At 32.3% G+C, this 72,089-nt stretch overlaps 5 protein-coding genes across 7 annotated transcripts; 2 read left to right on the top strand and 3 right to left on the bottom strand.

Annotated features, from left to right (window-relative positions):
• Positions 1–747: 747 nt before the first annotated feature.
• LOC117915208 (methionine--tRNA ligase, cytoplasmic-like) lies at positions 748–5,623 on the bottom strand. Its single transcript, XM_034830772.1, has 5 exons — positions 5,488–5,623; positions 3,775–3,919; positions 1,945–2,098; positions 1,616–1,771; positions 748–924 (listed from the first exon to the last, which is right to left on the bottom strand). The coding sequence occupies exons 1-5, from the start codon at positions 5,621–5,623 to the stop codon at positions 748–750; spliced, it is 768 nt and encodes a 255-aa protein (XP_034686663.1).
• A 36,225-nt stretch (positions 5,624–41,848) lies between these two features.
• Positions 41,849–48,391, top strand: LOC117913756 (probable sucrose-phosphate synthase 2). 3 transcript variants are annotated; one of them, XM_034828779.1, is made up of 13 exons: positions 41,849–41,934; positions 42,078–42,383; positions 43,401–43,633; positions 44,161–44,224; positions 44,307–45,005; positions 45,203–45,334; positions 45,416–45,547; positions 45,638–45,814; positions 45,895–45,948; positions 46,041–46,103; positions 46,405–47,364; positions 47,454–47,581; positions 47,717–48,391. In XM_034828779.1, exons 2-13 carry the CDS (start codon positions 42,105–42,107, stop codon positions 47,997–47,999), a joined length of 3,204 nt encoding a protein of 1,067 aa, XP_034684670.1. In that variant the 5' UTR covers positions 41,849–41,934; positions 42,078–42,104; the 3' UTR covers positions 48,000–48,391. The 3 variants fall into 3 exon arrangements, with proteins under 3 accessions (XP_034684670.1, XP_034684671.1, XP_034684672.1); XM_034828780.1 differs by having other exon boundaries at positions 41,859–41,934; positions 42,081–42,383; XM_034828781.1 differs by lacking the exons at positions 41,849–41,934; positions 42,078–42,383 and adding an exon at positions 42,395–42,665.
• A 6,673-nt stretch (positions 48,392–55,064) lies between these two features.
• On the bottom strand, positions 55,065–57,317 carry LOC117915207 (pentatricopeptide repeat-containing protein At1g04840-like). The gene is made up of 2 exons (XM_034830771.1): positions 56,117–57,317; positions 55,065–56,033 (listed from the first exon to the last, which is right to left on the bottom strand). The coding sequence occupies exons 1-2, from the start codon at positions 57,315–57,317 to the stop codon at positions 55,201–55,203; spliced, it is 2,034 nt and encodes a 677-aa protein (XP_034686662.1). The 3' UTR covers positions 55,065–55,200.
• Positions 57,318–61,735: 4,418 nt separating this feature from the next.
• On the top strand, positions 61,736–64,234 carry LOC117915000 (cell division cycle 20.2, cofactor of APC complex-like). The gene is made up of 6 exons (XM_034830540.1): positions 61,736–61,855; positions 62,016–62,068; positions 62,526–62,801; positions 62,958–63,227; positions 63,313–63,894; positions 63,981–64,234. Exons 1-6 carry the CDS (start codon positions 61,810–61,812, stop codon positions 64,122–64,124), a joined length of 1,371 nt encoding a protein of 456 aa, XP_034686431.1. The 5' UTR covers positions 61,736–61,809; the 3' UTR covers positions 64,125–64,234.
• Positions 64,235–67,710: 3,476 nt separating this feature from the next.
• Positions 67,711–70,364, bottom strand: LOC117915206. The gene is made up of 3 exons (XM_034830770.1): positions 69,900–70,364; positions 68,898–69,605; positions 67,711–67,800 (listed from the first exon to the last, which is right to left on the bottom strand). Exons 1-3 carry the CDS (start codon positions 70,362–70,364, stop codon positions 67,711–67,713), a joined length of 1,263 nt encoding a protein of 420 aa, XP_034686661.1.
• Positions 70,365–72,089: the final 1,725 nt, after the last annotated feature.

Genomic DNA, 72,089 nt, shown 5'->3' with positions numbered 1-72,089 from the left:
TCACATATTTTTAATAAAATTTTAAAAATTAAATCTCAAATAAGATATTTTATATAAATTAATTTAATTTTTCATTTAAAATATAATAAAATATGTTTGAATAAAAATATTTTAAAATTTTTAAAATAAATACTGTCTTCAACAAGATGAACTCCCTTCATCTAATAATATAATGAAACCACATCGATATCTTCCTTAGTATAAGAACTATTACAATCTCATATGTATTATATTTATATATAAATTATTTTTATTCAATAAAATTAAATATTTTTTAACTCAATTTTAACTTTATACACTTTCAAAATTCATATATATTATTTTTAAAATTCAAATATCGAATCTACCAATATATCTCTATTTACAATATTTTTCTTCTTAATTATATATATATATATCAATTACACTTACAAGATAACTTTTAAAATGTGTATTATTACTTATTTTATCATTTTTTGAAGTTTTTTCAAGCATTCCTATTAATTTTAAATAATTTTCACTCCACCGATATTTATGAAAAGATATCCACCGATATTTCTCCGATATTTCCGATATATCCGTAAAATTGAAGTATCGATATATCCGTAAAAACCGATATTTCAATCCTTGGTAGAGACTGGGTTCAGCTCCTAAAAATAATATGCCCAGCAACCATATGATATTTGATTAATCATTCCATCATTCCATGAGAATCTCATATGCACATACAACAAGATCCTATATAAATTGAATAAATAATAATAAGTTTTAACAGGCAAAAACACATGTCGGAAACATCACAGTATGGAATGGCACATTATCCTTGCCCATAAACTGATACAGCTCAACATTTTCAGGATTCTTCCACCACTTCTCCCAATCAGGTGTATAGCATGAAGTAATTGAGACGTATCCAATCGGCGCATCAAACCAGACATAGAAAACCTACCAATCACATGATTGAACAAAAATAATCAAATTTTTAATATAAAAAACCACAGGATGGATCCAGCATGCACTTTATCAAAACCAATGAGCAAAAACAATCCAAAGAAAATCTATAAGATATAGTAAATCCAATCAACACCATCCAACCTTATCCTTGAATTTCTCATGTGGAACAGGAACCCCCATTTTAGATCTCTTGTAATACATCGTGGTTTCAGTCCTTCTTTAAGCCAAGCATGTGTAGCTTGAATAGCATTCTGGCTCCAAGATCCAGCCACAGACATGTAATTGATATATTCTTCCAGTTTGTCCTTCAGCAAAGGGAGCTCAAGAAACAAGTGGTTTGTATCACGGATGTGTGGAGTTGAATGACAGAACTGAACACCAGACCGGCCAGGAATTAAATACAAGAAGTTAGAAACAGAAGCATATTTCCACCACATTCTCTATTAACCCTATTCACTTATGTGAGCAAGAAAGCTCTGGCATTCACTTTTTCACTTTGGTTTATATAAAATTTAATTGAGGATGGAAATGATGTTGAGAACCATGAAACAAGTTTCCAGTCGACAAAAGGTCCTAACAACCTAACAAGGAACCATTTTCATCCAAAAAGTAGACTGTCTATATTGCCTTATTCAACCGAGAAATAAAATGAGACATAAACCATTAAGAAAACATGGTATACCTTGCATCTAGGATCTTTTAGTTCAATTGGATTCAAAAGCTTTCCACACTTTTCACACTGATCTCCTCGTGCAGAATCATAATTACAATCTTGAGTAGGGCAAATGCCTTCCACAAGCCGGTCAGCTAAGAACTTTTGGCATTTATCACAATAAAGCTGCATAATAGTTGGAATCCAAGTTCAACAAAACATCAATATATATATATATATGATGAAATATAACTCATAGCACAAGCTTAACTAAATTCCCACCATTTAAAATCTCACACAGAAATAAGTATATATTAATTAAGTACAAATTAATTTCACAGAAAGAGTTAACCCTGCACCTGCTGCATAACGTTTTCAGAAAGCCAATTGTTCTCCATCAATTTCTTGAAAATTGCTTGGCAAACTTCGGTCTGCTGTGGGCTTGACGTACGCCCAAATTCATCAAAACTTATATTGAACCATTTATAAACTTCCTTATGAATTGCATGATATCTACAAACTCAAGACAAACGAAAACATATCATTGATCTCTGACCATGGAGTTGACATAGAATTGGAAAGCAGCATAGATTTGCTTAACAAATATATTAGCTTCCAGAGATGCAATACAGCAGAGAAAATATTCTACGACATTATACCCACCTCATCAAGATTATATTCCATTCTTCTGCATATGATAAACCAATAATCAGTTAAAATTAACAATTATAGTTGGCGCAGACCAATATGTCAAAAGACTCATTAAATTAGGTTGTTCCTTTGCAAGAATTTATATGGTTAAAATTGATCTAAAAAGCAAAAGAAAAAGAAAATTGCTATACTATCCATGTGGAATACCTAATTTTTTTATTTTTATAGGCAAATATTTATTATATTAACAGTGCCTTACAAAGGGAGCACCAAAGTATACATAGTGCATACAAAGACACAAAAAGGCCATATAAAGTGGAGGGAAACAACAAAAAGAACTCCCACAAAGTTCATCCAATCAATAAAGTTAATCATAGACAAGGAGGAAACTCCTGTGCACGCTCTAACCTACTTTGAAAAGAAGGCAACCAACATGCAGTGGGGAAGGCTCTTATACCTTCCCTGATACAATCCACAATTTTTTTTTTTTTTATAACAGAGGAACAGGAACCTTCTATGGCCTAGCCCTTAGAACTCTTCATAGGGACCCAAACTTCAAGGTGGTGACCGCCCCACAACAACCAACACCAGGTAAATTCAAGGTATCATCAATGGTAAGATTCGAACTCAGAACCATGTACCACTTACTGGAACTACACTTCTCAGTGTTTGCCCTGACCAATTAGGCTACTACCCTGGTGGGTCCTAATAAAATCCACAATTATTGAAATTTCATGAGTAACCTTTTTTGTATAAGTGTAAGCCTTTATGGGCTTTTGTATATATTTTATAAGAGGTTTAAGCCAATAATATTCAATAGTTTTAACGAGTTGTGCTTTTGCGAGGCTTTAGTATAGATTTGTAAGTTTTGTCTTGCATCCAATACTAGATTTAAACCATTTTAAAAACAGGGGTTTAGTTAGCTACCAATTAACCCTTTAAATGGAAAGCCAAAAAAGAGATTGAGAAGAAGAAATAAAGGAATTATTTGCCACTATTGTGACTAAGCTTATATACAATCATTATTTTATTATCTAACCAAAAAAGAATCATTATCTTACTATTGATAAAGAAAAAAGGAAATGGCTATAAAAAAAAAGATAGATAAGAGCAAAAAGATAACTATAATTAGATGAAGAAGAAGAATGAATGGACATTAACATTAATGGACAGGATAATAGACCAACTGAATATAATTATGTCTTATTGGAGGAACCTACAAGTAATAGTGATGGTAATGTTGAAGATTATTCGGATAGAATTGAATTTTAGAAGAGAGAAAGAGAAACTAAATTAAAAACTATTGACAAAGACATACAACTAATTAGATTACATGATTGTATGGTTTTCTCATTATTTATTTTTTAGTATTTATTTATTTATTCTTTTCTTTGCCTCACCTCAAGGCCTACCTTTGCCTCATTTGGTCAAAATGCCTCAAGAGCCTTTGGCTTTTTAAAGCATTGCTTTTGATGGCTTTAAGAGCATAAGTCAATGCATATATTCATTAAAATATGAAACTTCGATTGAAACATTACTTGTCACAGATCTGCTGAGGGGTGCATTTCTCCTCCATGGCTTTGGTTTCTGTTGCTGTCCCATACTCATCAGTCCCACATATGTATATTGCATTATAACCACGAAGACGACAATATCGAGCAAAGACATCCGCACTCAATACACCTATAACACAAAAACCAAAAGGCAAATATAACCAAATTCAACACTAAAAATCCAAAATTTTGTATAATTTCAGAAAAAGTTAACAATCCCACAACAACAACAACCATAATAAGACCTAACTACCCATTATTTCAGATGAATCATAGCTTACTCTAGTGTTAAAGATTGTCAAATCTCCTCTTGCTAGTCACTACCTTGAGCAAGTTCTTTTTGGTCTTCCTCCTCCTTTGAGCACCTTCATCTTTAATCAAATCAGTCCTCACTGGTATATTCACTGGTCTCCAGTGCACATATTTGACCCATCTCAAACAGTTGCCATCCATCTTCAGACCCAAACACCAAAGGAGAAAAACTCGTCCTTCATCTTTTACTTCATCGTGCTACCTGTAGCCTCCTATAGATACATTCATTTGCATTATCTTTTGTTGTATTTCCACTCATCCATCTCGGTTTCCTCAGAAGGACCTCTCTAACTAAAGAGTGCATCACCTACTGGATACCAAAAAGCACAAAAATCAACTGCCACAATAGGCAAGCAGCCATCAACCCTATAATGTCCCCATTCCAACCCCAAACCTTGCCATCTAAGCCTGGTCTCAGCAGCCATCAATGGTTCTCATACTAGTTATCATTCCATCATACATAACCTTGGTCACATTAGTACATTTGTTTAGTGGCCTTTCTTTTCTCATACATTCATTCCTAGTTCAATTCAATTACTATCTCCCATAGTTTCATAGTACAGCTCATAAGTTTGATTTCAAGGCAGTTTCCACATCTTTCACCACCTCCTATTTTTCTTTTATATTGATACAACAATGTGCTTCCTCCATTGTTTGATCATTTTTCTGTTCAACCATACTACCTCATTATCCGCATTCTACCATATCTCAAAGATATTGGATAAGGTTTACACTCTTCCCATTATCATCCCTTCAAAGCATCTTTAACTTCGTTATCAAACTTCAAATTTTAGAAAATATCAATCATTACTAGCTTCAACCAAATAATTCAGTACTGAACACTTCATTAAATATCTTTAAAAATAACTCCCCACTTTCCTTTTTTTCATTTGGACTCTAAGAAAATGTAGGAAAATAAACAAACCAAAGTCCTAAACCTTATACTCACTATTTCAAACACATTACAAACTAACAAATGCAATATTTTTGCAAATAGAAAACAAAAGCCAAACGAATCCAAATTTTCATAAGATATCAATCCTTTTAGCCTCAACCAAATAATTCAGTTCTGACCTGTTCATTAAATTGCTCAAAGATAATAAAAATAAAAATAAAATAATTAAAATTTAAACTAAAAAAGAAAAACATTTTCTTCTCCCTTTAATGGCCAAGAAAATACAGGAAAATAAACCGGTTAGAAGGTAAGAAACACGATCGGTTGTTTCACTTGGAACAGTTTTCCATTTTGGGAGACAAAGAACGACAAAAATCAAAAGACTGAAAATATCGCTATAATTCAATTTCCAGCCTCTCTGAGCAAACAAACAGACGTCGCACATACGAAGAGAAAAAGGAAAGAGAAAGGGGGAGGGAGAGGGAAAGTACAGCCGATGATGTTGCCGAGATGAGGGACGTTGTTGACGTAAGGCAAAGCGCTGGTAATGAGGATGTTGCGCTTCCCTTGGATCGGAAGTTTTGGCGCCGTCCGACCATGTACGGCGTCGTTTGAGGGATCCGTCATTGTTAGGTATTAGGGTTTGTGATACCGTGAAAACGGCGGCTTTGGCCTTTTTCCCTGATTGGTATGGTTTTCTTCAGTTTAGAGACAGTCGCAGAGGACTCGCGAACGAAGAGTCATGCCACTATACTCTTTGATTTTTCCAGCCTATTAGGGCAAAGAGGTGGCAATTGTAATTGCCCTTGCACATTCTGTTAATCACATATACTACCCTTTCATAGGTCGACCTAGCTCTTTGTCTGTTTGCCTGGAAAACACTTCGGAGCAAAAATGAAATTTTCTAGGAATAGGGTTTTAAGGCTTTGTTTGGGAAGTGTTTCTCCAAAAAAAAAAAAAAAAAGGCTTTTTAGCATAATTTTTTAAAATTATTCTAAAATGTATTGTGGAATAAAAATTTGTTTACGAATTTAAAATAGTTCAAATCTATTTTTTTATATTTTAAAAAATAACTTTTATATGTAATCAATGTTTTATTTTTAATTATTCTTCATATTAGTATAATTATTTTTAAAATAATCCTCCTAAAATAAATAAAAATAACTAAAATCAATTAAAAGATATTTTCTAAAAATATCATATTTTATGTTTTTAAGAATATAAAATTCTATTTTTTTTTTTCAAACATGTCATCTTAATTTTATTTTTTTTATGGAGTGAAAAACTATTTTTGAAAAAAGCCATCAAACATGGCTCAATTTTCCCAACTTCAAAAATATATGGGATAATTTTTTTAACAAAAACAATATTTAGGAGACTTATTATCAAAATATCATAATTTTAAATCCTAAATTTCAAGTATTTTCACTTAATTTTTTATATAATATTATAAAAATTAAGAAAATGTATTGGTTATAAGTTTCACTTCTTTTTTTTTCATTGTCTCGCCTTAATTAGGTATTAAATGGATAATTTTTTTAAAAAAAAATTGAGTTTTCAAATAAAATTTTATTCATATAAAATTACGAGAATATAGAGAATGGGCTCTAGGTTACAAACTATTAAAAAAGCTTTTTCAAAGTAATGTCAACCTTAAATCATATCCAAATATCAAATAAGTTTTTGTGTTAATTTTTTTTTTTTTTTTTTTGGAAGTGGACATAGAAACTAGATGACAAGTACATTAAAAACAATTCTTATTAATTTTTTAAATCATGTGTAAAGTGCACATATTTGCCATATGAATTTTTTAGTTTATTTTTAATTGAAATCTTCTATAGAAACAATTATTCCACATTTGATCATTGTCTAGTATTTATATTGCTTAAAAGGGTTCATAATATATTACTAAAAGAAAAAGTTCATGGGCTAAATTATCTAGAGGTGAAAGTACCTTTAATATGGATCATTTTCACTAGAATGCTTCCAAAAAAAATATATGAAAATTAAAATTTTATATTTAATATAAACAAAATTATATTAATTTTAATTTTTTTTAAATCAAAACTTACACTTTAAAATCAACTACTGATAATGCATGTGCTATGCACATGTAATAATTTTGCTAAATGGATAAAGTTTTTGGAACACCAAATAACAAAATTTGTTTTTTATATATTTTGTCTTGTAATGTGCAAAAAGTGTTGTTGAATGAAAAAAAAATAATGCTTGAAAGTGGCAAAGAGAGTTCAAGCTTTATTTAAATTTACAAACTATATGCTATGTCAAGTATAAGATATACTGAGAGGACATAACACTCATAGTAACTTGAATAGTTAAAAAAAAAATAGCACAAACATTTGAATAGCTGAATTATCACACTATAATACGACGAATTCAAATTTAAAATCTAACCATTAGAAGCAAGTTTTGGAAAGAAAATAAACGTTCACACATCATATAGGCCAACATTCTAAGATGTTTATCTATTATTTGAAGATAAAACAAATATGTACAAATTTGAAGAAGTTTCATGAATGAATGACCGAAGTGGGGTTGTTTTCTAACTTAGGCAACTCCTCTGGATCTTTCAGCTCATCTTCTACCAAGGAATCAACTAGAAGTGCATATTCTCGAGGTATTGGCGCAAAGCTTTACAATGTTTAGTCAAATGCCCATTGATGCGTTGGTACTGACAATATTTCGTTTTATCGCGTTGTTCTGAAGGTTGCGTTGGAACAGGTGGCCATTTGAAGTTTGAGTCATCTTTTAGCTTGAAGAGCAACTCCTGAGGTGAGGTAATAAATTCCACCCAAGGTAATGTTGTAGTTGGGTAATTTGTAGGAGTCATTTTTCACATTCCACTTTTCTTCTTGGACCCAGACCCCCAATCAATTATGTGCTTGATTTGTGAGATTTTTCTCCTATGATCAATTGGTCTGAGCTCCTCTTCCATATTCGCGTAATGGTTTTCTTTATCCAACAACTCCTCCATGGTACCTAACCCGCTCTTGGCCAATGATCAAAGCAAGGGATTGTGAGGGAGTAGAGCTTTTCTAAAGGCTACAATCGATGCTTTTTGGTCATTACTTTCAACCTAAACCATTTCAGGTATAAATTGACACTATAAGAAAAAATGGTAATAATGACGCTTTTTAGGCGTCAATAAATGTATACGATGACGCTTCTCGAAAGCTTCCTTTCCGCCTCTGTCAAGGAATGGGTGCAGGAAACCATGTCGCTTCTAGACGGCGTCATTGTTGACTGGTTTATATTAACACGTTAAAAACGTCACTATTGATCTACACTTACCATGTCGCTTCTAGACAGCGTCATTGTTGATTGGTTTATATTAACACGTTAAAAAACGTCATTATTGATCTACCTATGTTAACACTTACACTAGCGCCAAGGAATGGCCAAAATATCATTTGTCTATTTCGACACTAAAAAAGTGTCATCTTATGTGGATAATAATATTGAAAATCCCCTTGTTGAAATAATATATTTTGTATGTCCTGTTATATATAATTTTGGTTGCATGATTATTTATAAAGTACCAAACAATAACTTCAATATTAATAACTACATCTTCCAAAAGAAATTGAATAAATTTGGGAATAATATAATGATAAAGAACTAATGTCTACATAGTTAATTAATACGCAAATTTGTAAATGTATCAAAATATTTACAAGCATATTTTCCAACTCCAACATATATAAAACAAGTACACATGTACCAAAAAACAAGGTCTCCAAATTCCTTATCAAAAATAATATTACAAGAAGAAGAAGAAGAAGCCAAAAGTATTTATAGCCAAAAGTATTTTTGTTGGTTGCATATCCACTCCTGAACTTGAAATCTTTTACCAGTATACATTTTAAAAAAAAATTAATAGAAGAAACAAATTATGTTTAGTTAATAGACATGCAATGAAAGTTAAATCTAAATCTATAAATGGTCCATGAAAGAAGTGCAAATGAGAATAACTTGGTATTTAATGAGATGTTATGCTTCAATGAAGATGAAAAATTGTTTAATTTGATACTTGTTTATAAAATATTAAAATACTTTTTTAGTTCATTATTAAGTTAGAGGAAACAAGTTAGGCTTTCAATGGTATAAATTCTACAATATGGAATGTAATATAATATTTTCTTATCTATGTCTAACATATCAAACTCATTTCTCATAAATAAATATATGAATATACCAATAGGTATGGTTTATAATTAGTTTCGATCATAAATCATCATATCTAGTAATATAAGACATTTAATATTAACCATTTGCAAATGACTTAATTTCTTCTTACAACTTTCCTATATTACCAAATTTAGTTAACTAATAACATTCCATAAGGAAAAAAAGAGTATTAAACTAAAAATTAAAAGAGCATAACCAAGGCAATAGAAACCTACAAATCATTGGTTAAATGTCATAATAACAACCATTCTAAAACTTGCCTTTATTTTCAATTCCAAAATTATAACCCAAATATAATAATTAACCCTACACAAAAAAAGCTCTCTACCATCCCTCCATCCAACAACAACCTGTTGATGCAACAACAACCTTTCCAACAATAATAACTTCTCCATACAACAATAACAATTTCTCCATGTAACAACAACAACAACAATAACAATAACAATAACATTGATGATCGATGGTGATAATTATATTAGTAATAATTTGATTTGTTTAGTCCAAACATATAACAATAACAACTTCTCTATGCAACAACAACAATAATAATGACAACATTGATGATCATGATATAATAATTTGATTTATTGAGTTCACAAATTATATGCTTCTTCTCCATACAACAATAACAAAAATAACTTCTCCATGTAACAACATTGGTGATGATGTAATAATTTGATTTGTTATATTGAAATAGTTTATGTATAAAACTAGTATATTCTATCACTATGGAGGAAAAAATTACTTATCGTGAGATGAGAACTTATGAGAATCGTCAAAATGTGATCTACAACTCTTACTGGACTGAAATGAGGGCATCTGCATACATAAGATGGTAAATTAAAAAAATTAGTCCATTCAAGACTTCATTAATAATGAAAATCAAGCATTATAGATGTTAATTTATACCTGCAAGCATGGGTAAGAATCAATTGAGTTGCCAACATAACCCACTCAGATTGTACTTCATTAAGCTCAACTTCACTATACGATTTTTCTCCTTTAAACTAATAATTAATTGTACATACATGATGATTAGTTAAGTTAACAAAAAATTACTAAAGTATAGAAACTAATAAAATTTATTAATGAGTACATACCTTTATGGATAGGAGGCTTGGATCAACAATTATATCTTTCATGTATCTCATCACATAATAACCACACTCCACACTTCCTAGTTGTCTTGGGCACTATAGGCACACATATGAATTATGGTACCATAAAAACATTAATATCATGATGTTTTATGTCATTATTATCTAAGTGACAAAACATAAAACCATATTCAAATTTTAGGGTTGATATAAGTGGTCATATGATATATCTTACTCTAACCAAGTAACTTACCACTACTTTTAACATTTTAGATACTATGCACTATATTCAAGTATGGAAATGAAGACACTTACATGTTAACAATTTCCTTAAGATCATCACATGGTTGCTTTTGCATTTGATCAAGGTAGTACGCAGTCATTGTCCTCATATCCAATGCCACCAAGACCCAGTGGAAACTACAATAGTACATTAGATATTATTTACTAATTAGCATTGATTAAGCTATTTAACATTTAAAAAAAACTTAATATTTTTCATAACTTACTCAGGGTTATATGGAATAAAAATGTAGTCAGCACGCTTTGCATGCATTAAACGATTTGCAAGCAACCTTGACCTATTTTCCTTTGTTGTCTCTCCCATTCCAGCTTTAGAGACTAAAGCTGGATTGATAAAAGCAAATCGTTCGGTGAGCCTTGCATCACTTAGCTTTTTCTGTAGGTGCCTGTTTAAATTCCACATACCTTGATAAGAAATTACCATTTTACTTATATATATATATATATATATATATATAAATTAACACACATTCGCAAGTTATAAAATTATTTACCACATATAATATATGACACAATTAGCCGACACTTCCTTAAATGAAATTATCATATCCATGTCTTCTTTCATAAGGAAGGTCTTAAAACTCTCGCCAAATACATCATTTGGGACCTCCACACCTTGTGTTTTCCCCTCATTTAGCATGAGACCTACTAATGCATCAAAATTGTTGATATCTTGAGGGTTTTCACCAATTTTCAAGTCATTTTCTGTTGTTTTTTGTCTTTTCCCTTTTTGAGATCCCTATAAAAGAAAGCACCATGTTTTCAAATGATATACATATCTTTATAAACTATTGCAAATGAAAATAACACACCTTAATGAATTTAGTACTCAAATTGACTAAATGGGTTGGCCATAAAACTTGGTAGCCCACTGCCGCTCCAACTGTTGTAGCTTGTCCAGGAATGGGAATAGGAAGTGGTGTATTTGACCATAGGGAGCATCCAAAACAACTAGGTAGTTGGGACCACAATCCATTACAATTGTTCCACCAACCACTGTATTTTCTCTGGTCCCTACTGCTAACTCACATTTTCTTGCCTTCAAAAAAGTAAATTAAATTGTTAATTTCAATATAAAAAAAATAATCAATAAATGAAGTTTAAAGTGCATTGACTATGTTAGGGATATATTTAAGACATAAAGTTACATATTTTACAAGTAATAGTTGTAGTGGAATAGAATATTACTAGTAGTAATTATACTGTAATAGAATCTACCTAAAATGTAAGTATCAATCTAACAAAAATAGAAGCAATTGGAAAAAATTATTTATGAAAATTATCTAGGAATTTGTGACAATTACGTCATTGAACTAGGAAATGTAAACTAAAAATAACACACCTTCATGTGTGGTTCTATTTTCACAGGTAAGGTCTCTTCCTCAACTTTACGAATTGGTTTCTCCACTACTTCTGGTAGAAGCAACAATTTTGATTTCATGTTGGAACTACTCACATCGGATTGTGGTGTAGCAACTCCTATCTGAGATAGTCTCGCTAACACATCAGCCTCAAACTTAACTTGACGTTCTTGAGTTGCTTTTAAAAATCCCTCACAAACGTTCTGACATACTATTGAAATATTGTCCAGGCGTGTAGTGCTTCCCTTTAGCTCGAACCCGACCAGTATACTCAGGAGTACCTAGTGCTTGAGAAAGTATGTCATTGCTCCCACTATAGCTTATGCCACTCTCTTGAGACTCTTTCATCAATTCATCCTAAAACAAAAGGAAGTTATGAAGTTAACTTTCAAATAGGTAAAACCAAATAAGGTGTTTAAATATGTGATTTTTGGGTACAAAATGTCTACTTACTATTTTTTCCACTACCGGTAGGACCACATCATCATAGTTGCCATCTTTTTTTTGCATTGCCCTCTTCCAAAGTAAACTCCTATCAATGCTTTCTGTGGAGCCAGCTTCAATCATCTAATAGAAATGGAAAATTAAAGATAGTTATTAGATGACACATGTGGTTTTATTTCTATTTTTTTGTCAGAAAAGAAACAATTAAGAAACCCATATAAAATATTCCTTCATTACTTATACAATCATATAAAATTAAACCACAATAAGAACTAACAAAAACTTACCATCTCTTCTTCAAGTCCAGCATACCCTTTTCTACTTAGATGATGATTATATATATGCTTCTTTCTTCTCTGTTTTTGTACTTCTCTATATTCCTACAAATTAAAATGGATGCTTAGTATATATATGTGGATGCATGTAGTATGTTTAATGTTAATTGTATTTGTACCTGGAATTTTTCAGACAACCTATTTTTCACAAAAATATTCCAATCTTCATCATCGATAAAATGATATTGAGCTGGTGGTTTCTTAAGAAGCTCTGGCTCATCTTTGAAAGGAAGAATATGTTTCACAGTCAACGTGTTCTTAAAAGATCGAAAACATTTTCCCAATGTAAGCATACAATTCCTTCTGCTTTTCTTGTCTAATGTAAAAGCAATCTACAAATTATAAAGTCATTAGTTTCTCAAAATTTGAAATAAATATAGAGATTGTAGAAAACTTATTTATGTTAAAAAAATAAGTAACCTCAATAGAGTCCCACAACTTATCCTTCAATTGTTCAGGGACATCTCGCCATGTGTTATATCTGATTGGTACCATCGTACGTGCCAATACACCTAAGTAGCTTGTTAGGTGCACAGAAGATTCTCCTACATAGATACCATCAACATTATACTTCATGACCAACTTTATCCTTCTATTCCTATTCCTTATAATCATGGATTTCCTTGTTGGCCCTCTATATTTTTTTTGTGAAAGGGTTTTCTCTTCCTTTGAATCCATGCCTATAACACATCAATGAGAAATGATAAGTATACCCATTATTTGCAAGTAAAATTGAATTTTTTATAACATGAACTCATATTAGTAACATGAACATACTAGGAACATTTTACATGCTAGATAACAATATTCACATGTTGTCATGAAATATTTAAAAATAATAATAATAAAAACTTACTAGAATATCCTCACCAAACTTTTTTTTTATGGAACTAGAAATCATAAGCTTTGAGCTGAGACAAATTGATATCCTTGTATTACCCTTTAGATCACTCTGAGATATGTGTATAATAATAATCATGAAACAGGGAATCAATAAATTTAGAGACATGATGAATTTAATCCACTTAGAAAATAAATAAACTATTTACTGAAATGCAGAATTTCAATATTAACAAGTTAATGGGATAGTTACAACCTTCACAACAAAACAACAAGGTCATAAATTTAGTTACATAGAAGATTTGTTATCAATCCAGAATCCCTCACAGTCTCCTCGAATGCAAATGACATCAGAGTCATCCATTGTATCAAATGATTCAACTTGTGCCAAGGTGGTAATGAGAGGATGGTGTTCAATAGAATTATCCATGAAGTCATCGGAATCCTTTGCTGAAAATGAGAAGTCCCTTTCAGGAGTTGACAAAACAACTGACCATCTTGGATCAAGTTGGTCTTGTACATAGAATACTTGCTTGGCTTGGGAGGCTAAAATGAATGGATCTGATTTATGAGCCATCTTAGTGAAGTCAACTAATGTCAGCCCAAACTCATCAACTTTGATGCCGCTCTTATTATCAACCCAATTGCATTTGAAAACTGGAATCCTAAACATGGTATAATCAAGATCCCATATCTCAGTAATAATACCATAGAAACATAGCTCACCAAATACTGGATTCTTATCCTTGGCACTAGAAATTTGCATTGTTGTTGCTACAATGCTAACTCCACTATTCTGGGTAACTCGTAACTCATCACGGTCTTTTGTATTGTACCGACACTCATTTATAACATAGCCATGATACTTGGCCACGTAGTGGGTAGGACCATGTGCCATCCATCTTAAGGTTTCAGATATAGGTTCTTTGTCAGCAATGGCAACTTCTACCTGATTGAATGGACCATAGTTATTAATATTTTTTATGATTAGTGATAAGAATGGTGCAATTTTTAGAATAAATTCAATACCTTTTTTCACAACCAATGAGTGAATGTTCGCATGTGTTCTTCTTGTAGCCACTTTTGTCTCTTAGATTGACGAGGATTGTTCAATTTCAACCATTTCATGTGTTCTCTATAAGATATGTATAAGAAAGTAACAATAAGTTTCCAAAATTAGTTTAAGTAATCTACACAAAATCAAAATAGTTGATCCTTACTCGATATAAGGTTGGATGATAGTTGTATTTTCCAACACATAATGATGTGCTTGCAACAACAAATTACAATCAACTTCGGTGATATGACCACCAGGAATAGGCGCCCCAACTTTATGATCAACATTAGTGCTACTAGGAACTCCAATTGCATCCACATTTGATAAGTACTCTGTACAAAATTCAATAGCTTCCTCTGCAATGTAGCATTCAACAATGCAGCCTTCAGGGTGGTTACGGTTTCGCACATAACCCTTTAATACTTTCATGAACCTTTCAAATGGGTACATCCATCTAAAATAAACCGGTCCACAAAGTTTCACCTCTCTAACAAGATGAACCGTTAAATGAATCATGATATCAAAGAAGGATGGCGGAAAGTACTTTTCAAGCAAGCACAATGTCACAACAAGTTCATTTTGTAACTTATCCAATGTAGACACATCAACCACCTTCTTACATAAAGCATTGAAAAAAAGGCTCAATCTAGCAATAGCATGTCGTACATGCTTTGGCAAAAGTGATCGCAATGCCACTGGTAACAATTGTTGCATCAGTGTATGATAATCATGGGACTTCAGGCCATAAAGCTTCAAATCTTCCATTGACACAAGATTTCTAAAGTTTGAGCAATACCCTTCAGGAACCTTTAACTCAGCTAAAGTTTGACAAAATACTTTCTTCTCCTTTCTAGACAATGTATAACATGCAGGCGGAAGGTAAGTTCGATTCGATTCAAACCTTGGTGCCAGTTCACACCTTAAGCCCATGTCCATAAGGTCTAGCGAGAGTTGAGTCCATCTTTTGTCTTCCCTGGGATGTTAAGTAATGTACCAATGATGCTTTCACAAACATTTTTCTCAATGTGCATTACATCCAAATTATGACGAACATGCAAATATCTCCAATACTCAAGTTCGAAGAATATGGACTTTTTCTTCCAACAATTGGCATAAGTCACATTGGATTTATCATGTCTTCCCCTTTTTTTCCCCCATGAATTACAAATGGCATTCATTTTAATAGTATTTCCTCTCCACTTAATGGTTGTGGAGGTGATCGAAACTCCTGCTCACCATTGAATGCCTTTTTATGTTTTCTAAAATGATGATTGCATGGAAGAAAACGTCTGTGGCCTGTAAATGAGTTCTTTCTCCCATGCTTCAACCTATGTGAATAGGTTTCCGATCCACATATTGGACAAGCAAAATATCCTTTGACTGTGCAACCAGATAAGTTTCCATATGCAGGAAAGTCATTTATTGTCCATAATAGAACAGCCCTTAATGTAAAGACCTCTCTTTGATATGCATCATAAGCTTCAACCCCTGTCTCCCACAAGGTTTTAAGGTCCTCAATCAATGGTGCTAAATAGATATCTATGTCATTGCCAGGTTGTTGTGGACCCGATATTAACAAAGATAACATCATAAATTTTCTCTTCATACATAACCACGGTGGAAGATTATAAGTGATCATGACAACTGGCCAACAACTATACCTGCTGCTCAAGGAACTATGGGGATTTATGCCATCTGCTGAAATGGCAAGTCTAAGGTTTCTAGGTTCTGCAGAAAAATCAGGCCATCTATGGTCAATCACCTTCCATGATGGCGAGTCGGATGGATGACGCATTTTTCCATCAAATTCTCCACCTTGTGCATGCCATATGAGGTCTTTTGCGATTTTTGAGGACTGAAACATTCTTTTAAATCGTGGGATAGGTGGAAAATACCACATCACTTTAGTAGGAACTCCTTTACTCTTTTTGGTTCCTCTTCTATTCACCTTCCACCTTGAAGCTCCACATGTAGGACATGAAGATGCATCTTTTAATTCATTCCTAAAAAGTATGCAATCATTGGGACATGCATGTATTTTTTCATATTCCATTCCCAATGCATTCAATGTTTTTTTTGCTTCATACATAGACAATGGCAACTCATTGTTGATAGGCAACATATCACCAAGTAAGCTTAATAGCTCAGAGAAGCTTTTATCAGACCACCCATATCTTCCTTTCAGATTGTATAATTTAACTAAAGCAGATAATTTGGTGAAGTTTTTGCAATTGGGATACAAAGGTTTTTCAGCATCTTCAAGCAACCTTTCAAATAATTTTGGATTAGCCTTACAATCATCTTGTGCAGCTTCAACCATTTATACTGTATGATCCACATTACCAATATGAATTCTATCAAAACATTCAGCCCTTGTAGTTGGGGGTCCACTACTTAGAGCTGCCTCGCCATGCCAAAACCAAGTATGGTAACTTTGGTCAATTCCATAAAAGAATAGGTGTTCTCTAATCTTTTGAGGAGTATTGAATATCAAATTTCCACACTGTAGACATGGGCATTTGATGGAGTTTTGATGTGCAGAATTTTGAATTGCAAATGAAATAAAATTTTCAACCCCATCCTCATAGTCTTTTGATCTTCTATCTTTTGACATCCAGGAACGATTCATTTGCCTATAATAGGTGAACTCAATTCCTATATAGCAAACATAAGCAAACAATGGAAATGGAAAAGACTTAGAAACGTTACCTTTAGAAAACACTCAAAACTTTCAGTTTCTCATTTGTGACATCCAAAATTTCTTTTTAATTATCTATGGACAAACAATTAGGATTCAGATGCAATAAAAAATTTGAACCCCATCCTAAAAAAAAAAAGATTAACAATATGACAATAGAACCTTTTGATGCATGTTTTTATGCCTTTTAACATGTCCAACATCCAAAATCGGGTAGTAGTTCCTATCCCATGTAGGAATACATAATCCCTATGTGTTAACTGCCAATATACTCAATTTCATTTTGAAGAAATTTTGGCAGCATTTCCCCATAGTTCTCCAAGTACACAAAATGAACAAGGTATAATATGTGACCTTATTCAAATATGCACCCAGAGAACAAGAGGAAATTAAAGACTACCAAAATTTCTAAAAAGTGAATTAAGCACAAGCAATCAACTTCATAGATATTATGTTTTCCTACACTGTCCAATCGGACAATTCAAGCATCATTGCAAAAAAAATATCTTTATCACATTCTAGACAATTTAAAAGTTGTCAACTTGAAAGTGGCTTGGATAAAACCTTTTTCACCTTTGACAACTTAAATGTCTTTAGTATGTAATAAGAGAAACTTTTTATCTTACAATGATAGTTGAATGGGAACTCTAAGGTTTCATGCATGCATGTGTGATTAAAAGTAAAACGCAATTACTTATTGAATAATCTAATAATTATAAAACACCTAAAGATGTTCCATAATTATTGGTATATTTCATGTTATCCATTAACCATTAAACAAGATTATTTTAAGAAAGCATACGTATGGCCATGATTTGCGAATCAAGTCACACCAGTCTATGTCATAGCCTTGGGTCAAAATTTGGGCCTTAGTATCAAACTAAGCTGGGGAATAACTTGTAGAATTCAGGTACTCAATAAGATTTAAACAAAATTTAAAATAACGCCTCCATTATATTCTTCTAACCACCCAAAGTAAAACTGGCATTATAATTAAAATATGTTGGTTTGTATAAGGAAAAATAATGTACCTTCCTTAGTCTGTCTTTGTCTCAAGTCTTGCATCACACACCTCTCACAGTCCAATGTAGCTCACTGTCCCTTAAAATATGTATATGCAAAACAAATAATAAATAACATAAATCCATTAGTAGATATTAACAAATAAATAATAAATAAATTAAAATAAGAAAATAAACTAAGAAAAAAAGACATATAAATAAGAAAAAAAAAAATTTCACACGTGCAACAATGGTTAGATATTTTTAAAAATTTATAAAATTATTAAAATCAAACTATTTTAGTTATTAATTTTTTTAAATGGTAATTAATACTCCTATAAAATAAAATGTATGCATGGTGAGAAAGCTAAGAAGATTCTTCCTTGTGCCTCTTTTCATTTGAGATTCTGACTTTTGGTGATGACCTAATGGTGGGTGAACCGTGAACCACACTGTCTAACCCGGGTCAAGTCCTTATTTTTGAAAATGACTGCAAGATGGGTAGAACTTAAATGAATGAGATAGAAAAGCCTGGTCTAAATTAAGGTGTCTTAACAATATTGTAATCATCTTGGCTAGGTTGTACCATATAGTGAAAAAAACGTTACAGGCTAGGTCTTCAGCATCCAACAATTCCACCCTTTGATTTTTCCAACAAGTTATACCATCTAATAATAATACCTATGATCCTATACCTTAGTTTTGATTCGTTATGTATACAAAGTATATATAGTTACACTACATTAAAGTTTTTTTTTTTCTCTAAAAAGTAATGAATGTAAAATTTTAAATTAGGCTAATATTCATTTTTTTTTCACTTCTTATTTTTTGTTTTGAAAATAGAAAATAGTTACAACTCTTATACAAAATATTTTACTATTTTTTGTTTTTAAAATAGAAAGTTAGAAATTGTATTTTAAAAGCAATATTCTATTTCAATCCACACAAATTATACAAGTTTGGAAATATTCCATTACCATATTTTGAGTAATATTTTGAAAGGGTTAATTTTATTAATTTCCCGTCAAGATTTGACTAAATATAATGGCCTTTATTGGTTTAAAATTCATTAAATACCTCTCTTACTTTGAGTGAGAGTAGAGTTCACCGAAAAAAATAAATAAAAAGAATAGTAAATATGTTTGATAAAATTTCAAACTAATGAAGATTAGATATATTTAGCTAAAAACTTAAAGGTGAATGAAATTAATCTTATTTTTAAAAGATACTATATTTTTGAAAGTTTAAAAATATTCAACTACCATATATTTTTAAAAAGATTGTAATTTGGAGTATTCTTGAAGCATTGTAAACTACTTATTTTCAATCTATGGCAAAACCTTATGTAACTTTTGGCTATCTCCTCATCCTTAGTAAGAAATTGGAATTTTAATAATTTTGTATTTTGATTTCTCATAATTTAGATCTTTTTCCATAATTATATATCATTTCCTAATTTTATATCTATTATTCTAATTGAAGATTAGTTTAATAAGGAAAGTTCTAGAAATTGGAAAAAAAAAAAAAATCTAAGAAGCTTTTATCCAATAAGGAAGACTTTTATCATTCAAGGGTTCTTATAGAATAAATTTAAGGAAATTAAAATAATTTTTCATAGACTTAGGATCCTATCACAAATTCGATATTGGAGGGGTATGTTCAGAAAGGGGATGTGGAGGAGGCGAGGTTGATATTTGATCAGATGCCAGAAAGGAACATAATTGCTTCCAATTCAATGATTGTGTTGCTTGGGAAGATGGGGCAAGTGATGGAGGCATGGAAGTTGTTTAATGAAATGGATGAAAAAGATATGGTTTCTTAGAGTGCATTGATTTCGGGTTATGAGCAAAATGGGATGTATGAAGAGGCTCTGGTTATGTTTATTGAGATGAATGCTAATGGAATGAGGTTGGATGAGGTTGTGGTGGTTAGTGTTCTTTCTGCATGCACTCACTTGTCCATTGTTAAGATAGGGAAGATGATCCATGGATTAGTCATAAGAATAGGGATTGAATCTTATGTGAAAAATTTGACAAATTATCCCATCCGAAATAAGTGCTGACTATACTTTTGGACTTGTTCAATTAACATTTTTCATTGGAAATTTTTTATACCAAAAATTACAACATGGCATGCATTATCTGAATTACATTCCATATGTAATTTATTTCCATACTTAATCTCTTGTCACCCTACTCCAATGTTCGGTAGGTTTCAATCCTTAATCAGATTTCATTTTTCTTAAGTGCCTAATTCTATTCATTATGAAAACTTTCAAAATGAAATTTTAGAAATGATTCAACTCTTATAAAATTCTCATTTGAATTCCTAAATCCCTTCAAAAAAATTTCCAAATCCTCTACCCTTCAAATTTCTTCACTTTTGGACTGATCATGGTCTTGGGTCTGAGATTAGATTAGATAAAGTTGGATTATGGTCTGCTTGAGGCCTAACGACAACTAAATTAGGATAAGTACTTTGATGTGGCTGCTGCAAAATTAACAACTGGAATTGAAAATCAGGTGAGAAAGGTGTTCAAAATGAAAGGACAATAATTGAGCAAATGGAGAATGTGAGGGTCTTCTGAGGGTGGAAAGGACTGGTTGGGTCTGATTGTTCCCAGGACATCCCAATCTCTAAAGGACTCAGTCAACTCAAACTCATTCCAATTGGCTTCATCTGACAGCTCTACCTCCTATGGCAATCCCATGTTTCCTACTATAGATTTTCCAGGATTTGTACTCCTTTATGCTTCATCTTAAAACGGCAACCCTTCTGATACATGGCTGTTCAAAGTTTTCTACCGAGGCAGTCTTGTTATTTCTTGACTGGTGTTGCTAATAATCTTGCCTTTTGGGAATTTACGAAGATAACTATGTTGTCTCTAACACAACCAAACTTTAATGAACCCTTAATCCAAACTTACTAGGATCGGCTTCATAAGTTCTTTTCCACCATCCATCTCCAAGCCTCTAGCTGAATTAAGCTAAAATCCACTGTCATCCCCTGCAACCAGATTTTTATCTGTTGCCTCCATTGTTAAGATAGGGAAGATGATCCATGGATTAGTCATAAGAATAGGGATTGATAATAATTGTTTTGATTCATATGTATTCTGGTAGCGGGGAAATAATGGATGTAGAAAAATTGTTCAATGAAAGCCACAACTTGGACTAGATATCTTGGAACTCCATGATATCTGGGTACATGAAATGTGGGTCAGTCGAAAAGGCCAGTGCATTGTTTGATGTCATGCCAGATAAGGATATTGTGTCATGGAGTGCAGTGATATCGGGTTATGCCCAACATGACTGATTCTCGGAGACTTTGGCATTGTTCCATGAGATGCAGCTAGGATAAATAAAGCTTGATGAGACAATTTTGTTGAGCGTGATCTCAGCTTTCACCCACTTAGCTGCCCTTGATCAAGGCAAGGGCCCGCAAAGCATCGGGCAACAATACTGATGACAATGAAGCCAAGGAGAGGGAACCAGAAAACATCATGGCAGTGCGGAAGATAGCAGCACAAGTAGGAGAGAGATGAGAAGAATGAAAGGTTAACTCAGTTCCGAATGTAAAAAAAAAATGCTAGTAAGCTAGAAAAGAACATCATGGTGCTTATAACAGGTTGACCAATGATAATAGGAGGAACCAAACTCTTGAAATGGAAAGCAAAGAATTAATGAAGGTGATAGAGAACCTAAGAAAGCCCAGTCATCCTGTATTGATACGTCTAGATTGTACAAGTCTTACCTCTCCAGTCATCAGTCATCGTTCATGATTTTGTAGGAGGGACGAGGTGGACCAAACTGGGCCAAATCGCAGGCTTGCATTGAGCCATAGTTACCTTCAGCCGAATGGGCCCAAATCTAGCCACATCCAAAAGAACATACCAAACCCAGTCCAAATTCCTACATCTTAAAGTAAAATTTAAATTGTGGAAAGTCTACAGCCTGTTTCCAACTGAGCCAAGCCCATATATTTTAGACCTGGTGCCTCAACCCTTGACTGCCCAACAAACTAAGAATCAAACCCAAGCCCACCAGAGAAAATTTTAAAACATGTCTCTTCCAAACACGTCATTTTTGCCAGTTGTTCCCCTCTCAATCCCATTTAAAAAATCCCCCAGCAGCTTTCTCAACTGCTGCAGCCTCACTTGTCTTTTCCTTGGTGTACGAACACGGCACGTCCATACCTACCTACAGACGGCAGAGGCTGCACCTCCCCTAACCTCCATCCCGATCACCATGCTCGCTGCTGCATCTCCTTATCACTACACAAGGCAAAAACAGGGTGGACGAACACGGCACGTCCATACCTACCTACAGGCGGCAGAGGCTGCACCTCCCCTAACCTCCATCCCGATCACCATGCTCGCTGTTGCATCTCCTTATCACTACACAAGGCAAAAACAGGGTGGCACTTCCCACCACAACTGAAAGGAGAAGCTGGAACAACCTACCACAACTTGCAACGCACCAGGCATACTACTTTTATAGATGTTATTTACACCAACCATTTAGTTATTTACACTATTATACAACAACAAGAACAAAATGCTCTGTATTTTTTCGGGATACCATTTCCCTGATTTTGTCCTCCCAAATTATTTTCCCCATCTATCAAACAATAATATCAGATATTTGGAACAATGAAAACCCTTCCATTAGTCTTTATTTGAACTAATCTATTCAAGTATGAGGAAAATAACATTAGTTGAGAAAGAGATTTACCTTAACTATGATGCTCTGTAGTTGATTTTCACAATGGTAACCTCCCATGCATGAAAGTTAGACATGGCCATTCCAACGGATTAGGGCATTTTAGTGGTGGACTTTGCAAGGGGAATGGATTTTGGCAACTGATGTGGAGTGAAATGACTTTGCAAGGGGAATGGATTACGGCATTTTAGTGGTGGACTTAGTGAGAGCTATAGGGTTTCGGGGTTTCTTCAGTTTTGAAATGGTGGAGGGAATGTTTGGCGGGCACTCGTACGTAGAAAGGGAAAAGCTTTTAATTAATATATATATATATATATATTATTTAATGTCACTCCATGAAATATCACAACTATGACACTTTTATAAAGTGTCATGACATAACTAGATATTCTTATAATTAAAGGCCTCATCAGACAATGATACTTTAAATAAGTGCCATGAAATAAAAAAACTCTTATAAAAAATGACCCCTTTAGAAAAACGCCATTGTATATCCCAATATAATGATACTTTATGAAAGCGCCAAGGATTAAAGCTATGACACTGCTATAAAGTGTCATGACATAACTAGTTATTCTTATATAAAGGCCACATCAGACAATGATACTTTAAATAAGCGCCATGAAATAAAAAAACTACAATAAAAAATGACCCTTTTGAAAAACGCCATTGTATATCCCAATATAATGATACCTTATGAAAGCGCCAAGGATTAAAGCGTCATAATTTTCCATTTTTGTAGTAGTATGATGGATGAACTTTCCTAAGGACTCACTGGGATTCTACTTGACATTGAATAGATGGTCTACATTTCTTTGTGGTCAGGTATTGCATGCATACTATTGCATAAATTGTTCACAAAGCCGAGCAAAACTAGTGATAAAGTGATGAGGTAATTGATGGAACCAGGTTAAGGAGGGCCCTTGCAAGCTAGTCAAGAACACCCAACACAACAGTCCTTCGTGATCATCCACCAATGCCATCAACTGCTGAAAATGATAGATGTGTTTTGTAGGATCTTTGGTCCCGTCATAAAAGTTGAACTTTGGGGGAACGTAATGAGCAAAAACAATTATTCTTGTAGTAGGTGCAAAGAAAGTGAGGACTTGAGTACGTTTCCCTAGTTTCATGTGATCCCTATGTAAGAGGTTGCTTACAACTTGACTTGCTGTATTTTAGCTGCCAACTTTTCGTATTTACACTCTAACCCTTTCGACTGCTTAGTCGATTGTTGTGCAGCATTTCCTGAGTTGAACTCGAGATGATGGAGTTTCATGCGCGTGGTTGGTTACACTTTCCTCTAGACATCCCTCAAACCAACTTGATGGTTGCGCCTAGACCATGTTATACTGCAATTGACCCATGAGGTCGTCTCACCTAGCCAAGAGGTGTTCTATTTATTGTTGATGCTCATATTGCTACTATTCTAACTGGTGTTGCAATTGCGAGATCTGGTTTGTGTATGGCAATTTGCTCGCTTAACTCTTCTACTAGTGGGGGATGATTCTCCCCTACAGCGCTATTAGCTTTCATGGCTTCTCATTCGTGCCAAGAACTTAATCTTCGCAATGAAATTCCCATGGACGGTGCTAATGAAACAACAAAGTTTCCTTGGTTGATTTCTTTGCATACATGGTTTTATACAAGTGGTCCAACCTAACACGTGGGTGTGGATGCAACAAATTTTACGCATTTCCAAATAAATACAAAATTCCTGTTGACTTTGAAGGTAGTTGATTCTAGCTTTTCTTATTTGAGAGGTGGTTCTAGATAAATACAAAATTCATTTTGACTTTGAAGGTAAAGGCGAATTAGTTTTTTCATTTCGGTTTCCGTGCTTTGAAGGTGGTTGACTCTAGGTTTTCTTATTTGAGAGGTGGTGTGTTTAGGGTGTACAATTTTTCGGGGCAGAATTGTGTTTTGGCCCAGGTGGACCCAAAAATTAATATTTGGTCCATATATTATACATATTTAAGCTTAAGACTCAAACAAAATATAAAAATTAAGATGAAGGATATTGTCTTTCATTAATTCCAAAAATACTTTTTACTATTAAATGAAAAAACTAACCAATTATCTCACCTTTCTCATTTTCTCTTTGACTCTTTTACCCTTCTCTCACCTATTTAATAGTGGAATCAACTTGAATAATTTTTTTTTCATGAAATTGAATATGAAAAATGGTTAAAAATTATTATTGCCAAATGTATTTTTGAAGTGAATAACTTTTAAATACCTCATCAAATATTTTTTTTTTCAAACTTACATAATATATAATAAATATTTTTTAAATATGTTGAAACTTACATAATATATAATAAATATTATTTTTCATTTCAAACTTATATTATTTCTCATATATATTAAATAATTTTTAAACACCTCATAAAATATTAGTATTATTTGTTTGTTCTAACTTGTAAATTAGGTATCATCAAATATTATATTTTTTCAAATTTATAGAATATATAATAAATACTTTTTAAATACCTCATAAAATATTATTAAATTTTTTTCTAACTTGCAAATTAGTCATGGTGTTTATTATTTCAAAAATAATGTAAACACTCACATGCATATATATATATATATATATATATATATATATATATATATATATATATATATATAATATTAATCAAGAAGACAATATTTTTAATACTAATTTACCAACCTTCCAATAATTTTGAAAATGTAAATAGGGTAATTGGCCGAATTAAAGTCTTCAAAATATTCAAAATTTCTCCATTCCAAAATTACTTAATTGCTCTCCACATTAATCCTACATATTTTTTTAATAAAGATTTAAATATTTAAAATCAATAAAATAAATATTTTCTTATTAAATGAAATCTTCAAAACTATAATTACAACAAATATTTTTAATTTTAAAACTAATTTCATAATTTAAATTAATGATTTAAAAAAATAAAAATGTTATAAAAATAATTTTTGTTTATTTTTAATTCCATTTAAATATGCTTTTTTTAATCTCTATTGATAACAATGAAATTATATTTATAAAGACAAAATAGTAAAAATATATATTTCATTTAGTTTACTTATAATGAATAATTCAAACATGATTGATTTTAATTTTATTTCCTATGTGTTAATTTTTGTTGGGAATGTCTTAATGACATAGTTTGGTAAAAAAAAGAAAAAAAAAACTATCAATAATCATCTTAATGTCAAATTCAAGTTGTTTAAAAATTGTACAAAACCTATTGGGAGTCTTGTATAGTACACTTAGCACATTTCCCCTGTACAGTTAATGTAATACCTTTGTACAATGACACAAATTTCATATTTCTCATAAGTTATATGTTCATATAGATGTATTAATCATATTTTCAATGGTTTGATTAAGAAAAAGGTGGATGACTTAGGATCAATTTTTTTCCCCCAAATATCATTATTAGGGAAAATATTAGAATTTCCATGTGAGAGTTAAATAAAATGCATAACATAGACGTACAATCCGTGGGTGACAAGGAAAATAAAAAAATGGTTTAGAATTAATTAAAATAATTCACAAAGGGTAATCTTGTACACCTTTGTACAATTAGTATATTTCTCTTGTACAGTTAGTGTAATACCCGTATACAATGACACAAATTTCATATCCCTCCTAAGTTATGTGTCCATGTCCACGTATGAGTGTTTAACCATATTTCCAATGGTTTAGTTGAGAAGATGGTGGATGACTTAATGTCAATTTTTTTTCCCTAAATATAATTATTGGAGAAAGTATTGGAATTTCCATGAGGGAATTAAATAAAGTGCATGACATATATGTACAATTCGTGAGTGATAAAAAAAATAAATGAATAACTTATAATCTATTATAATCTTTCACAAATGGTATCCTTGTACGCCTTTGTACACTTAGTACATTTTCCTTGTACAGTTAGTGTAATACAATTGTACAGTAGTGCAATAAATGAATAAATAATTTTTTTTCATATAAAAAAATAGTACTAAACAAGGTTTTCAATTTTCATTTTTAAAAATAGTTTTCATTTTTTAATTAAATATATTTTCAAAAAGAGACAATATAGAAAATAAAAATTATTTAAAAAAATAAAAAATAAATAAATAAATAAAAACTAGAAAAATATTTTAAAACCAAACTCAAATATAATCTATATAATTTTTACTTACTTGTTTTCATCTAAAATAAGTAAATATACATTTCAACAATTTTATATAAGAAAAATTCAATCTCTACTATGTATTAATATAATCTACTTCTAAAATTAGGTTATATGAAAACATTTTAATTGAGTACTTAAAATAAAAACTCTCCATCCATCCTCTTTATTTCTTTTTCTTATTTTAATAAATTTTCAGTTAATTCAAATCATTAAAAAAAATCCTTAATAAACAAATTTGTAGCATTTCATATAACTTATTATTAAAAGTCATGTTCAAAAAGTTATTAAAATAAGGAAGGAAGAAGATTAAAAAAATAAATTAAACTTTTTATTTTATAATAGTAAAAAAAAAAAAAAAACTTTAAAATTCCACATTCAAAAATTTTTTGTACGGCTAGGGCTTGACTCCATGGTTGTGCCATTTAAAGCTTTTTCCAAAATTAATGAAATATAAAAATAAAATTTTAATAAATCAATTAATTTTAATTATGTCTTGATATAAAAACATTATGGTCATTTTTATAATGAATAATTTTATAAATAAATAAATATAAACTAATAAATAAGTCATAAATAAATTTTAAATCATTTTTTATATCAAATATATTTATATATTTATTTAATACGTATATTATTACTTTTATTATTTCTTAAAACAATTTTTAAAAATATTTTCACAGATATTTCCATAAAATCTGAGGACTGATATTTTGTGTGAACAGCTGTTTGGGCCATGAAGGCCTGACTCCCATTTCTGGCCCAACTCAAAGCCTGAAACAGTACGGGACGTTAGAATGGAGTCAAGTCCAATGCAATGGACCAGGCCCGGTGGATACCTAAAATAAGATTAACTTTTGAATATATCAATACTTAACCTTCTTTTTTAATAAAATATTTTTAAAGTATATGATTGTTTGGGACTGGTTTTGAAAAAATTTAAAATATTTTCCAATGTTTGAAAGTGATTTATTTAAAAAAAAAATATTTTGATAATTTTTTTTTAAATAATTTGAAGTAATTTCTTTGAATTGTTACTTGGTATATGATTCTTCCAAAGCCACTATTTTTTTATATTTTAATATTCAAATAATAAGAGCCTATTTGGAAATATTTTTAGAAAACACTTCTAAACTTTTAGAAAAATATTAGATGTTTAAAAACAAAAATCTAAAAAGCATTTTGAAAATTTGAAAAAATTATTTATAGTGTTTTCTAAAAAAAAGCATTAGAAAAAACATTTTCACTAGGTACACTTTGAATATAAACACTGTCAAATATAATTAAAAGTTTTAGTTGTGAATTAGGAACCTATTTGGCCATATGATTTAAAAATAGTTTTTTATTTTTAAAAATAGAAGAAATATTTTTAGAAATTCCAACATTGTTTGGTTATTGTTCTTTGTAAATAATTTTTAAAAACAAAGTGAAAATGGAGAACAATTTTTAAAGAACAAGTAGAAGTTAGTTTTCATCGGTCTTTAAAAATAAAAGGAAAACATGGGCTTATTTGGTTATATATTTTTAAAACTTGTTTTCAAAAATTGTTTTTTATTCTTTAATTTTTTTAAAAAAAATTAAAAATAAGTTTTAAAAAATATGGCAAAATTTAAGAAACACTTTTAAAGATATGAAAAATGACTTATAATGTTGAAATTTCATTTATCATGTTTTTTGAGAAGCAATTGATATGACTTTTTTTAAAATAAAAACACTCTCAAACGCACTTTAATAAAGTGTTTTTAATGAAAATACTATTAACAAAATTATTACTAATTAAAAGCAATTTACCCGATCACTTTCAAATAGGAAAATTTTCAAAAATCAAAATGAGTGTTTTTTGAAGAAAAAAAAAACTTTTTTTTTGTTATTTAAGTATTATCAAAAGTACTATAAAACATATGCTTTTAATTTATATAAAAAGACCAATTGATTTTCTATAAACATTTTCTAATTTAAGTGTTACACAGAGAAACACTATAAACTAAAAAGCATTTTTTAAAATTATTAAAAAAATAAGTTAAGTTTTAATTCTAAAAAAGATTTAATATACTTTTTATAAATCCATTAATGTATTATTTTTTATCTTAATTAATTTTATTATTAAAAACAACAAAATTAAATGAAGATTAATTTTGATTTAACTTTACCATATTGTAGACCCCCATATGGGACTTGTTTTTTTTTTCATTTGTTGCAGGTCACACTTCTTGTCAAGTGGAGGGCTCTTAAAGAGCCAGATGCCGCTTCCTGGTTGGGTGGTTAGTGAATCAGGTAGTGGGTTGGAAATGCAATGGGGTGGAGACACCTGTTGGAGGATATTCAGAAGAGCTTTTGGGCTATTAGAGTGGAGTTTGGTGATTCTTTTGAAGTGTGAGGGGGACCTCCCCTCTCTCACCATGAATCCCGGCCAGATGGGACGGGCAGCCATGAAGCTAAGGGCTCGATGTCGGCTGCAGCAGGGAGAGTGGTTGGGCAAGCCATGCTTGCTGACCGGTGAATAGGAGGGCAGAAAAGTGGCTTGCAGAAAGAGGATACCAGATAGGAAAGGAAAGAAAAACAGCCGGAAGAGGAGGACAGAAGGAGAAAGGGGGAAAACATTTTTTTGGAGAGGTAGGAGAAGAATCAGTCAGGTTTGATTATCTTTTACTTTATCTTATCTTATTTTTGAGGATCACCTTACGTTTTTTGCTGATATTCAGATGATTGCTTTGATTACCTAAGGAGGCAAACCTGTTTCTGATTTTTTTTTATTTGATCTTTGTTTTCTCCCGTATGAGCTGCATGTTGAATATATTTTGTGTTTGTGTGTTAAGTTCATTGAGATCCTCCCACCAGGCTCTTTTGAAAGCTCTTTTGGTCTTCGTGATGCAGAGCTTGATTTTAGTGGTATTATCTCCCCTTATACATTGCTCTGTTCTTTTTTTTTTTTTTTTTTGTTCTTTTTTCTTTTTCTTCGTTTTTCCTCTCTATTCTTGGCATTTTCTGGAGAGGAGATTCGTTAGCTTGAGGGTGAAGCAAGGTAGCAAACTGCCTGGGTATATTTTGCAGAGTGAGAGGAGGAAAGCATTCTAGTTTTCCTGGTGTTTGGCTGGAGATATTTGAAAAGAGGAGATCCTTTCTTGGACGGCAATGCTATAGAGAAAAGGGTGGAGACATTAGAGGTTTGAAGAAGTAAGTTGAAGCTGTGAGGAGAGGCCCAGGCGGAGTCGCGGAGAGCAGGGAAAGAGCTTGTTAGTTCGATCCAGTTTAACTTGTCTAAGCAAAGGCTTCATGTTCTCATGATAAATAACACGGTTACCACATGCCTACGCCTTCTTCACTGTTCGCGTCAACCATACCCATTTCCTCACTCAAGCTTGTAGGAATCAAGCATCCTCCACCACACCCATTTTCCTCTCATTCATTCTCCATCCCACTCCCTCACTTACATGGAGTCTCACAGGTGCATGCTATCCTTCACTCCTTCACATACCCATTAAAACCACTCACCTAAGCCTCCATATCCATACAACCCACCAAACCCGCTTCTCTCTCTAAACTTTCACCTACCTGTGGGATCCTCCCTAAAAAAATGTCACGTGGCTCTCTCTCTCTTGCACACGCAGATGATCCCCCTTGCGACGCGCGGCATAGCTTATTCCACCCGGGGAAGAATTTTGTCTGGTCGATGTTCAACCTTCTCCGGATATCTCTCATCCGGAATTCTGTCTAACCGACGCTCAACCTTCTCTGGATATCTCACATCTGGAATTCTGTCCGGCCGACGTTCCACCTTCTTCGGATATCTCACATCCGGAATTCTGTCCGACCGACGTTCCACGTTCTCCGGATATTTCACATCCGGCGCCTGACGCCGGATGGGAGAGGAGGGCGATTCAACTTCCCCGGTCAGACATGTCCGGATCCTCTAATAGCGCTTACCCGGAGAGCATCCGCAGCCGACAATTCAGATTCCCCAGACAGCTTGGCTCATCAGACACTCGCGATTCGCCGGATCCATTTCCGCCCGCAATCTTCTACTCCTTTTGATTTTAATAGGCATAAATGTTTTTTTCATAATTCCGGAATAATGGAATCTGTGATATTAATTCATGCAAAATAAATGGGTTTTGGTGGGAGCCCGACATATGTGACTTTATGATTGATTGATTGATTGTTTGCTTTGATTATCATACATGATTGATTTACCCTACTCTCTAACATACATGCGATTATTCCTAAATTGTGCACTAACCCTCTCTATTGATAGCGCATGGTGGCTCGTTGTCCAGGTATGTACCCATTTTCCTCTAATCGTTGTCTATGCATGTCTTGACTTTTATGTGTACACGATCATTCAGGATATTAATTGATTTACTCGTCAATTGTCACGTCAGCTTCATTTTATTAGTAGAGACCCGACTTTAGGGACTTAAAGGGGTGCTATGGTCTTTACCGTACCTTCCTGGTAAGTAACCTGACCCCCGAACCTGATCCGGTTTTTCACAGACCGTCTTTTCCAAAATAAGGAGTCACACTTAGGGATTTTCTTTCTTATTTTGTTTACCCTTTAAAAATAAAACAAAAATAAGTGGCGACTTCAAGTTATTTTTCTTAATCAATAAAACCAATTTTTCAAAATAAAAATGGAGCTCGCCATCGAGTGGGAAACGCATGAGCCGAAATGCGGGGTCCACACATACAAATATTTCATAAATAATAAGTAATAATAATAATAAAAAGGTGAATTATTTAGATTGTTTAAGCATAATATTTTTTTTTCTTTTAATAAATATTTATTTATAGTATGTTGGGGTTCTTCCAAAATTCTAGGAAAAGGGAAAAAAACTAAAGGAAAATAATTCTTGAGATGGAAAATGAGATATAAAAAAGTAAAAAATAAAATATTATGAATTTTTTTTTATATATTTTCCTTAAAAAAAGGAAGAAAAATATGAGAAAATAGATTTGTCAACAATTTAAATATATTTGTAGAATAATTTATATGGATGAGGAACTAAAAAAAGTTTTAGTCACCATTTTCTTTGTTTCTATTTTTTAAAATTCAAATATTTTTAACTAAATATATTATTTAAAAAAATAATATATATATATATAACAAGAAAATCAATAAAAATAAGTTATAGAGTACAAATCGTAGCAAAATAGAAAAAACCTTAGAGAGTATAAATAAATATTTTGTAATAAATAAAAATAATATATTAGTTAATTTATTTTATTATCATTTTATTTTTTGTTAAAATCATTTAAATAAATATAATCATGATTTTCAGTTTTTTTATATAAACCCTTTAATAAAAATTAGTTCTTATAAATAAATTCAGGAGTTTATTTTAAATTTTAATTCTATTATATTCAATAATTAAAATATTATTTTAAAATAAATTAAATTTTTTTAACATAAATCAATTAAAAATAGAATTTAATTCCCATACATCAAATAAAATAGCTTTTTTAGAATTTTAATTTCTTTTACATGAAGGACTAAGAACATAAATTTTAATTCAAAAAAAGATACATTTTAGTATAAAATTATTTAATAATAAAATATTTATTACCCAAAGGATAAATAGCATATAAAAAAGTTTTAAAATTTTAAAATTCACCTACGTGTCTTTTTGTCATAAGTGACTAGTCAAGTCCTCTTTATTAAACAAATTCCGTGATTTTTGGACGGTAGTTAAAATTTTAAGGTTATGTTTGGTTATTAAAAAATATTAAGAAAAGAAAAAAATATTAAATTAAAAATCATTTTCTTGTTTGGTTCTCCTATAAAAATACTGAAAAAATGAATATAATTAAAATCAAATAAAAATTTATATATTTTCAAATTATTTAATTTTTATATTAAATAGTTAAAATGAGTTTGAAGTAACATATAAAAATAATTTTATGATTTCAATTTTATTTTTTATTTTCTTTTATTTTTTTGATCTATTTTTTTTTTCTTTTACATTTTCTTTCAAATTTTTCGAGAACCAAATATAACTAAAATGTTTAAAATTTATGTCATCAAAGGCACTTAAGAAATGAGACTCACCATTTTTTATTTTTTTATTTATCAAGCACACCATAACTAATTCTCTAAAAAATATTTTAAAAAAAAAATTGGGATAAAAATTATGACATTATGGAAGTCCTATGGATAGAACACATTAGACTATTTTATCATGACCATTCCCAAATGGTGCTTACTTTAAGGTAGGCATAAATATAAAGAATCCTATATCACATTTGAAATCACTTCAAATAAAAGCATAAATCATGCACCAAGATCAAAGAAAGATCACAATTTCAATATTAGTAAACAAATAAATTAATAAGCAAGCAAGTGGGTGCCAACCCTATGTAACCAAAACGTGGCAGGTTTTAAAGGCATAGAAATCATAACATAGCAATTTGGCAATGCCTTTTGGCAAAGGCGGTGGCTTTGTTTCAATCTTTTGGTGTAGAAATAAGAGCATGAGATGTGAATCATGTGATCCAACTCATAAGACCCAAATGAAGGCCAACATGGACCTATCTGTTTACTGTGTATTGAAACTTATTTCAACCTTACTCTCTTTGCCCTAAAAGGCTCGATTTTCAGGAATCCAAGTAAAACTCAAAATGCGTTTGACAACATTTCTACTCGAAGTGTTTTTAGTACACATTTTTCAAATCTACAAGTGATTTTTCAAAGTTTTGAAAATATTTTCTAAATTTTGTCAAATATTTAGAGTATTTTTTACAGTGATTTTAGAAAGTATTTTAACTATTCTTAATACTTGAAAATTTTTATTTTTCAAGTATTTGAAAAATTAAAAACACTTTCTAAAATAACTGTCAAACGCATTCTTAAGTTTTTTTAAAAACTTTTTCTAAAATTACTGTTAAATGGAGTCTCAAATGTGGTTTTCAGCTTCACGAGGTAGTTGGATATGTGGAATACATTATTATGGAGGTGGTCCATGGGAGACTTTATTGAGCATGGGAATACATTGATTCCATTCTCATGTTGGAGCATATTGGTACCTGGAGAAAGTAGTAGCCAAATAATCATCAAATTTTATGTGGAATAGATTGGACAATTTTCTTATGATGAAATTGGATCTCCACCTACCTAGGGTGGCTGTTTTGAGGGTGTTTTTGTGATTTGATGTCATCCCCATCATGGAACCGATTTGGACAAATTAATTATATTGAAAAAGATTATAGAAGTGGTCTCTCATCCAAGCTGCTTAGGTTTTGGACAAGTTCAAACCTACCTTAAGTTCAATCCTATGGTGAGTTTGAAATGTTAGAATTATATTTAGACTAATTACATTTTTTTTTTTTAAGAATTTTGATTTCTCATATACATGAAACAAGTGACAAAGTATTATTAAGAGGCACAAATAAAAATAGAAGTGAAGGAGGGACGAGGTTGTACTCTATTCTTAAGCAATCTTTGTCACATAACTTCAAGAAAGGTGTCACATTCATTATGATGTATTTAATGTGAAACATCATATGACTTACATGGTGCAAAATTATTGCGAAATAGATGTCTATTATATAAATTCTATAATAGACTATCGTTGCATGAAGGATTTTATGTCATAATAGTTGTCCAACATAACTAATGTTGTGAGAGATGACCTCTATATTAATTACATAACGATCCAACATTTATATTGTCAAGAATGAACATTAATAAATATGGCATGATGTCATTTAGTGAGAGCTATAAAATCAAAGCAATCCTCTACAAAAGTAAGTGAATATTTATTCATATATATATGTTGAATATTCTATTTTTCCATGCTAACTTGATCACTTAGGAGGAATTGGTCTAACCAATCTCCCCCTTCCATTCTAACACTCTAATTTCAAAAATGCCAAACAAAGGGAATTTCGAAGGATCATTTACAGGCATCGGAGGATGAAACATATCTTAAACTAAATTTTAGATATTGAAAATAGAAACAGGAAATTCATTCTATTTCTCGCTCACTATTATTGTTTGGATTATTTACCAGAAATGAGAATAAAATCAAAAACTTGTTTTTAAGGATATCAAAGCACATCTAAGTGAATATTACTCAAACAAATTGAAAAACAAAATTGGAGAAGAACAAAAGCAAACAAAAGAAAAGGTGTAAACATAGATATGAAAAGGACAGGCATGTGAAAGAAGAATGGAGAAAGGCAAACCCCATTTCATATCTCTATCTCAAAAAAAAAAAGACCCAAGTGTTACAAAATGAGTGAAGGATTGGAATTTGGGAAGATGCCAAAAGCCAAAAGGTAGGGTTAGGGGAGTTTGTTTGGAAGCAAGGGGGGTATGTGTTGATGAAAGCACCAAAGGGTAGGTCTTGTCTAACCAAATTCAAATATTTTAGGGTTGGAAAGATACTTGTGTGCAAAAGGTTTGATCACCCAAGTCCCATGCATTTAAGGCAAAGATGACAAGAGATAGAATTTGGTTGATGGTGGTTTCCACTTGGCGAGATGATGCCCCTTTTGCCACATACTTATGCATCCAATTTTGGTGGATGTTTATGTGGAGTGAAAATGAGGGCTTCTTCCATACTACTACAAAACAACCCTAACCTAACCATTCATCTCTCTATGTCCATGCCAACCAAAGTATCCAATATACATAACTATGACTTTTCATCAATCTAATTTCCCACTATGAAAATTTCATTAAAAATATACATATTTTTCTTTAAAATGGGTTTTTCAAAGTCTTGGCCTAAAAGCATCTTGAATAAGAATAAGAACTCGATCGGAATGACTTTCAATTTTTTTCACTTTAACTAAAACCTAAAATTAAAATAAAATTAAAATTAAAGTCATAATTTTTAAAAGATAAAAGTTTTATTAAACACAAAAAAGCTTATTTACAAATATTTATAAAAAATAATATTTTCTAAACTTCCATATTAAGCTCTTTTTTAAACATTAATCTCTTTGAAGAAAATCAGTCAAATAAATATTAACATTCTTAAAAGTTTCATTTGAAATTATTGTTCCACTAGTATTTTCTATAAGTGTTTTTATCAAAATTAATTTTATTTTTATCATGTGACACATAAAAACATTAGCAAAAATACTTTTTTATTCATATCTTAATATTAATTAATTTTCATAAAAATGTTTTTAATAGAAATATTATCAACAAAAATACCATAAATTAAAAATGTTTTTATAAAAATTATTCCGAAATAAGTCCTAAATTGAGAATACATTATCAAAATTATTTTTTAAAATAATTTATTTCCATTGTACATTAAAAAAAAAATGATATACTCTTGTAAAGGCATGAGTAAAAATAAACAAATAGATGAGCATATTTGTAAAGCCCTGATTGGAGGGTGTCAGACACTTTCCAAGAGGGAGAGTGAGGCAAGTGTAACCCAAATGACTAGGAAAGTACAAGAATAATAGTATCAATTGTAATGAAAGTACAACATGGGATCCGTCTCACATTAGTTGGGTCCATCCTAATTAAATTTCAAAAAATAAAATAATAATAATAATAAATAAATAAGTGAATTAAAAAATAATAAATTTATAAATGTGCTTTTGATTCATATTTTTCATTTTTATAAACAAACTATAATAATAAATTTTATATCAAAATTATTACCTTTTTTAAATATAATAAGCCTTTAACGGTTATTATATTTTATATAATTTTTTTAATTAAACCTTTAATAATTCTTATATTGTAAATAAATTAAAACTATTATTTTGATTTTAAAAATAGAAAACATATCCCTACTATGATTTTAAAAAGTGTTTTTATCTTTTCTAATATTTGAAAAAATAAAAATTTTTAAGTATTAGAAATATTAGAAACTTATTAGGATAAATAAAGAACATTCAAAATATAAAAAAAATAATATATAAATCATTAATGGTAATTAATTTTTAATATGAATAATGGTGGAGATTCAAAGACATGATATTGATTAAAGGAAAGTTATATGGCTTAAATTTATTTTTGAAAAATAAAAGGATTGTGTTTAGCAAAATTTAAGAAATAATATTTAATTTTTTTTAAAATTATTTATATAGTGTTTTATGAAGAAACACTTGTTAGGTGATTCTTATAAAAACATTTCTAGAGAAAAGACTTCGAATAGAAATATTATCAACATACTTTTTGAGTGCGTTTGACAGTGTTTCTTTCTACAGAAAAACACTCTATAGTGTTTATTCAAAAAACACTGGTTTTTCAATATTGAATTTTTAGATTTTTAAAAGTATTTTCCAAATTTTATCAAATATATTTTTTCACAAACAATTTTTATAATAAAAAAGTTTCCTAAAATCACTATCAAATGTACTTTGGTTTGTTTATTATTATTATTATTATTATTGACTAATTTAATAAAAATTAAGAGTGCATTTAACAATGTTTCTATTTGAAGCATTTTTATGAAAGTGTTTTCTTTTTAAATGCTAAAATCACATATCAATTGTTTCTGTAAAAAACACTATAAGTAATTTTTTTTATATTTTTAAAAATATTTTTTAAATTTTATCAAACATCTATTTTTTTAAAAATAATTTTTTATGTTAAAAACACTTTCTAAAATTATTGTCAAAAAGACTCTAAAGAATGATTAACTTTTATAACATTCACATGATAAAAAATTTTAAGTATTAGAAATATTAGAAACGTTTTCTAAAATTACTATCAAACAATCTCGTACTCTTTGAATTTATAAACAAAGTTGTGAAATTTTAAAAATGATTTTTTGAATGAATTAGGATAATTAAATTAAATTGAGATTTAAAATTCTTTTTGTGTTGAGAAGATAAATATATATAAAAAAATAAGCATAAAACTAATCCATTTAATTTACTACTCTAATATCCAACTTCTATCTTTTTTTCTTCTTTTTTTCTTTTTTTTTTTATAAAAAAAACCACTTTTATTCAGAAAAAAAATAAATTATTGAAAAAAAAATGTTAATAATTTCACAATTTATTTTGCCCTACAAAAGTTGACAATAATAAATGGAAGTGTAGAAAAACCAATAAAAAGTAAAGGCAAGCTCACGGATATTTTGCCTCGCTGACTGCTCTTTGCTCCTCTCCGCTTTCTCACCATACAATAAAATCAAAATAAAGGCAAGTTTGAAGATATTTCTATTTTTTAGCGGTAATCCTAGGAAGCGATTTTAGACTTAAAAAAAATAAAAAATTAAGCATTTAACAAAATTAAAATTTTTTTTTAAAAAACTTAAAAAATTATTTATAGTATTAAAAAATCACTTTAGAGTCAATTTCACGGTTAGTTGATGTTTGGTTTTTTATCTTAATAGTAAAAAAAAAAAAATCAAAATATTTAATTTTTTTCCATTCTAACTAAGGGGGTGTTTGGTACGTCGCAATAGGGAATGAAAATAATATTTTGTTTCCTTTCCTATTTCTTAGTGGAATGGAATGAATTTGATGATTCCATTTCTAGCATTTGGATGAACTTATGAATGCAAGATTGGAATGATTATTTGTTTCCATTCCAATGTTTGATAATAATAGGAATGAAAATGAAAAAGAAATAAATTTACAATAATATCCTTACATATAATTTAAAACATTTTTTTATTTTTACTTTTATTTTTTAAAAAATAAAATTTGAGAGGTTTTTTGTTATTAAATAATAAGACTAAAAAATATATATATACTCAATAAATAAAAAATTAACCATAAAAAATCGTATAACCCTAATGCACAAATATTCAATTATTATTTTTATTAAAAATTTGAATAATTTGTCATGCTTAAGTAGTTATAAAATTATATTTTTCAAAAAAAATTATTTATTATAATATTTAAATTCTCAATGCTAGCAAATGTTTTTCCTATTTTCAAAAGAGGAAATAAAAGAATTCAAATTTATTCTAATTTTCAACAAGTATCATATCCGATAAAATTCATAACCTTAAAAAATTTTAAATAATTTGTCATGCAAAAAAAGCTATAGAATTATATTTTACTAAGAAAAAAAAAAGAGAAAAAAAAGAAAGAAGTGGATGATGAATGGATAGACCTTTACAAAGAAGATAAACATCGGGTTTGAAAAACAAGATAAGAGGGTAAAATAATAATTTAGGTTATTTTATATTATTTAATGAATCAGAATACCACCTACTTTTAATGAATGCAAATCCGACTCATAAGTTGGATTTGATTTCTACCGGAATAATTTTTTATTTCATTTCCGTCTTCTTAACATTTATCCAAACATAGGAATAAGAGAGAAAAGGAATGAGATGTCTATTCCCACTTCCTATTCCCGTGTACCAAACATCCCCTAAGGGGGTGTTTGGTACGTCGGAATAGGGAATGAAAATAATATTTTGTTTCCTTTCCTATTTCTTAGTGGAATGGAATGAATTTGATGATTCCATTTCTAGCATTTGGATGAACTTAGGAATGTAAGATTGGAATGATTATTTGTTTCCATTCCAATGTTTGATAATAATAGGAATGAAAATGAAAAATAAATAAATTTACAATAATATCCTTACATATAATTTAAAATATTTTTTTATTTTTACTTTTATTTTTAAAAAATAAAATTTGAGAGGTTTTTTGTTATTAAATAATAAGACTAAAAAACATATATACACTCAATAAATAAAAAATTAACCTAAAAAATCGTATAACCCTAATGCACAAATATTCAATTATTATTTTTATTAAAAATTTGAATAATTTGTGTAGTTATAAAATTATATTTTTCAAAAAAAATTTATTTATTATAATATTTAAATTCTCAGAGCTAGCAAATGTTTTTCCTATTTTCAAAAGAGGAAATAAAAGAATTCAAATTTATTCTAATTTTCAACAAGTATCATATCCGATAAAATCCATAACCTTAAAAAATTTTAAATATTCGTTTTTTTTTATCAAAATTTTAAATAATTTGTCATGCAAAAAAAGCTATAGAATTATATTTTACTAAGAAGAAAAAAAGAGAAAAAAATATAAGAATATTGTAAACACGTGAAATCGAAAAATCTTTTTCCAACCATTTCAATTTTTCTCTCCAGTTTCCATTAATACAAGATAAAGAAACATCAAAGATTCCAAACATAAATTAATAAATAAAAAAAAATAATCAATTTATAGAGAAGAAGAAACATATATAAAGAAGTAGAAGAAGAAAGAGAAAATAAGGTAAACCTGATCAAAGATGTAGAAGGGAGTTTTCATAATATAGTTGCAGCAAACAATGACGAATCCTAGATCCAACAATCAAAATGAACATCCAAAACCCTATAAATTAGAAATTGATTTTTTTTTTTTAAATATCGTGAAAGGTTTAATTGATTCAATTTGGAAGAATCACTTATTGCAGAGAATTAGATGATAAGTGGGTCTCTAGCTTTGCAAAGAAGATAAGAAGTGGATGATGAATGGATCTCTACCTTTACAAAGAAGATAAACATCAGGTTTGAAGAACAAGATAAGAGGGTAAAATAGTAATTTAGGTTATTTTATATTATGAAATAGGTTTAATGAATTAGAATACCACCTACTTTTAATGAATGCAAATCCGACGCATAAGTTGAATTTGATTTCTGCCGAAATAATTTTTTATTTCATTTCCGCCTTCTTAACATTTATCCAAACATAGGAATAAGGGAGAAAATGAATGAGATGTCTATTCCCACTCCCTATTCCCTTGTACCAAACACCCCCTAAAAGTAATCGGTTAATATTAATCAAAATAATTAAAGTAAATTTGTTATTAATAGGTTGAGTTTAGTTATACTAGTTAATATCAATAGGTTATTTTTTGTTAAATAAAAAAAATCAAAATATTTGAATTTTTTTATTCAACCAAAAAAACAACCTTTATCTTATTATAAGGAATGTGTTTTAGCCTAAAAAGTGTTTTTTTTTTTAATTTATTTTTAAAAAAAGGTATTTGATAGAATAGAAAACACTTTTTAAAATTTTAAAAATCATTTTCCCAAATTTTATTAAACAATTGATTTTTTTTTTAAGAATGCTTTTAGACTAGAAGCATTTTTTAAAATGACTGTCAAACAATCTCTCATAGTGTTTTATGAAAAAACACTAACAGGTGATTCTCCTTTAAACACTTAAAAAAAAAGGACATTTTCATTAAAAATACTTCAAATAAAAACAATGATAAACAGACTCTTAATTTTATATTATAAATTATTTTGTTTTGTAAAATCACAAGCAATCAGACTTTTAAAAGAAAAAATTAAAACTTAATTTCGCCTATAAATTACTCTTAATTTTTAAGTTTTAATTATTTGAGTTAATTGTGAGTATAAAAGAATATAATGAAAAATGATAGATATTTATTAAGTATTTATGTCTAATGAAAGATGATGATAAAAATAATAAGTTTAGAAAATATTAGAAATTCAAAAAATTAACATATGAATAAAGAAATCAATTAAAGTAATTCATTAATAAAATTCCTAATATTTGTTCCGTGATAAACAACATATCATGCAATAAAGTTTAAAGTAACTGACGTGTGACGTGGGGGATTATTTTTGGTGGAGAGGTCAGAGGAGAGCATAGAAATGAAAATATTTTCCTAGGAAACAAACAAAAAGGGAGGATCAAGTGGCTGACAGGGGTGGAGAGGAGAGGAGGAGGAGGGAGAGGAAAAAAGCGGCATGCACGCATTGGGAAGCGGACAGCCTTGGAAGCGGTTCCTTCTAAATCCTCATCACACGTGTATTCCCTCATTTCTCTCCGTTCTATTTCTCTCTCCAAACACTCTCTTTCTTTCTTCTTCCAAAACTCTCTCTCTTCTGTTTTTTTTTTCCTTTTATTTTCCATACAAGCAAACACCATTTTTTTTATGTGGGTTTTCGCAGCAGTTTTCTTGGAATTTGGATATCGGAATGGCTGGAAACGAGTGGATAAATGGGTACTTGGAGGCCATATTGGTCAGTGGAGCCTCCGCCATTGAAGACTCCAAGGCCACGCCCATCGCCTTGAGGGAGGGAGGCCATTTCAACCCCACCAAGTATTTTGTAGAGGAAGTGGTCACCGGGGTTGATGAGACTGATCTCCACCGGACATGGATCAAGGTCGTTGCCACTCGCAACACCCGCGAGCGCAGCTCCAGGCTCGAGAACATGTGCTGGCGTATCTGGCATCTCGCTCGCAAGAAGAAGCAGGTTCTTGTCTTTTTAGATTCTTTTTCTCTTTTTCTACTGATCTATATTGGTGTCTGTTGGTTTTCTTGCGTACAGGCTTTGTTTTGATTGTTTTCTTGTTCATGAGGGTACGGTTGTTCTGTTTTTGCTGTAATTTCGGATGATATAGTGAGTTTTTGAGGAGGGTATGGATTTGAGTTTGTGTTTGGTCGATGAGAAAATCCGGGTAACGAAAAGAAAATGAAATCTTCGACGTGGGACTTCTTTTAAAACCTTTTCTGGGAGACCCGAGGGAAAATTCAGGTGAATTTGATAAGACTGTCTGGTTTATTTGGATTGAGCTTTCCATTGTTGGAACTGACCGGCACAGAGAAAAGATTGATGATTTAGTTTTTCTTGTTCCAATCTTTAGGTGTAGGAAAATCTTTCATTTTCTTTAGAACCATATATTCTTATGGGTTTCCTTGATGTTTCTTGTGGAACTTCTTTCATGATTGTTTTCTTGTCAATGAGGCAGAAGATGTTACCTTCCGTTTTTGGTGCGATTTTGGATATTGTATTGTGATTTGGAGGTGGGTATTAATTTAAAAATGAGCTTGGTTGATGGAAAATGTGGGTAAGTGGCAGAAAGAGAAATCTTGATGATGGACCTTTTTTTTTCTTTTTCTTTTTCTTGGGATAGGAGGAAAAATTCAGTCTTGTAAGCTTGATGGGCCTGTTTGGTTTATTTGGAGTGAGTTTCTCAAATTGATTTTCAGTGACATATATTGTATCTTTGAGGTGGATATTAATGAAAATGTCTGTTAATAATCTGTTTGGTTGATGAGAAAATGTGGTTTAAAGAAAAGAAATGAAAATTTGAACATTGGAAATTTTTTTCCCAGATTGAGGGAGAATGAATTCAATCTACTCAGCTCACTTTTATGTCATCTTCTTAATTTGTTATTTGTCACAGAAAGAAAATAGAAACGAGATTAATTTTCCCATCCAAAATGGAATGCTTGTTAGTCTAAAATAGAACGTTTATGATTTGAATAGCTGGAAGTGGAGGATCAACAGCGCTTGGCAGCTCGGAGATGGGAGCGGGAACAAGGACGCAGGGATGCTACCGAAGACATGTCGGAAGACTTGTCAGAAGGAGAGAAGGGTGAAACTGTGGGAGAGTTGTTGCCAGGTGAGACCTCGAAGAAGAAGTTCCAACGAAATTCCTCCAACTTAGAAGTATGGTCTGATGATAACAAGGAAAAGAAGCTTTACATTGTCCTTATCAGGTACTTCATATGCTACACTACCTATATTTCGTATTGGGATTTTCATTTGTAGATCGAGTTTGAGCCATATTATCCTTTAATTATGTTGTTTGCGAGTGTTTCTTTTTAATGCTCAGTAACCAAAATCAGGAAATGGTTGGAAGTCATTTCAATGAATAATAACTTCAAACAAGAATTAGAAAGATATCTCTTCCCCTGTTTCAGTTTTTTAACTCTCTCTTCAATGCTCTGTTTGGTTGCTGAGAAAATGGTGGACAACAGAAGAAAATTTGAAATGTTTTAACGGTGCTCTGGCATATGTAAATCAAGGACTTCCAGGAGTGTCTCTTTAACTTCTACTCAGAAGTACTTTTACCAGTTTTCTTGGGTTATGGAATCATATCTTCCAGTTTTTAGAGAAATATTTTCCTAGAAATTACTCCTAGACCGTGTAATTTAAAGATATAATGCAGTCTAAAATTCTATCTGTAACTGACCATGTATAACTAAGTATGGAATTAACAATTTCAACGAATCTTCTTGACCAGTCTGCATGGTTTGGTACGTGGAGAAAACATGGAGCTAGGTCGTGATTCTGACACTGGTGGTCAGGTACCCGCAATGTGAAAAAATTATTGCATTGTCAAATATTGTTTCTCATTTCTTTGGTGTCTCTTGTTTACATCAAAACCAGGTTAAATATGTGGTTGAGCTTTCTCGAGCACTTGCTAGGATGCCAGGGGTGTACAGGGTCGACCTCTTCACTCGCCAAATTTCTTCGCCTGAAGTGGATTGGAGCTATGGAGAGCCAACTGAGATGCTTACTGTGGGTGCTGAAGATGCTGATGGAACCGATGTGGGAGAGAGCAGCGGGGCTTATATTATAAGGATACCTTTTGGTCCACGTGATAAATACCTCCGAAAAGAAGTCCTTTGGCCCCATATTCAAGAATTTGTAGATGGAGCTCTGGCTCACATTCTTAATATGTCAAAAGTTTTAGGTGAACAAATTGGCGGGGGTCAGCCTGTTTGGCCATATGTAATTCATGGTCATTATGCCGATGCAGGGGATAGCGCTGCTCTTCTTTCCGGTGCTTTAAATGTCCCAATGGTACTGACAGGACATTCTCTTGGACGAAACAAGCTTGAACAGCTTCTTAAGCAAGGAAGGCAATCAAAAGAGGATATTGATTCAACATATAAGATTATGAGAAGGATTGAAGCAGAAGAGCTTTCCCTTGATGCTGCAGAACTTGTGATCACAAGTACCAAACAGGAGATTGATGAGCAATGGGGACTTTATGATGGATTTGATGTCAAGCTCGAGAAAGTTTTGAGGGCTCGTGCTAGACGTAGGGTCAATTGCCATGGGCGTTACATGCCAAGGATGGCGGTACGAAGACTATCTTTTACATTTTATCTATCCATGCATTATGAGGATTTGAGATTGTATGCATGTTAATGTCTACTTGAACTGAGAACGCATTTCCATTCTACCATCTTCACTAACCTTAAAGAAGAATCACTTACTAAAGGTCACAAGAATTTTGTTTAATTGAATCAAGAATTACCATTAAAAATATTTTGCAGGTTATTCCTCCTGGGATGGACTTTAGCAGTGTTGAGGTTCAGGAGGATGCCCCTGAAGTGGATGGAGAACTCATGGCACTTGCTAGCTCTGATGGTTCTTCTCCAAAAGCAGTCCCTGCAATATGGTCAGAAGTGAGTATCTGGTTGTCTGTAACTATTTGTTTCTGCTCATCTTCTTCATGTCATTATCTCACATTTAACTCGGTTCTGCAGTTGATGCGCTTCCTCACAAATCCACATAAGCCAATGATCTTGGCCCTATCAAGACCAGATCCAAAAAAGAACATTACCACTCTTCTGAAAGCTTTTGGGGAATGCCGTCCACTGAGAGAGCTTGCTAATCTTGTAAGTAGGCTTGTGCGATTACTTGATTTTTTTAGTCACTTAACAATAATAATTGAAGTCTTGCAACAAAACAAATATTCTTGCATATAGACACTTATAATGGGGAACAGAGATGATATCGAGGAGATGTCTGGTGGAAATGCTAGTGTCCTGACAACAGTGTTGAAAATGATTGATAAGTATGATCTATATGGGCAAGTAGCTTACCCAAAGCATCACAAACAATCTGATGTTCCAGACATCTACCGGCTGGCAGCCAAAACAAAGGTTGGTCAAAGGTCGCATATTTATCTAGCTTTTTACCAGTTTTACATTGTTGATCAGCTGATATGTTGTAAACATGGCAGGGAGTTTTCATAAATCCAGCTTTGGTTGAGCCTTTTGGACTTACCTTGATCGAGGTTGGTTTTGATTTAGTTGCACCTTTCATGATGTTAACTTCATTCGATCAAGAAAATGAAATTTTGATCTCTGTTTGTTTGCGCTAATGTAGGCTGCAGCACATGGGCTTCCAATGGTTGCTACTAAAAATGGTGGTCCAGTTGACATTCATAGGGTAAAAATGACCTCTTTTTTCCTTTTTCTTTTTCTAATTTTAATTATAAATGATGCATATTGGTCACTTTCCTGGTTCACAATGTCAAATTTTCTTCTACACTGCATATGATTGCTGATGAGAAAGGTGAAAAGGGAGAAAAATTCAGGATTTTGCAGCACCTTTTGGAGTTGAACTGTTGCTGTAGATTCTGAAGCTTCTTTTCCCCTTCATTTTCTTGACAACCAAATGTGTGCAGAAATTTGTGAAAGGGAAACAATGATCTATTTGTTTTTATAATTATTGTTTGTCGTTTTCTTAGGCACTCAACAATGGTCTGCTTGTGGATCCTCATGATCAAGAGCAAATTGCTTCTGCATTACTTAAACTAGTCTCAGAGAAAAACTTGTGGATCGAATGCAGAAGGAATGGTTGGAGGAACATACATCTCTTCTCATGGCCTGAACATTGCCGCACATATTTGACAAGAGTTGCAGCCTGCCGTATGAGGCATCCACAGTGGAAAACTGACACCCCAAAGGATGAAGTGGCTGCTGATGACTCTTGGAATGATTCACTTAAGGATGTGCAAGATATGTCCCTTAGGCTTTCAGTTGATGGGGAAAAAATTTCACTTAATGGATCACTTGAGCATTTGGCTGCAGCCTCTGGTGAACATGAGCTGCAAGACCAAGTAAAACATGTCCTAAGCAGGATAAAGAAGCCAGAAAGGGCCTCCCAAGATTCTGAAGGCGGAAAGAAAGTTGTTGATAATGTGCCAAGCAAATACCCCATGTTGAGGCGGCGGCGAAGATTGATTGTCATTGCACTCGATTACTATGATAGCAATGGAGCTCCTGAAAAAAAGATGATTAAAATAGTGCAAGAAATAATGAAGGCTGTTCGATCAGACTCACAAACAGCAAGATTCTCAGGGTTTGCTCTATCAACAGCAATGCCAGTGTCAGAAACAGTGGAGTTCATGAAATCAGGGAAGATTGAACCAAGTGAGTTTGATGCTTTGATTTGTAGCAGTGGGAGTGAAATGTATTACCCGGGTACTTACACAGAAGAAGATGGGAAGCTTTTACCTGACCCAGATTATGCATCGCATATTGACTACCATTGGGGACGCGACGGATTGAAGAATACCATTTGGAAGTTGATGAACACAGATGAAGTTAAAGGAGGAAAATCTAAAAATCCTTCCAAACCCATTGAAGAAGATGGCAAATCAAGCAATGCCCATTGTGTTTCTTACTTGATAAAGGATCTCAGTAAGGTATATATAAATTATACTGCTGGCATACACAATAATTGTATTTTTATTTTTTATTTTTGATAATATTTGGGTTTTTTGGGCTTATCCAGGCGAAGAAAGTGGATGATTTGAGGCAGAAGCTTAGGATGCGGGGGCTCCGCTGTCATCCTATGTACTGCAGGAACTCAACAAGATTGCAAGTCATTCCCCTCCTTGCATCTCGAGCACAGGCACTCAGGTATGTGCATAATTCTCCATTTTTTTCTCCAAGAAAATGTCATTAATGAATTCAAAGTCATTCTTCTCAGAAATTTCTTTAAATTACATCTTTATACATATGAATAGAGTTTGCGTCACTTCCAATGATTTTTAGGTACCTTTTCGTGCGATGGAGACTGAATGTTACAAACATGTATGTAATTCTTGGTGAGACTGGAGACACTGATTATGAAGAACTGAGGTCTGGTACCCATAAGACAGTGATCATGAAAGGAATTGTGGAGAAAGGTTCTGATGAGTTGCTTAGAAAATCAGGAAGCTACCATCGAGATGATGTCATTCCAGGAGACAGCCCACGGGTAGCATACACAAGTGGGGAAGCAACTGCCAGTGACATTGCAAAAGCGTTACAGCAAATAGCGAAATCCACGGCCTGAATGTGAGCTTGTAGTCTATTCTTTTTCCGCTCCTTTTTGATAATTTTATGACATGGAAGTCTTCTGTTGATATGAAGCATTTGCCAATGTGGAATCTGCCAAAATGTAATTAGATATGATGATTCCCATTAGTCCAAAAATACTTCTGTTGTCATTCAGATATTGCATATCAGAACCTACACTATAGCTTTAATAAGAATCTCTATGTCCGTTTACTGATTTAATTTAGTTCCCTCCAAATATGGTTAGAAATTAAAGCTTTGTTGGATCTTGGAAAGAATGAGAGTAAGATAGGGGAGCTTTGAGAAATACTCTCATTTCCTTTTGTTCTTTGGAATCACTTACATTGGATGGAATGATTTGATTAATTAGAATGTCTACTTATGAATTCAATGAAGGCTGGAGATGGGATTATATGGTCTCTTTCTGTATGAAGATTTGCATAAGCCTTTTTCTATTGTCAGTTTGTTGGGCCAACCAGTTACGTAGCTTTCTCAGCTACCCACTTAAGTGACTTAAAGCTTCTAGATGTTGACGGGCTTTAATTAAAAATTTGTACATTTTTTATTCATTTAATTTTGAGTTAATTTTATTCACCTTCCTTGAAATTTGGTTTAAATATACTTAATCACCATAAATTTGAAATTTTATCAAATACTTTTTTTTTCTTTTTCTTTTTTATCTTTCTTGTTTGTTTGTTATTTAATTTTTTTTTTCACCCATGACTCATTCGATTCAAAATAGATATTTAATGAAATTTCAAACTCATAATGGTTAAGTATATTAGCGCAAACCTTAGAGGAGGTGAGTAAAATTTACTATTAATCTGTATAAAAAAAAAAAGAGGAAAAATAAGTAAAATGAGTTTGAAGTGACATATAAAAATAATTGACTTAATTTAAAAAAAAAAATTCTTCACTTTTTCTTTTCTAATACTTTTCTTCTCTAGAAAGATTAAATTGGAAATTATCAAACCATTTTAAGAATTATACAATCAAATTTTAGATCAAATTCTCTACTAATCTACTTATTAAAGCAGAGTAATTTTCTTAACCAAGATAAACACAAAGAAAATTAACTAATCAAGATACGGAGAAAATAAGGTAATGATACCAAGATTTAACATGAAAAATCTCTAAAGAGATAAAAAACCATGGGACTATATGCGATTGAAAACATCAACTATGAAGAATAAGAACTGAGTATAAGGTTTTACCTAACTCAAGTCTACTTGAAGTTCTTGTTTATGATATCATATGTGACCCATTCTTCAATAAAACTAACTTTGTTAAGTTAGCATGAGTTTTTATTGGGGAAAAAGTAGAAGAGAGCATGGATAGCTGCCCCATTTGTGTTTGTTTTGGACTATTTGGAGAGAGAAATCAAAGAGTATTCGAAAATGTGAGTAATTGGTGCAATTGCTCAAATCCTCTTTTTATGTATAATTTTTTGGATCATGTTAGTTATTGTACATATGAGGCATCATTGTTTATGTTGGATTTTGTTCATTGGTTGGGCTTTAGGCAAAAGGAAGGAATACTTTATTTCTCTTTTTATTTTATCATTGTATGACATCCCTTTGTATATTTCTTATATACTTTGTGCACTTTTTCTGAAGCGCTTTTTGCTAATATATATATTTTTTGCTTGCTTATAAAAAAACTCATCAACACTACTCTTAAAACTAAGAGCCCGTTTGATAGTGATTTTAAGAAACGCTTCCAATATTTTTAACACTTGAAAATTTTTATCATTTAAGTGTTACAAAGATTAGAAACGTTTTCTAGAATTACTACCAAACGCACTCTAAGAAATGAAAGAAAATAAAAGAAAATAGCATCATATCTTTAAATCACAAACTTTTCATCACAAGCACCTAAGAAAAACATATGTCCAACCAAATAATCCTACTATAATGATTTAGGCCCATCAGTCTTGTGGGGAGTCTTTATAAAATTATTGCCAAAGTCCTAGCAAATAGGCTGAAAAGAGTGATGGGAAAAGTGGTTTCGAACAGTCAAAATGTGTTTGTGGGAGAGAGACAGATTTTGGATGCAGTTTTGGTAGCTAATGAGGCGATTGACTCAAGGAAGCGAAGCGTCGGTGTAGGTTTAATGTGTAAATTGGACATTGAAAAGACTTACGATCACGTAAACTGGAGGTTCCTTCTTTCAGTTTTGGACCCAAGTGGCGAAACTGGATTTTATTCTGTATTTCAACTGTGAGAATGGTAGTTTTAGTGAATGGCACTCCCACAGAGTTGTTCTCAATGTTTAGAGGCCTAAGGCAAGGAGACCCATTCTCACCTTATCTGTTTGTGCTAATGATGGAAGCTTTTAGCAATTTAATATCAAGAGCTGAGGAGAAAGGTTTCATTAGGGGCTTCAAGGTAATGGGGAGACGTGGAAAAGGGGTTTCAGTTTCCCATCTGTTGTTTGCAGATGACACTCTTCTTTTTTTGCAAGGATAACAGGGACTAGTTGGATTTTTGGAAGTGGATTGTTATTTGTTTTGAAGTGGTATCAAGCCTAAAAATTAACATGCAGAAAAGTGAAATTATTCCAATTGGGGGCGTGGAGGATGTGGACAGAGTAACTGTAGTTTTTGGATGTAAAATAGGGAATCTCCCTACTACTTATCTAGGTTTACCTCTTGGAGCCCCTCATAATTCGTGTAGAGTATAGGATGTTGTAGAGGAAATATTCAAGAGAAAATTAGCTACGTGGAAAAAACAATATCTTTCTAAGGGAGGTCGTCTTACCCTCATTAAGAGCACTTTCTCAAATCTCCCCATTTATTTTATGTTGCTTTTTGTAATCCCAAGGAAAGTGAGACTTAGATTGGAGAAAATTCAAAGGGAGTTTTGGAGGAGAAAAAGAAGATCCACTTGGTAAGATGGGCGGTTATTTGCAAAGATAAGAGGCATGGAGGGTTGAGTATAAGGCATTTGAAGGTTTTCAATCATGCTTTGCTTGGAAAATAGAGTTTTTGGAGGAAAGTCATTGTTGCTAAATTTGGAGAGAAGGAAGGGGGTTGGACCACTAGAGAGGTGAGAGAGTCTTATGGGACGGGCCTTTGGAAAGACATTAGAAAGGGTTGGGAGGAGTTCTTTCTTAGAACTAGTAATCGTATTGGAAATGGTAGACGCACAAGATTTTGGTGGGACATTTGGGTAGGAGATTCTAAGCTGAAGGATTTTTTCTCTTTGCTGTTCAGAATTGCAACACACAAATCTCCTGTAGTGGCTGATCTTTGGGGGAGACAAGGAGGTGGTGGCGGAGGCTGGGAGGTGCACTTTAGAAGATCCTTCCAAGATTGGGAATTGGAGGAGGTGACTCGTTTTTTGGATTATATTTCTACAGTAAAGGTTCAAGAAGGGGATGATTCTTTAGTTTGGAAGATTGAGAGGAGGGGAAAGTTTAATGTTAAATCTTATTATAGGTCTTTAAAGGACGAGAATAGCCCCTTATTTCCAGCCAAAGAGGTTTGGGGTTCGTATGCCCCTCTTAGAACTCGTTTTTTTTGCTTGGAAAATAGTTTGGGGTAAAATTTCTATTGTAGATATGTTAATGAGGAGGGGTTGGTCTATGGTTAATAGGTGCAGTCTTTGTAAAAAGAATGAGGAATTGGTGGACCACATCCTAATTCATTGTGGTAAGATAAGAGAGCTTTGGACTTTGTTGCTTTCTTCTTTTGGGGTGGTGTGGGTGTTCCTGGCTTTAATGAGAAATTTGCTTCTAGAATGGAAAATTAAGGGCCTAGGGAAGAAAAGGAGAGCAGTTTGGAGATTGGCGTCTATTTGTCTTTTTTGGTGCATTTGGGAAGAGCGAAACCGAAGAACGTTCCAAGAGGAAAAGATGTCAGATACTTACTTGAGGAACCTTTTTTTTTTGTCTCTTCTTGAGTGGTCTCAACAGTTTTTGGACTTTGACTATCTCTCTTTTGTTAATTTTTTGGGTGATTGGCTTGTTGGTTAGCTTTTTCCTCTCTAGGTTTTTTCTTTCTCTTGTTGCCTTGTTTTTGGATTTCTTTGTATACTGTCAGTGTACGTAGGGAGCGCCCCTTGTTTTGGCGTTTTTTAATTTATTTTTCTCTTTGTCTATAAAAAAAGAAAAAACTATAATGATTTATCTAGGTTATGAATCCAACTCCAAACCTAAAACAACAAGATCCAACACTTTCTTTCTTTCACTTCCATTTCTCACCCACCAAACAATGTTCAGACAAAATTCAACAAATCAAAACTAAATGATATTTCTAACAAATAAAGGAACAAATGGAAACAAGCATAATAATACAAATTCAACAAAAAAATAAGAAAAGTACCAAAAAATATCAAATGATTTTCAAACCAAATCACTTACCTAACCATTAGATCTCTAGATTAGTAATTGATTTACACCAAAAAATGAAAGGAACTCCATAGATCCTTAACAAAAAAAGAAAAAAAAAATTGAATTTTATCTTCACTAATTTTATTTTATTTTTGAATCATTTCATTCGTGAGGAGCTAGATGAGAAGAAACTCTCAAGTCCAGTTTTGGAGTAGAGATTTCCCTCGAGGAATCTTTAGAATTACCACTGCTTAGCTTTTAATTCACCTCTGACCATCAAATGAAATGTGAATAACTTGTCCCTAGCCCCGACTCTACCTGACAAAAAAAATACACACATACACACAAATAATGGATTGATGGAAACAAGAAGAAAAAATTGACAAAGATTTGTACCTAAGGAAGTAGTGGATTCAGATAAAGAGATTTCAAATGAAGTTTCAATAAATTCTTTATTTTGATTGTCAGTGGTGGCTAGTGGTGTTCAACTATGGAGCTCATCAGTGCTTGATGTTAGTGTGCAATAGAGGTAGAGGTCATCAATGGACTCCAACTATGGATAACTATTTGAAGTCTTTGTCAAGGTGTGGGTGAGAATATGCAAATGAGATCTATAAGTAATATTGTATGAGTTGACGCTTCTAGAAAGTGCTAAGGTTGCCCAAAAAAATTAAAGAGGTATAACATGATGCTTCTAAGAAGTGCCAATGTTGACTACTTAAATCGATTATAAGTGCCAACTCATCCTTCTAACAATTGTCATTGTTTACATATTTCTAAAAAGTGCCAATACATTTATGTTAGAAGTGCTAAATTTGGCTCATTTCCTATACACACCATCTTAGTACCTAAGTATTTATGTCTTTCATAAGCACAAGAAATTAATTGTTAATAATTCTGTTTTTTTTTCTTTTAGTAGTAGTAGTGAAGTCATTCTAGGCAAGATCCCCAAAGGTATTTTCAAGCCTTACCAAGCAAGATCCCCAAAAGTGGAGTATTTCAAAGCAAGAATACTACAAGTGCAGGCTTGAAAAGACTGCTATAAGGGCAACAAGGTTAGGCCAAGACCTCTAAAAGGGGAGTCTTTCTAAGCAAAATTCTTGCATATGAAGGCAAGTTGTAATCATGTAAACGCATTTTGAAGTCACGATGATCCATTGGGTCTAAAATAAATAATATTTACATAGGTGAAATCGGGTCATTACAAATTGGTATTAGAATCAATCTTCAACCACTCTTTGTTTGTTTAGCCTCACAATGGATTTCTGTTTGTGTAACCTTGCAATCTATGGGACACAATGAGAATGTCATGTCTACTTAGAAGGTTGATTGTGATATCTTATATAAGTTAGGGGCAAGGATGAAAATATCGGTAATCACGGATATATTGGTACTTCAATTTTACGGATATATCGGAGATATATCGGCGGATATTTTGGAAAAAAATATCGGTAAGCTTAAAATTGTTAAAAACTCATGAAAATGTAAGGAAAACCTCATAATAATATAATTAGAAGTATAATAGACATTTTAAAGTTATTTTATTGAAAATTTTAATATATGTATAACATGATTTATCATATTTGATAATAATATCGTATGCATCGATAAAAATATGAATTTTATAAGTGTACATTTATTATTAAATTACATATAATATTATGATATTTGATTATAATATATCTAATTTTAAAATATATATTAATATTAAAATATGATTCATTTAATTCAATTGTATTAAACAATATAAAATAGATTATGATATATATATAATTTTTTAATATTTAATTAATTATTAATGATATTAAAAACATTATGAAGAAAATTATATAATTTTTATATTTTTGGTAATTAATTAAAAGAAAATTTTGCATTTAATTATAAAATAATTATAATTAATTTGCTCTTTAAAATATTCTTTTAATATTTTTTTTATATAATGAGTTTAAGTATATATATGTTTGGTGCACTTTATATTACAAGGGCAAGTTAGCCCAGATGGCAAGGGGAGTGAACCCCAAACCTTTTTAAAGGGGAGGCGCATTGTAGCGGCACTGTAGCACTTTTGACTTCATTGTAGCACGTTTGACTCTATTGACCCACGTTGACCATGCGATATATCGGGGAAAATCGTCTATTTATCGCCAAAATCACCGATATATCGCGAGATATCGCCAATTCCTTGATATTTATCCCGAAATATCGTCAGACCGATATTTCAACGATATATTGCCAAAATATCACGACATTTTCCTCCTTGGTTAGGGGAAGAAGTTCATGACACTATATACATGGTGGACTTTTCTTGACTATGTAGATGCTCTTTAAAGCCGTAAGAGCCCATTAGGCCTAAAACGAACAGTATCTACATTGGTGAGAATGAGTCGTTACACAAGTCATGTTAGACAAGATCATGGCAAGTGCAATCGGGTCTTACTAGGCAAGACTAACGCAAGACCCACACTGGTCATACCTTTTCATGTATTTAACTAACATAAATGTTTGCAATCTCTAAGTTTGGTACACCCAAAAACATATAAAGACTAGTAGGTTTGGTCACATGCAACAAAGGCAAATGAGTTCACCACCAAAAGGGTTGATGGTTTAAGATGAAAGTCCTGAAAGAACAAGTATAGGGGATAAAAATTGATTGAATGAGAGAAGAAAAACATAGGGGTCGTGATTTATGAGAACACATAGCCTAAGCAAGGTGAAAAAGTGGAAAGGGAAGTTACCAACACCCAAATAATTGAGATAGCTTTATTAAGTCAATCTGACAAATGGTTAGATAAATATAAATGAAAAATGTGAGTTGACAAAACTTCACCAGAAAAATGTTATACAAGCAAGCTGGGTAGCTTACTGTATTACCAGTAGTCTCCACAAGAGCAAGATCCATCCTTGAAATGATGAAATCGCTTTATATCTCTCAATACGATCTCCCTTCGACTCAGCTTACTAGCATATTTCATCATGGAGTGGCAATCCCCACAGACTCTCAGGTTCTTCACAATCCTTATGGTTGACCCCGGAGCAGTACTAATGAGCCCAAAGGCAAGTGCCAACTTCTCACTATGGCTTCCCAACGCATCTTCCTTCTCTTCTTCTTCAATATTGTGAAGTACCCATGCAGTTTCAGGCATGTATCCTTCTTGCTTTGCACTTGCTGTTATCTCCTCTAGTTTTAGGCTTATCTCTTCTGCACGCACATGAGCATGATCACCAGCTACAAAACTATGCACTTGGCCCTCCACTTCAATATAGCTCCACCCAGGATCTTTCTCTACACCTCTATTCTTCATTAAAGTTCTCACTCTTTCTACATCTTCCCATCTTCCCACTGCAGCATAAACGTTTGACAGAAAAACATAGCTTCCAGGATGCTTAGGTTCAAGCTGCAGGAGCTTCTCTGCAGTAAGTTCTGCCATTTCAATGTTTTTGTGAGCCCTGCAGGCACAAAAGAGTGCTCCCCATATCACAAAATCAGGATTTATCGGCATGCTCTGAATGAAACTTAGAGCTTCATCCAGCCGGCCTGCCCTGCCTAACAGATCTACAATTAATGTATAATGTTTCATGGTAGGCTCAATGGAGTAGTCAAGCCTCATGCTTTCAAAGAAATTAAGCCCCTGATCTACGTTCCCGGAATGAGAACACGCAGTTAAGATGGCAAGAAATATAACCTCATCTGGGTTTATTCCTGCAAGTAGGACAAATTTCAATTCTTATAGATTTATTTAGATAATCAAATAAAATTTCATACAACACTGAAAGATCTCAAACCTGCAGATTTCATCTTTACAAAGCATTGAAGAGCTTGATCAAAACATCCATGGATTGCCCACCCCCATATCATGACACTCCAAGTAAGAAGGTCCTTCCCTTTTGTCTCAACAAAAACCCGGCTAGCAGACTTGATATTCCCACACTTTGCATACATGTCAACCAGAGCAGTCCCAATCCCTCTGTTCAACTGGAAACCATTGCTCGAGAGATAATTGTGGATTCGTTCTCCAACTTGGAGAGCTCCAATTTTGGTGCAAGCCAAAAGAGCAGAAACAACAGTTAGATCATTAGGCCTCACGCCCTCCTCCAGCATCCTCCAAAACATTGATAAAGCCTTTTCATGGTCCCCATTCTGTGAAAACCCATTAATCATTGTGGTCCAAGAAACCACATTCTTCTCCGGCATCTGAACAAAAAGCTCTTTAGCTCGGTCCAAATCTCCATTTCTGACAAACCCATTAATCAAACTATTCCAAGAACCCGCATTTCTCTCCGGCATTGCCTCAAAAAGCGAAGCAGCCTTACTCAAATCCCCCACTTTACAACACCCATTAATCAAAACATTCCACAGCAGAATACTCTCTGCTTTATTTCTCTGAGGACTTTCATCAAACAGCTGCAAACCAAAACCCAACTCCCCAATTTTAACATACATATCAACCAACGAGACCCGAACAAAAGAATCGAACTCAAGCCCAAGCTTCATGACTCCACCATGAAGACATCTCCCAAGCCCTACATCAACCAAAGCCGCCACAGATTTGAGCACAAACGGCAGAGTTAATCGATCAGGTCGAATACTCAACCTCAACATTAGCACAAAATGCGAAACAGAGCCCTCAAATCGAGAATTCTCAGCAAGCCCACGAATCAAAGCGTTGAAAACAAACAAGTTGGGGTGATCAAAACAACGAAAGATGGAAAGGGCGTAATCGAGGGATTTGAGCGAACAAGAGGAGGAAATGAGCTGAGTAACCACCCGGCTATTGGAGAAGAGATTATGGAGGAAGATTTGGGCGTGGATTTGGTGGAGTTGAGGAAGGGTGTTGGAGGCGTGTATGAGGGGAATGAAGTGGGTTTCCGGGGAGCGAGAGGGTCCATGAGCCCTTGTGGCGGTGGTGACGGTGGTTGTTTTGGCGGGAGGGGAGGTTGGTTTGAACAGAGCGTTGAGAGCTTTTAGTCCTTGTGATTTTGACATGCCAGCCTTCCATTAAGTCTTAACACTAGTGATTTAATTCCTTCTCCCTTCAATTTTTCCTTTTTTTCTCTCCAAATTCAAGATATGCTTAAATGATCTATTTTATTCTTCAAATGATTCCATTGAACCAATTTATCTTAAATTTTTATTAATGGAAGATTCAAATGAAAAAATTCAAATTCAAATGCAATCCCCTATTTAGACATTACTCCATGATACATAGGATGGTAATGAAGTGGATTTTTTTTTAGTATTTGTCTCATCTCACTCTAAACAAGATGGATTTGAGATTAGAAGAAACATGTTAAAGATGGTTTAGAAATAATTTTTTTTTAATCAAGGTTAAGTTCAAAGTGGATTCGGGTATTATCTTATTCCACCCTACCCATTTATATATATAATTAAATAAAAATAAATCATTTTAATTTTTTTGGTCCCCTTTAACTAAAATAAAATAAAAAATCTACTTCTTAAAAAAATAAAATTTAAATTTTATAATATTTCTTTATTTATAAATTATATTTATTTTTAATATAATTAAATTTTGAAAAAATAAATAGGGTAAAACAGGTATAGGGAATTCTTGTACCTGCCCTATCTTGCATTTGCCATATTCGCTTTGGCATGCCCATTTAGTTTTTTTTCTTTTCTTTTGAAACAAGGATGGGAACAAATTTAAATAACACTCTGTCTTGAATTTGCCTTTTGTAATTCCTAATATATATATATATATATATATATATATATATATATATATATATATATATATATGTAGAATTAATTTTTTTTTTATTTTTATATGTCACATTATATTATGAGAACTTTGCTTCATAAATCACTTTTGAATGTGTAAGTGTTATTTTTCTAGGATATTTGATTTAAAAAGTGATATTTGGTTAAAAAGGACCAAAATAAGCTTGAAATTGAAAAAATAACCTTTTTTACTCCTTTGAGGAAAGAACCATCTTTGAATATTTTCACTTTTCTTTATTCCCTTAAATAAACGCCATCTTTCTCTCATTCTTAATTCTTTTCCATGCCATTTTTGCTACCTAGTTCTCTCCTCTTTAAATTCATATTGCTCTCTTTTTTAGTGAAGTTTAAACCTTAAAATAAAGATCAACATATAAAAAACAAATATTAGTGCCTTACCCATTTTAAAAATCACATAATGAAGTTTTCTTATTTTTCGTTTTTCCTCCAAGATTCTTCACATTCTCCATTTTTCTTTGTTTTTTATTGAGGTTTTTTGCAATGTAATATAACCCTCTACAGTGTCAAAGATGATATTAGATAGAAAGTTGTCGTTGGTTAATCTCTGGCTTTTAACATATGCTTAATTCACCATTTTTATTTTTTTAAATAATACAATTAAAATTAGTTATAATGCATGTATTATTCATATTTAGAAGAAAGATTCAAAATGAGTTAGTTGAAAGGTCAACTAAGTAGATTTATAATGTGTACAATGAAACTAATTCAAAGCCAATGAGTTGAATATGAACGTAGAAAAATAGATATGGATCATGTGCGCCGTAAAGTATACTTTGGTAGAATATGAATTGATTTGGGAGGTTAAGAGGAAATTAATAATAATATCATAAATAACTCTAATTAAAATGGAAGGATTCACATTGATGTTAAAATTTTTGAAATTAATGAATTCATAAATTATTAAGTTCATATCATACTGAATGAATGTGGTTTATTAGTTTATTTATTATCATAAATTAATAAATTAATATTCTCTTTAAATTATAAATAAGACATGTTACCTAAGTATAGGGTTGGAAGCCATCAATATTGAATGTTTGGTGTAGTAATAGTGGGATTCTTTGTACTTGAAAAAAATTAAATTTAAAAATATGAAGATTATTTCATCTCTTTTAATCAATTAATTTTACAATTAATATGCTCATAATTGAGTGACAATGAGAAAAAAAATCCCAATAATTGCAAAAATTTCCTCAATTTTTTGAAAATTTAATAAAAATGAGAAAAAAAACCCATGAAAATAAAAATAATAAACTTAGGAAATATTGATTCTTCGATGTATCTTCCTAGATCTTGTGTCGAAATCATCGACACGGCGAACAGTGACCCTTTGAACAAATATTCAACATCGAGGTGAGAGTACCCATAACCCATTAAAATATTCGAGGAAAAGAGATTTTCTCTACCAGTTGAATAACCCTATAGTATGGGCATAAATTACTTTTACATTTCAATAGATATGACAAATATTTTTATTCATTCTATGGATTCTAAATATAAAGATATATTATAAATGATAAGTACTAATCTACAAAACTTGAAATTAAATATATTGATATAAAATTAATTTCATTTACAAGCTAGCTTGTGAGTTTTATTTCTAGAATGTGAAAAGAAAAGTTGTCTTAATTTGGTCAATAAAAAATTGGTCGATTTTGTGGAAATTAATTTCATTTTGATTAAATGGGTCAAAAAGGTATTTGGAATGAACCATGGAATAATAATTTTGTCATTCATAGCATTTTTCTAGGTTTTGTGTAATATAGAGTATGTTTTGTGGTATGATTAAAAAATATTTTCCTTTTTTATGAAAAAAAAAATTGTTTTTAAAAATTCATAGCATTGTCTTACTGTTGTTCTCAATATCTAATTATAAAAAAATAAAGTAAAACAAAAAATAGTTTTAGTGAACAAGTAAAAAATATTTTCATCAATTTTAAAAATTTTAAAAATATATAAAGGAATTAAGAAACAATAAAAAATAAATAAAATTGAGTACGATATCATTCTTCTTTTTTATCCACAATCCAATACCGATGCTAGAAATCTTCAAATATGATTTTCCTTTATTTATATAAGTTTTTCTAAATTTCTTTGAATTTCTCTAAATTTTTTCTTCTAACAAAAAAATTTCAAATTAAGTTATACTTTATACATTAATTTTATTAATTTTTAAAAATAATTTGAAATTCAAAATTTATTTAATTAGTACTAGAAAGTTATAAAACCCAATAACATTAGAAAGTCACACAACAAATCTATGCAAATAAACTTCAAATTAAGTAAGAATTAGAGCATTGGATTTTAGGCATAATGATCCAATTAATGGTTAGAAACTTATGTATAAACATCGGTCCATAAGGCTCTATTATATCTTTTACACACATAATTATTTTTTTTATACATTTTTTTTTACTTGAGAAATGAATTTCAATTAATAAGTTCAATAATTTTAAATGAATTTGAAACTAAAAAAGATAGATCTTATTAGTACAAAAAATAATAAACCAAAATTAATACATTTTAAATCATGACTTTGTTATTTCTTTTGTATATACAATTATATTTTTTTTTAATTTTCTCAGTAATAAATAAATTCTAAATTAAGTAAAATATAATTAATATTTTAAATTCTTTCATAAACCTTCTAAATTTAAGAAATTATTTCGAATAAATAAGGATTTAATTAATTTTAAATTAAATCAAGACATTTCATAATACTCTATTTGTAATTGAATACTCAATAATCAAAAGTTTGATTTATTTACATGTTAAAAAAGTTAAACTTTATTTGTTTTAAATTTATTTTAAATAAAATATTATTACCAATTATTGTTATTATTATTAACTAAAAAAAATCAATTATGATTTTATCAAGACGTTATATTTATATTTTTATCATATATACTAAAGTAGTATTTTTTTTCATAAAAAAATTTATAATTCATGATTTTATTACAATATTACTATTCATATTTTACAAAAAAAAATATTTATTATTTAATTTATTTATAATTTCAAAACTTTTTTTATTTTTATTTTTAATAAGGTTTGAATTAAATCTGTAATATTTTTATAAAGTGAAAAAAAAAAATTATTTTATTCAAACAAATTTCGTGTTATTTTATATATATATATTATTAAATTAAATATAATAATAAAAAATAAATATAATTAAAAATAAATAAATTGGCCGATGAGAAAAGGAGAAGAAAAAACTAGGGATTTTACCTCAGAGAACAAGGAAAGATTTTCAGGGTTGAGAGCAACTCACATTTTGCTGTCAATCAACTACACTCGGTGTTTTTTTTTTTTTTTTTTTCTTCACCATTTTTCCCCCTTGCTTTTGAAGTTTAAAACTGAAATTTAGGCTTGAAATGGGTTGGGCCAAACCGGACCGGTTTGGGCCGGAGAACCAAAGCCTGCCCTAACCCAATTTATCCCGCTGGGCCGGGCCTTAGAGGCAGCTGCGAGCTGGCCTGAGTTTTACCTTTTCAAGCTGGCTACCGTTATAACATCCCGCACTTTCTTTCTTTCAATTTCTCTCCCGCACTTTCTTTCTTTCAATTTCTCTCCCGCACTTACCGTTGGAAAATTCCAGGAACTTCTCATCGCTCCCCGCAATCTCTCTCCCTCGCTCCCCTGCAATCGATCCCTGCAATCGATCCCCCGCAATCGATCCCCCGCAATCGATCCCCGAAATCGATCCCCGCAATCGATGGCTGACCCCCTTTCGGTCCTCCTCCTTGGACGGCTCTCCAGAGGTGAAACCCTCCCCAACCCTTAACCGCTTTCATTGATTCACAATTTGATTTTAATTAAATGCTTCTCGTTTAGATTTCAGCGAAATTGCTCCAATTTAGGGTTTTGATTTTTTTTTTTTAAAGTCTGGTCTTTGGTTCTCATTAAATGTTATGGATGCAGGGTCTTTGAATTCTTGCCCTCAACAGGTGCAGTTTCTTCAGAGCTGGGAAAATGTAAGAAAAAAAATGGATTTCTGTATGGGGCCATTTTGTTTTTATGATATTTATTTTGTTGAATGATTTCTGTTAAACATGCATATTACAATGACACAATAATATCAGTTTAATATTAAGAGCTGAGGAGAAAGGTTTCATTAGGGGTTTCAAGGTAATGGGGAGACATGGAGAAGGGGTTTCAGTTTCCCATATGTTGTTTGCAGATGATACTCTTCTTTTTTGTGAGGATAGGGACCAGTTGGAATTTTGGAAGTGGGTTGTTATTTGTTTCTAGGTTTTTTCTTTCTTTTGTTGCCTTGTTTTGGCTTTCTTTGTATACTGCCTGTGTACGTAGGGAGCGCCCCCTGTTTAGGTGTGTTTTAATTTATTTTTCTCTTTGTCTATAAAAAAAAATATATATTAGAATGATTTCTGTTTTGAATATTTGATTTAATGGTTCTTTGTTGCTTTTCAGTTGGACAGATTCATTCCAAACAGATCAGCAATGGACTTTGACTTTGCCCATTACATGTTGACTGAAAGGGGGAAAGGCAAAGAGAACCAAAGTGTTGTCATGTCTCAATCCAAAGAGGCCTACTTGAAACTACTGGCTGAGACATTCAACATGAATCGCTCTCGCATCCTCGCCTTTAAGAATAAACCACATACTCCAGTAAAATTGATACCGGATGAATTCTATTCTTCTGTTCATCAATCCAAGCCCTCAAAGCCTCTGCGGCATATTCCTCAGGTTGGACAAATTCAGATTAGGTCAATAAAATGGAGTTTATGATATTTACTGACTCATTTGATCTCTACTTGTTTCAGATATATGATTGTTAAGCTTTACTTTATCTGATTTTTTTTTTCCTTTTGTTATTGTTTTTGATTTGATCGGATGCGACAGACTCCTGAGAGGGCATTGGATGCTCCTGATATTATAGATGATTTTTGCTTGAACTTAATGGATTGGGGTAGCAGCAATGTTCTTGCACTTGCTCTTCAAAACACGGTATATTTGTGGGATGCTTCAAATGGTTCTGCCTCAGAGCTTGTCACTGTTGATGATGAGAATGGCCCTGTTACAAGTGTGAGTTGGGCTGCTGATGGACAATATATTGCCATTGGCTTGAACAATTCTGATGTTCAGCTATGGGATTCTACAGCTAATCGACTGGTATGTAATTTTTCTTTGTTTTAACCTTTGGAATGGTCTTTTGTTGATGATTTCCTAATACAGTGATGTTCTATCAATTCTGCAGCTGAGGACTCTGAGAGGTGGCCACCAATCACGAGTTGGTTCTCTAGATTGGAAAAACCACATCCTTACAACTGGGGGAATGGATGGTCAGATCATTAACAATGATGTAAGAGTGCACTCGCACATTGTGGCAACTTTTAGAGGACACCGGCAAGAGGTTTGTGGACTGAAATGGTCTACCTCTGGCCAACAGTTAGCGAGTGGAGGAAATGACAATTTACTCTACATATGGGATAGGTCAATGGCCTCTATGCATTCACGTTCTCAGTGGCTTCACAGGCTTGAGGATCACACTGCTGCAGTAAAAGCACTTGCTTGGTGCCCTTTTCAGCGCAATTTGCTGGCATCTGGAGGAGGTGGGAGTGATTGTTGCATAAAGTTTTGGAACACCCACACTGGCGCATGCTTGAACTCAGTGGACACTGGCTCACAAGTCTGTGCTCTGCTGTGGAACAAGAACGAGCGTGAGTTGCTTAGCTCCCACGGCTTTATGCAGAATCAACTCACCCTCTGGATGTATCCATCAATGGTGAAGATTGCTGAGCTTACTGGTCATACATCCAGAGTTCTTTTCATGGCTCAGGTAATAAAATGGACCTTAGTTTAGTGAATGTTTCTGAGTACCAAATCTTTATATGTTCTAATATTCTTGATCAACTCTTGTGGCAGAGTCCAGATGGACGTACAGTGGCAACTGCTGCAGGAGATGAGACTCTCAAGTTCTGGAATGCTTTTGGCATGCCAGAAGTGAAAAAAGTTGCACCAAAAGCAGAGCATCCTGGGCCATTTCCTCATATAAGGCGAATCCGTTAGGGTTTTGTTTGGGTATTAGGAAGTATCAGGGAAAGAAGAAAATATGTTTTTAAGCTCGATAAAATCTCTCCATATTCTTTCAACTTAAATTACCAATTTTCATCATATGAGATTTTCTTTCACATTTTTCATCCAAGCCAAACACAAAAATGTGATTTTTCATTTTTCCTAGCACTTTTTTGAAATAGGAGGTTTCCCTAATTTTGATTTTTGAGTCTCTTTCTTTGTTCTCCTACTTTATTTCTAAATTAGGGTTTGTTAAACAGATTTTTTTAATTGATTTTTTTGTTTTATTTATGAAATAATTATTTTGATTTCTGGATTTTTTTTTTTCGATTCTGAGTCTAGGTTTTCCTTTGATTTGTAATAGAGTTTTTGATTATTGATACAATTGTTTTGATTTTTGAAACTGGGGGCGCATGGGTGGGGTGGGGTGATTCCCTAAATTTGATTTTTGAGTTTAGTGTTTTTCTTTTTCAATTTTATTTGTGAATTAGGGTTTTGATAAATAGATTTTTGTAACAAAGAAAAAACAAATTTTTGGAATGGGGGCATTTTGTTTTTATGATATTTATTTATTCTTGGTTTGATCTCCAAAACAATTATTCTGATTTCTAAATAATCTTTCAGATTCTTTCCAAGAATGGGAAAATTGGCAGTGGAGCAGGAACAGGTTGAGATAGTGAAGCCTTGCACAGACATGTGAGAGTACAGAATAGTCGTTTTCCAGAACTCTCTTGAAGTCGTCCTCATCGACGATACTGATACTGGTAAGGTTACTCTTTCCATTCTTGATTTTTTTTTTAATTGTTTTTATTGGATGAAATGGTGAGAGGATTGGCTTTGTTGTTGTTGGTGTTGTTTGTTTTACTTTTTTTCATTTGGTGGCTTCCACGGACATGTGCATCGGTTCCTTCAGCGATCTTGAGGGCCTCCTAGGACTCGTGCGAGGGAACAGGGACATTACCTTACGAAATATGTCATATTCTGATCCATTCGTAATCTGTTTGGTTGCTAAGAAAATGAGGATAACTAGGAAGAGAATGGAGGAAAATATTGTTAGGGTCAACTAGTAAAAGACGAGGAAGGCTAGGGTTGAAAATGGGATTCGATTTACCAAAGGCATGGGACCCTTTTGTTATTATTATGGAGTTTTGAGAATTTTGGTTTGGAATTGTGTTTGGAAATGATCATAGCCAAGATGATAGTGTTGAGATAGATGAATGACAACATGAAAAATGAACAATTGAGAAATGGGTATGTGCATCCATGTTACATGGATGCAGGTACAGATGTCGGGTTTTAGTGTGCTCTAGCTAAGTATAGTGTTAGATTCCTTAATTCCTAGATCTCAGGACATGAGAATATGGATAAAATGTGCTCTGATTTTTTCCATTCTATTTATTAGCTACTTTAGCTCAATTGAAATTTGTATGGTTAGCTTAGTTTATCCAACATAATTTTAAGGTTAGTTACCATGGGATTTCCCACCAACAGCCCACCACCGTTGCCATCGGCATTGTCCTAACACCTTTATATAAGTTTTGGCGATTCATGGTATCTTCATCCACTGCCACAATCCCCCTCCAAAAGTCCCTAAGCTACTTGAACAACTCCCTATCCTAGAAATGCAATGACAACCCAACTACTCTCACACAAGGTTCTCTAGTATGAACTTCTTCCCCACAGTATCCCACCTCTGGGACTCCACTATCTAAAACAGAATTTTTTCTTTTTTCTTTTTATCAATACTATCTAAAACAGAATTTTATTCTTTTACCTTCTCAACCCTGTTTAGGGACCAACTCTGCATCAGAAACTGCCTCAAATCCAAACAAGATAAGGGAGCTCCCTGACAAGGCCAAATGCATGCCCTCTTTGGTTTCAGTTATACACCCCACCTCTTCAACAAAATTAGATCTGGAGCTTGGTGTGAAATCCCCCAGCCTACCCACTAAACAACATTGCAGCCCCCTTCATCTTACTGCTCAACTCCTTCTCCCCTAATTGTATCCACACTGCAGTACCTACCTATATTGGGCCTCCCTCACAAGCTCATCAAAGGACTCTCCCTTTTTGGTATCCTTCTAACTGCTCTCTGCAGAGGGGACCTTAGTAAAAGGGTCAGCTTCAGGGACAGGAAAGACCACCCAAAGTCTCCATAATTTGTTAGCTAGAATGACTCAACCCCCAAGAAACCCCCTGCCTTCTGAGAACCCCAAAGCTAACCTCCTTGCCTCCACAAAGCAAACCGAGTACAGCTGATACTGCCCTCCTCATTACTATGGAGCAGCAGTCTGTAGACTCTGTACCACTTCCCCCTTCTTTCCATTCCTCTTTGGAAATGGCCTCTCAAACGAAAGATGCTTTTCTCCAAATCTAATCCAACTAGAGAACCCATGTCCCCTTTCCAAACTTCAGCTTCCACCCTACCTTTGACAGCCTGTACTGAGATTTCAAAAGATTTCAACCTCAACCCTAAACCAGAATTTTCTGCTTTTTATCTTTCCTTCTTAAATTGTTTATTGCCTCCAATGATCAAGCACAGAGCACACACCAGAGGAATAGTTGGCGTTAGAACCATCTTGCCTAACAAGCCCTTATTGCCAAATGATATATCTCCTCAGCTTCTTATTTTTTCTTTGTTATGCACAAATATTTGGATATTTGAACCCTAGGCTTACCCCCTACCTGACAGTTCCTAGCACTTTACCATCTACATCTTGACCAATTAGAGCTCACTGCAATGTCAGTTTCTAAATTCTTAATTGGCTCTTAAGCAAGAGGTTCAGGGTTAGCGTAGTTGAACAAAGCTACTGTTTGTGAACTTGTTGACGGTGAATTTCTTTTGGTTCAAATTTCACTTATACCGAATTTTCTAAATTTAAAAATTGTCCCATTGGAGGATATTAAGAAAGTCTTTAATTATAGTAGTATGTATAAAATCTATGTGTTTTCAAAAAGAATATACATAATCATAGAACCAATGTAACCATTTTCATAGAAGGTAAAATGGTTGCATGGTATATTATAAAACCAAAACAAGTTGATGAAGATTATAGAGTTTGTGTTGCCTGTTGGTATAGGGCTTATAGGCAGAAAAAGTGTCATCTTTAGTTAGGTAATTCCAGCTTAGAGATTGAGCCTTTGGACTAAAACAGCTGGTTGGTTTTGAGCAAAAAATTTTCAATGTTGACCACAAGGCCAAATTCAGTGATGGATGTAGAAGCATACTTATATTATATTATTGGGAACATAGAGTCCATGCTAGTCTGAGCCAGAGGTTAAGTTTCAGTAACTAAGAAATCAAAGATGAAGTGCTACAGAAGGCACAACCTGAGTGCATGAGAAGTGTAAAGAAAACCCAGAGAAGGAAAAAGAATAAAAACCGACAAATAGAACCCAACAAAAAAACCAATAAAAACAGTACTGATGAGGATCCGAGGCTTAACTGCCTTAGATTATCTGTAAGATCCAAAAGACAACAAACTCCCTCTCATTAGTCTTGAGGGTGTTGACTGGACACAACCCAAGTGAGTGAGGCCAATGCTGGCCTTTTACATGCTGGGAAGCGTTTGGGCACTCACTAGCCAAGCATTTGTCCCAGATCATTTGGTTTGAACACATGATTCAGAACACTCCTGGAGATTAAAGAAGCCTTGAGAAGAGTTAAAGCCTGCATAATAAAAGTACAAATTAGTCTGCAATAGGAATGAGTGGATGGTTAAATTTCAAAACCTAAATTTACATTATATTGCATTTATATGAGCTAGATTCCCTAGAAACATTAGAATGATATAGTAAATTGTGGTGTATTATCAGTTAATTCGGGAAAAGTTAGTGCTTTCTGGATATTTATTTGTTCATTAATGAACCAGGATTTGTTGGGGAATCCAGTAATCCTCTTTCTTTAAGTCAGCCATGAACCCAAATGCTTATCGAAAACAAGAAAAAAAAAGGTCATCTATGAACCAAAGTGAACTTCGATTATAGTTTTAAGCTATTGGAATGAAAAAGAACCTTACTGATTTTAATTTCTTAATTACTACCTGCATTATTACTAAAAATTTATATTTTATCAATAGGTGTATGCATAGGTTTGATTCTTCAGAGTAGCCATTTTGCCCAAGATTATTGGAGGTAGGGGACCTATCCAAAGTGCACTTCCTAGGGCCCTGTTTTGCCACTATATGCTTTGGGTTCACATTGAAATAAACTACTGATTAAGTTACTACAGCCAAAAATGAACAAAATAAATAAAAAAAATTGGTTTTTGAACAAGCAAAGGAAAACCTCATAAAATCTACAATAATCATAATTTAATTTTATATTACCACCTTTTATTATAATTACTAAATAAATAGTTAACAATCATAAAACTCGGAAGTTGATCTTTGCAACATTTCTTTATACTGCTTAAAATAAGGAAAATTATTTTCAGATGTTGAACACAATATATTATCCAATTATAAAACTAAAGGTAAAAATAGAAGGCCAAGGTTTTTATGAATGGAATTTTCAATCTAAGTTTCTACAATCTTTTTTTCTATCATTAAGAACGAAGAACCTGATATTATTTAGTATTATTAAAATCTCTCCAAAGTAAATATTGTAAAACTGTCTTAATAACTAATTGTACATAGAGGAATGTTTAGCAATTGAATGCATATATATATATATATATATATATATATATATATATATATCTTGATAGACGCAATTGAATGCATATATATGTGTGTGGTGTCTATGGAGAAAGAGATTCAGATGTACCTCCTCTTCCCCTACTTCAACCTCATGCTCCTCTGAGTTGCTTACAAGGACTTTAAGTTTGTCAAGGTCAAGGATGCCATTGATAGGAGATAAAGGTTGAATTGTTAGGTCATCATTAATCAGTAGTAATGTTTCCTTCTTAATGAATCCTCCTTCACGTGCTTCCTGACCAGAAAGTTTAGGGTTCATAAAGCAAAGCTTTTCACCCCATGGATATAAGCAAACCATATTTTTCCCGAAGCAATCAGCACATCTACGACTTTCAGGGGTTATTGGGTCCCCCTCTTTGAGTGGTAGCTGTTCATTCAAACTGAAATGCAGTGGAAGTTTAGGATTAAGAAGCAAATCCTTACTTTTGGTAGAATTGAAAAAATCCTCCATCTTCAAGCTTCCCACACTTTTATACAAGTTGTCTACACTCCCCAGGGAAGAATGTCCCCTTAACAGTCTTATTATAGAACCAAGAGGCAATGTAAGAAAGCTAAGCACCAGGTTCATAAAGTCTTCTTTAGCTTCTAGGCATAAAACCCTCCTGCTGGATTTGTTGATAAGGAGCTTTACCTTCATCTTCCTAAACCTATTTTCAAGGTGATTGGGCCTGCTTAGTGGTTCAAAAGGTGCTGCATTTTCTGTATTCTCTTCATTCGATAAGAATGTATCTGTCATAGGAGTCTTGGATAGTAATGAACGCTTGAGTAGATGCAAAACCTAGCTCAAGACAAACAACAAAAGGAACATATATAGTAAGGATTATAAGAGGACATGGTTGCTATCAAATCTCGTTTATTTTGGTGAAAATAAATTTATTGGAATTAGTGATAATCAGAAACTCAATCATCCATAAATTAGAATATAATTAATGAAGAAAATGCTGAAAAATATTTAAAATAAGATTCCTCTGTGGTAGCTATTTTCAGCCTTTTTTCAAAAGGTGACAAAAAGAAGCCAATCGATGTACCCTTTCTAGTAAATATTCATTTAGGTGGTGCATTCTAAAAGTACCTCTTCTTCATCGACTATTACAGTCCTTACTTCAATGCCATTGCCGCTTTCCAATCTGAGTTTCTGAAACATTGCAAGGCTATCTGACATGGAAACGGGTGTGATATGCAAATCATCTGTGATCATAAACATTCTTGATGTTCCTTTCATGAATACCCCATTTCCATCTATGATCCCCTCTTGGTATTCTAGAAATACTTCCTTATCCATTGCTTGTCCACAACTACATTCAGAATTCTCAACCATACTAGACAAACAGTAAGCTTTCTTATTGGGAGTTTTAATAGGGCAGAACAGTTTTGAGCACATGTAGATTTTAGTAGGCTCTGTATCATCAATCTTCAGAACCAAGTTCTTACAATGAATGTCGTGAGCACTTCTGGGATTGAGCAACATGGTCTTGCATTCTTTTGATTGTAGAAATTGTTCATCAAGAGCCTCAACGTTCTTATATAAGTAATCCATGCATCCCACACCTGATTTCTTGTCAGCCAATCTTTAGAATAGTTCCCATTGGCAAGGTGAGAAAACTGAAGAGAACATCTACAAAATCTATATCAGATTCTGCAAATAAAACTGGGTTCTTTTCCTTGTCAATTGCTAGCTTTAGACTAATCTGTTTAGGAGTCTCTCTTGCCCGATGAAGCCTTGGATTGGAGCTTATGCAACTGAAATGATGCCAGAACCAGAATAAGAAAGGGCCAATCCATTCACAAAGCTTGGATGGGCAGATTGGTGGTTGCCTGATGATTGATTGAATCCAAACACAATTGAACTAGAAAATCCCAAACCAGTTTGTGCAGAAGACAAAATGTGACTATGAGAAAGGTCACGATCAGGTGCTTAGTAATTAGGGAGAACAGAAGATGTAAAATGAGACCACAAAACCAAATTATTATCTGAGCTGAACCAACAATAATAATGTTCAGAATAACATATAAAAATATCATGAGGAATGGAAAAAGATAAAGGAAGGGTTTAAAAATTTCGAAGACGAACATCAAAATTATCATCATTCTGAAGTTTCTGAAAATCACCCACCAATGTGAGCTTATGAGAGATGTACCAAAAAATGAAATAATTGATAAACAATGATTTTTATTCGATTTTGGTGCTTAGGTTAGAAATCGGAAGAAGTCAAGAGTTATAATATATATATATATATATATAATACATATTTCTTTAGGGTTTATATAGTTTTCGTTTGGAGTTTTGGTTGCTTTCTTGAAAAAGTCATCAATGATATAAGTTTGACTTTATAGCCTTGTGATTTGTCTTGAAGAAGTCAGGAGCATTGGATTACCAGAAAAGCATTAAACTGCAAAGAAATGATGTAGTTTAGGCTCAGACTTTAGAGCTTCAGGTTGCTTTTCAGAAGAATCATATATAGGGTGATGATCCTTCACAATGGCTGTTGATGGGTTTGGCTTTTTTATCTTGAAACTCAATTTTGTGTTGTCAATTACTTTTTATTTATTGCCATACCAAAGGGGTTGACTACATTGTGATGTTCCTGCAGTGTTGATCATCCTGTAAATATCTTTGTTTTTATATTTGTAATTATACCACTTTGAATCTAAATGATTTTCTATTTTCTGGAATCATTAAAAGTGAGGTGTCATGCCCTTCTCTTGCTATGTTTGCTTCTTGTTGAAGGCATAATCAAATACCTTATTGTTTGATCAATGACTTTCTTTTTGTATTCATTTTGATACTTCTCCTATATTCAAACCCTTATTGTGTCACATTCAACATGGGTACTTCATATGTTATGAAATGTTTATGTAACAATGTTAGGTTATAGAATTAATTATTATAAGATGGATTGGATTATCAATTAGAGCTCAACATTTTTTTGTCTCTACTATAGATGCAAAATATTTGGATGTTTGAACTCTAGATTTACTCCAACCTTAGACCTTACCATCAAAATCAAGACAAATTAGAGGTCATATTCTGCAATGACAATATGTAAAATGCTTAATTGGGTTTTAAGGTGATGACCTTTAGATTTCCAGCATTATGTAAGAGGTTTTTATTTTTGGGTGTTATATAATGATATGAGAGATCAATGAAGATAAAAGAAAAAGATAGATCCTTGGTAATCATCCCTAGGGTTTCTTATAGAACCACATTTAGGAAGAAGACAATGAGACCACCTACCATTGTCTTTCATTTTTGTGAATAAAT

This window comes from Vitis riparia, chromosome 5 (genome assembly GCF_004353265.1).
Source record: "Vitis riparia cultivar Riparia Gloire de Montpellier isolate 1030 chromosome 5, EGFV_Vit.rip_1.0, whole genome shotgun sequence".
Lineage (NCBI taxonomy): Eukaryota > Viridiplantae > Streptophyta > Magnoliopsida > Vitales > Vitaceae > Vitis > Vitis riparia.
This window is presented reverse-complemented; position numbering and strand designations above follow the sequence as displayed.

What these genes read in the sequence shown, in the direction of transcription:
- LOC117915208 (XM_034830772.1), bottom strand. Translation starts at nt 5,623, where the DNA reads ATGACGGATCCCTCAAACGACGCCGTACATGGTCGGACGGCGCCAAAA. An exon ending in TCTCGGCAACATCATCGGCT is followed by an intron (nt 3,920 to 5,487) that starts GTACTTTCCCTC and finishes TTTGTGTTATAG; the next exon opens with GTGTATTGAGTGCGGATGTC. An exon ending in CCTCAGCAGATCTGTGACAA is followed by an intron (nt 2,099 to 3,774) that starts GTAATGTTTCAA and finishes TTGAGTTTGTAG; the next exon opens with ATATCATGCAATTCATAAGG.
- LOC117913756 (XM_034828779.1), top strand. Translation starts at nt 42,105, where the DNA reads ATGGCTGGAAACGAGTGGATAAATGGGTACTTGGAGGCCATATTGGTC. An exon ending in ATTCTGACACTGGTGGTCAG is followed by an intron (nt 44,225 to 44,306) that starts GTACCCGCAATG and finishes CATCAAAACCAG; the next exon opens with GTTAAATATGTGGTTGAGCT. An exon ending in TCTCGAGCACAGGCACTCAG is followed by an intron (nt 47,582 to 47,716) that starts GTATGTGCATAA and finishes AATGATTTTTAG; the next exon opens with GTACCTTTTCGTGCGATGGA.
- LOC117915207 (XM_034830771.1), bottom strand. Translation starts at nt 57,317, where the DNA reads ATGTCAAAATCACAAGGACTAAAAGCTCTCAACGCTCTGTTCAAACCA. An exon ending in TGTAAAGATGAAATCTGCAG is followed by an intron (nt 56,034 to 56,116) that starts GTTTGAGATCTT and finishes TCCTACTTGCAG; the next exon opens with GAATAAACCCAGATGAGGTT.
- LOC117915000 (XM_034830540.1), top strand. Translation starts at nt 61,810, where the DNA reads ATGGCTGACCCCCTTTCGGTCCTCCTCCTTGGACGGCTCTCCAGAG. An exon ending in CCTTGGACGGCTCTCCAGAG is followed by an intron (nt 61,856 to 62,015) that starts GTGAAACCCTCC and finishes TTATGGATGCAG; the next exon opens with GGTCTTTGAATTCTTGCCCT. An exon ending in CTCTGCGGCATATTCCTCAG is followed by an intron (nt 62,802 to 62,957) that starts GTTGGACAAATT and finishes CGGATGCGACAG; the next exon opens with ACTCCTGAGAGGGCATTGGA.
- LOC117915206 (XM_034830770.1), bottom strand. Translation starts at nt 70,364, where the DNA reads ATGGATTACTTATATAAGAACGTTGAGGCTCTTGATGAACAATTTCTA. An exon ending in TAATAGTCGATGAAGAAGAG is followed by an intron (nt 69,606 to 69,899) that starts GTACTTTTAGAA and finishes GTCTTGAGCTAG; the next exon opens with GTTTTGCATCTACTCAAGCG. An exon ending in TTGAAGTAGGGGAAGAGGAG is followed by an intron (nt 67,801 to 68,897) that starts GTACATCTGAAT and finishes TTTATTATGCAG; the next exon opens with GCTTTAACTCTTCTCAAGGC.